General features: G+C 47.2%; 1 protein-coding gene across 10 annotated transcripts; it reads left to right on the forward strand.

Moving 5' to 3' along the window:
- Positions 1-1,067: 1,067 nt before the first annotated feature.
- Positions 1,068-58,708, forward strand: LOC149346285 (uncharacterized). 10 transcript variants are annotated; one of them, XM_089586362.1, is made up of 9 exons: positions 1,068-1,635; positions 23,546-23,882; positions 25,220-25,322; positions 25,564-25,601; positions 27,214-27,324; positions 29,383-29,424; positions 32,711-32,781; positions 34,111-34,200; positions 58,508-58,708. In XM_089586362.1, exons 4-9 carry the CDS (start codon positions 25,565-25,567, stop codon positions 58,625-58,627), a joined length of 471 nt encoding a protein of 156 aa, XP_089442488.1. In that variant the 5' UTR covers positions 1,068-1,635; positions 23,546-23,882; positions 25,220-25,322; position 25,564; the 3' UTR covers positions 58,628-58,708. The 10 variants fall into 10 exon arrangements, 9 of the variants coding, with proteins under 9 accessions (XP_089442488.1, XP_089442490.1, XP_089442486.1 ...); XR_016292370.1 differs by lacking the exons at positions 23,546-23,882; positions 25,220-25,322 and adding an exon at positions 34,500-34,728; XM_089586364.1 differs by lacking the exons at positions 23,546-23,882; positions 25,220-25,322 and adding an exon at positions 15,950-15,971.
- The last annotated feature ends 13,381 nt before the right edge of the window (positions 58,709-72,089 follow it).

Consider the following 72,089-nt stretch of genomic DNA (forward strand, 5'->3'; position numbering starts at 1 on the left):
CTCCTGTTGGAAATAAGTACGGGCTAGGCAGGCGTGGGCCGGCCTCATAAAATGGGCCCCATGTCGAAGCCTTGCATGGTAGTACGAAGAACACCGTTAAAGCACGAGCCTGAGTCCTTTCCGATGTTCGCACGACAGTCAGTCTTGTCCCCGAAAGAATAGGCGCACTTTTCAGGCGACGATCGCTGAGATGGACCCCTGGATTTGCCAGTTATAAACCCTATACTGCCTGTAAAATTGCCCTGTTTTTTTTCTCAACAAAGATGCGTACTTCGTCCACGACACGCTGCGGTGTATAGTGACACCTAAGATTCTATAATGGGCCATGTGTGAAATGGCTTGTCCGTCAATTGTGACAGGGTACCACGTCACCAACTTTCATGAAAAAGCTTGTTAACAGGACGCTTTTAGTTGGCGATAGCTCAAGTACCTGACGAAGAGAGTAGGCAGACACCATGAAGACGTAGCGCTGCAATCTCGCTTGCGCTTGGGACACGTGACACTTGATGCCCATATGCAGATGTCTGCGTGCGCGAATACCGAAACTGTGTTTAGTAGTTCTTCGAATAGGTCGATCAGTACGAGGCTAAAATGTTGGACTAAGCACTCCTCTCTGAGGGACACCACGCGTGACAAGATGATGTGTTGTGTCACCTTCATCAGTCGCCATATGCACTGCGTGGTTCCTCAGATAACTTAGAATCCATTGATGTAGGCGTCCTTCAATTCCGCCTTTCTGAAGGGCGTCTAAGATTGTACCGTGCTGCAGCAGTGAGGTCAGCCAGGGGCGGGGGTGGCATATAAGTCATATAAATTTATATGAACGTCTAAAATTTCTGGGCGCTTTGCTTGCGGTGTGCGTCCTACAGCCGCTTGATGGCGTCACTGTAGTTTTTGCCGTTGCTGCTCGAGGGTCCCTCTCTTGAGTGCACAAATCCTCCCGGTGCTGGCAAAACTGTTGATAGTAGAGAAGCCTAGGAGACCCTGCTAAGAAGCCCGGAACCTGAACCCCAGCGCACCACCATCCATCTGGCGTAAGAAGCCGCTACCAGTGAATGACTGCTGTTGTGAACGTGAATTTCTAACACCGGAACGCTCCCAGTGTTGCGCGTTCGGCCGGTGAGCTACAGAGACGCTCCCCAAGGACGGCGTCCAAGCCGGCGTCTCTCCGAGCCCGCGCGTCGTCGTCGTGGAGCGCGTTGTGCGTTCGGTCCGGACAGCTACGGGAACGCTACCCGGGTTGGCGTTCAAGCCTTGCCGGCCAATCAGCCAACAGGACGCTCCTGATTGGACGAAAAGGGGCGGGAGTCAGTGCCGACTCTATTTAAGGGCTCCCGTCTCCTGTGTCTGTGTCTTTTTCCTGTTGAGATACATCGTGCTATGTATCGTGCTTCTCGCTACTTGTAAATATGTAAATACATATACCTTTTTTTTCCACGCTGCTCCTTAACCCTCCCCGTCTCTTCATTGCTCCGGCTGGTCGGCGACAGCGGACCCGCGTCCCGACGGCAACTGAGAGCCCGCGTCTCAACAACTGGATGGCAGCGCTGGGATCGAAGTCAGCTCTTCGCATCGCCTAGCAGCGTTCGCAGTTGCAAGAGCTCCCACGGTGGTGGACCCCATGATCGCGGCTCTGTGAGTGTCCGACCTTTCTTCCCTGAGGTATTTTGCCAGGCTTTTGAATTTAGCGTCAATGCTGGCAGGCTTTCTTTGGCAATGTTGTGAGTACTGATTGTTGTACGCATTGCTAAGAAGAGATAGGGGATCGGTCGAGTGTCTGAGCGCATCATGGACCTGAAATCTTTGCAAAAGCTGGATCTAATTTTGATCAGCAAAGAATTAGGGGTTGAGCTTGGGAAGGCCATGCGGGAACCGCAAATCATAGAGGCAATAATTTCTTGCGGAGCGGACGATGAAGAGCTTATCGAGACATGGGAATTGATTAAGGAAAGGAAAGCAGCTGAGAAGGAACAGCGCGAGCTGGAACAGAAGCAACGCGATCGCGAGCTTCAGCTTCGAGAGAAGGAGCTCGAGTTAGCACGCCGACAGCTGGAAATTGATCAAAGGAAACTGGACGCGGAGTCGAAAAGAGCCGAAGCCGGCGTCGCTCAGCCACCATCCCCCAGCCCAGGAGGAAGGGAAACAATCAAAATTAAAGATTTCATGCAACCCTTCCAGCTAGGCGAGGACATTGGTATTTTTTTGGTGAACTTTGAAAGGACATGCCAAAAAAACAATCTTGGGAAAGATGGGTGGCCACAGCAACTATTGAGCCTGTTGCCGTGTAAGGTAGCGGACGCGATCGGGAGACTGAGTGCGGAAGAATCGGGGGACTATGAGACCGTGAAGGCACCTTCAACACCTTTGCAGTGGTGCGCGCAGATGCGCATTTTAGGTGTGACCTACGACTGTGCTGGAATATGGAATGGTGTGTGGTCTTCGGTCGTCGAAGACATTACAGCTCGTGTGCGAAGGGCGCAGACATTCGATTTGCCTCTGCTTGAGAGGCGCTACCTGGTTCAGTCCGTCATGCTCGGTGCCTTCTGGTACCTCTGCTACACTGTTAAACCACCCCTCCGTGTCATAAGGCGAGTGCAGACTACAGTTTTTTCGTTCTTTTGGTCAGGCGGAACCGAGCTTGTGGCCCGTGCTGTTCTTGGACAACCACGGGAGAGAGGAGGGTTTGCCTTTCCAAATTTGTCCGTCACGTCCTCGCTGTTAGCGTTGAAGAGTATTTTGCGTATCCTGCTAGGAAACGCGTCTCCGGCGCGAATCCTGGCTCGGTACTTTTTGGGCCCTTCTTTACGCTTTTTGGATCCGGCGGCCCCTGTTAATCATGGACCCCAGTCAGAGCAACCTACAGCTTTCTACGCTTCATCAGTAGCCTTTTACAGGCATGTTAGAGCAGTAGCGCCTGCTGTCAACATCGTTGCAGACCGTGTGGTGGACATTATGGGCACGCTATTGTTACCTGTTGTGCCGGCGTCTCGCCGCTCACCTATGCGCCGGGTTCAGTGGGCGCGTTTAGCGTCGACACCTCTCCCAGATCATCTACGTGACTTTGTCTGGAAACTTGGCTGGGCAGTGCTCCCTACTTGTGATCGGTTAGAACGGTGGTGTGTGTTACGCTCCAGTACCTGTCCGAATTGCCCGCTCCCGGAATCTAATCGCCACGCTACAGTCACCTGTGTTGTAGCGCGTGTATTTTGGCGCGCGGTTCATGCGGGATTTCGTGGGCAGGGCATTTCGTGCTTCGTCTCCCGCGGCCGCTTCCCCAGCGGCCGTTTTGCTCGCCTGTTAATAGTTGCAGGTCTTTTTAGTTTATGGCGCAGTCGATGCGCCGCGGTCGCTAGTGGCTTTCGACGCCGCGCTGTGTGGCCAATTCTCGGCCGTCTCCGACGGGAGCTGATCAGTTTTTTGTCCGAGGAACTCTTTTTCTTGGGTGAGGAAGAGTTTCTCCGACAGTGGTCATGCCCATTTATCTCTGTAAATAACGGTCGTATTGTCTTGGTTTTTAGGCCAAACTGGCGCTAAAGTATCCTTTTCAATGTTTCAATGTCCAGTTATTGCCTTTTCGCTCTTCTGACAATCGGTATATATGCATTCCTATTTTACATCGCCCATTCCTGTTAGTAACTTAGAAATGTTTATGGTACCTCTTTAATTGGCTCGCCTTACATGTGTCATGTGTTCTTGTAAATGTGAATGTATCTAGTAACCTTGGCATGTGTACATATGTAAATAAATTTTTTTCTAAACAAGCCTCCTAAAGAAGTACCACCTGTCTGCCGAGGCTTTTCGCCAGCGTTTCAGAAAAGCCACTAAGAGTAAAGAAGAGTCTTACCTCGAGTTTGGTTATAACTTGAAAACAAACTTAGTGGAGTGGTTAAAGAGCGCAGGCGTTCACGCGGACGCAGGGAAGATCGTGGAATGCATGTGTCTAGAGCAGTTTTATGACACAATTCCGGATCGAATGCGTTGGTGGATTCTCGACAGGGCCGAGGTAAACACTGTTGAGAAGGCTGCTGAACTCGCGGAAGAGTATGCGTCACGCCGCGTGTTGCTTGAAAGTCGTGGTACAAGCAACAGGTACAAGCAACGGTACCCCGCTAGGCATAGAGCCGACGAAACAGGCGCGAAGCCAGTTTTTAAGAATGCCGGAGCAGTAAAAGGGGACGACCGTCCAAAAGGAGAGGCGGACGCTAAAGTCCGAAGTGATAAAAGGGGGCAGCGCTCCCATCTGTGTGGCAGCGACCAGCCTAGGAACCCCGCTTGGTCAGCTGAGGACACAACCGTTGCTCAGGGAAGTAACGGCAGGGAAGGTTTAAACCCAGAAGCAGATGCTGCTTTTATAAGTGAGTCAGTTATCTCTCAGGAAGAGAGTAGTGAGCTCACAGGCCAGCGCAGTGAAGGAATCAAAGGGGAACCTTCTTCAATGCGGCTGGTGAGCAACAGTAGCCAATTATTGGAGGCGCTTTGCTGTAATCAGAGTGACTGTGAGTCACCTGAGTGCGTCGCTGAAACGCCAGGCCAGAACGCAACGTTACCCAAAGGGAGTGGTTCAGATACAGTTGCGGGCCAGGAGGTTAGTTTCATGCGGTCGGATAGCAATCCCCAGGAGAGCAGGTTGCTAGACTCAGCGGAAAGTAAAGTGCAGTCGGGACAATTTGTGGCTACGACGTGCAGTGACTTTTCGAAAGCGCGAGCCGATAGTTCAAATTCAGATGGGAAAGGCGGCTCGGCGCTGAGTCAAAAAGCAGATGTGAAGGGAGAAGGCACCACGATAAAGGGAGGTGTGCAAGAAAGAACAGCTAGGGCAGTTTCCGGAAAGCGGCTGCGCGCAAGGAGAGCGAAGCGAAGGGGTAGTCCTCAGAGAAAGTACAAAGGACGGGCCAAAAACGTCATAAGGGTGAAGGCACGTCAACAATGTAATCATGCAAGACTTTCACCACGGCACTCCAGATGCGATAGGTACCGCACGCAGGCCAAACTGACTAGACGGGTTCAAAGAAAGCGAAAGCCACCTGCCCCATTGCGGCGAAACTGCAGAAGTTTTAAGTATGAAAAGCTTTTAGCCCCCGTTGTCGGCAGTGTGGTGACGTCACGCCGAGACCGAGAGCCATCATCCGGGCACTGAAATCCAGTCATCCGGGCACTGAAATCCAGTCATCCGGGCACTGAAATCCAGTCATCCGGGCACTGAAATCCAGTCATCCGGGCACTGAAATCCAGTCATCCGGGTACTGAAATCCAGTCATCCGGGCACTGAATTCCAGTCATCCGGGCACTGAAATCCACTCATCCGGGCACTGAATTCCAGTCATCCGGGCTCTGAAACGAGAACATCCGGGCACCGTACGCGACTTAACGAGATTTAACGAGACTCTCTAAGCCCTCCTACGCGACCGGCATGCAAGCGCCGGTTGGTCTCCAAACGAGACAAAAAATGACTGCTGCCAGTGCCTTCTCAATGTTTATCAAGATATCAATGTGCTGTGGGTTTGATAATGCACGGAATTATAATTTCCGATTTCTAATAACGCGTGCAAAAAGCACATAAATGCCACGTTACACTTCGTTGTCATACGTGATCTCTTAGGGGCTTCGCGCATCGAAGCAAAGCCGCGCAGGCGCACAGGGGCCCGGGGGAGAAGCGCTGCGTTCAAAGGGCAAGGCATCGCGCCGAACGGGTGGTGGCGTTCCTCCCTTCCTTTACGGTGCGGTTCGGGTGTCCACCGAGATGGCAGAGAATTACTGCGCCATTTCCTTTCCTCAAAAAACCTTGCGGTCAAATGGCAAGGCATCGCGCTGAACGGGTGGTGGCGTTCCTCCCTTCCTGTACGGTGCGGTTCGGGTGTCCACCGAGATGACATTAGGCCCGTAAACATTTCATGCTTACTCTACTCTCGTTTACGGGAGAGGCAGAGATTTTTTGCACGAGGAGTGGAACGCGCAGTGGGCCACTAACAAGCGCGCACTGCCACCGCGTGAAAGAACGCAGCAGAACGCGCGCCTGGGAAAAAAAGGAAAGGAAGGGTGTTCAGGAATTGAGAAAGGAAGGCACCCAGGCATTTTTTTCGTATTCGATCTTTCCCCCTTCGCATTCAACTTTTAAAGTACTGCTCAGGTGTCGGAGACGCGCGGCCGAGGGCGGTACGAATCATTGTTGCGCGGCGTCTGGAGCTCGCAGGGGTCAACGCGCACTTAAGACCTTCGGTTTTTGTCGTGCACCGCCTGCTAAAGCTACTGTCGGTCTGCGACCACGCAGGGCGCGGCTGAAGAGTGTCACGCTGCTAAAAAGAAAGGGGCTGTTGTTTTGTCGCTATCAGGACAAGCATAGGTATCGCGATAGAAAGCCCCGAGCTAAGATTGCTCCATTTAGTAGACGCAAACTCAAAAGACCGGATAGGTGCGAACCTCACACCAAGCGAAAAGGAAGGGTGCGCAAGAAATTAAACACTTCTGAAAGGTGTCACTTGCCACCACGAACAAAGAAAAAGAAAGGACGGTTCTACCGGAAGCGTTACGCACGCGAAATGGAAAGTCGCGTCTGGCGCTCAAGGCGTAAGGAAAGGGACAAGATAGCAAGAGAAAGCAAATCGTTCTCGTCTGGTTCCTCCCGTAGAAAATGGAGAGACAATCGCAGGGAGACAGACATGCGTAGCTCTGAGGTAAAGCTGCTCGCCATTTGAACGTGCCCTCCACCGAAAACAAAGGATGATGTGAGAGCCTTTCTCAGTCTTGTAGGGTACTACTACCCGCAATACATCCCGCTGTACTAGGACATCGCCAGCGCTCTCACCAACGCTTTGCGCAAAACTGAACCAGAGCGCGTCGCCTGGAACTACGTGAAAGAAAAGTCCTTTCTAACTCTAAAGGAATCCCTGAGGAAGGATCCCGTGTTAAAGTCCCCGGATTATACAAAACAGTTCATAATCCAGTGTGACGCGAGCAACAGGGGAATGGGTGCTGTGCTTTGCCAGACCGATGATCAAGGGAACGAACACCCAATCCTTTATGTAAGCAGGAAGCTCACTGCCAGGGAAGAAGCATACAGAGCTTCTGAAAAGGAATGCGCGTGCCTGGTGTGGGCGATACAAAAACTTGCCTGCTACGTGTCTGGTACGAAGTTCATCGTACAAACGGACCACTGTCCTCTAACCTGGCTAGAACGCATTTCGGGCAAAAAATGGTCGCCTCCTGCGCTGCAGCCTTGCTCTGCAGCAATTCAGCTTCGAGGTTCAGTACAAAAAAGGAAAGGCAAACGCCAACGCAGATGGCTTAAGCCGATGCTTCTGAAAAGGGAAAGGAATAGAAGGGATTTGGACGGGCTGTTACTTTTTTTTTCTGTTTTGTAGTCTTATTTTTTTTCTACTAGCGTTACCTGGAAGAATCGGAGCTTTACCCAAACTCCATCATCGGGTTTCGGAACAAACTCGGGACGCAAGACGCCATGATCTTACTGAAGAACGAGATCATCGACGATACGACGGGCACCAAGGACAACAGAGCCGTACTCGGGCTGGACTTGCAGAGCGCCTTTGATAAAGTGAGGCACTCGGCTATCCTGGCCCAAGTATCCAGGCTAAACATGGGCAGGAGGACATACCAGTACATCAAAGACTTCCTGACGGAACGAACCACCGAAATCTGTGCGGGAGACCTACAGCTCGAAGAGAAGAAGCTGGGCAGCGTCGGAACTCCGCAGGGGTCAGTGATCTCCCCGCTACTCTTCAACCTCGTGATGATCGGGGTGGACACCCGGCTAGAAAGAGTAGCGGGAGTCCGGCACACCATCTACGCCGACGACGTGACGCTATGGGTACCGGGAGGAAGCGACGGACACATCGAGACAACGCTGCAAGAAGCGGTCAACGCCATCGAGGAGCAGCTGGACGGGTCTGGACTCGTTTGCTCCCCGGCCAATTCAGAACTGCTGGTGATTCCCCCGAAAGGATCGTGCAGGAAAAGAAAGAATATGGAAGTCAAGTACGAGCGTCCCAAGATCACGGTCAAGACGGCGGGAGGACAGGTAATACCGGAAGTCGAGAAGATTCGGGTACTCGGGCTGCTCGTCCAGCGAAACCGAGTCAACGGTGAAACGGTCAACAAGCTCGCGGGCAAGGCGGCTGCGGCAATGAGACTCATCAAGAGGGTGTCCAACAGAAAAGCGGGGATGAAGGAGGAGAGCCTGACTAGGCTCGTTCAATCCTTCGCAGTTAGCCACATAACGTACGTGGCCGCCTTCCACAACTGGAGGCCGAGTGAACGTAACAAGATAGACGCCACCATACGCAAGGCGTATAAGGCGGCACTCGGTCTCCTCGGGAGCACGAGCACCGAAAAATTCATGGCGCTGGGAGTCCACAACACGCTGGACGAAATAGCCGAAGCACAGAGAACGGCGCAACTCGAGCGTCTCTCCGAAACGAGAACCGGAAGACAGATACTGCGGGACCTTGGCCTCGAACCGAGGGAAGGCAAGCAGCAGAAAGACGTACCTATACCAGATAGCATCAACAGAAAGCTCAGGGTCTTCCCGATCCCGAAGAACGTGAACCCCGAGCACAACAGGGAGCGGAGGTTGGCGAGGGCCAGGGCTCTCGTGGACCTCCACGCCAGAGAAGAAGGCGCCGCCTACGTGGACGCGGCAGAGTATCAAGGGAGCACCGACGCATACGCGGCGGTGGTTGTCGGGGCATCGACGGGTGCAACGAAGACCGCGGTGAGCGTCCGGACTCGAGAAGCGCACCGGGCGGAGGAGGTGGCCATCGCCTTGGCCGTTTCCGACCCCGGATGTACTACAGTGTTGTGTGACTCTAGAACGGCAGTGAAGAACTACGCCAAGGGTAGGGTATGTAGTGAGGCCGCGCGCATACTGCGCAAGGCCGAAGACATCGGACGCAACAGTCCTGTGGTGATCAAGTGGTTTCCGGCCCACATGGGCAGTGACGTGTCGGTACGCGGAAACGTGAACCACAACGAGACGGCCAACTCGGCCGCGCGAGGACTAACCAACCGCGCGGCTGAAAGTACGGCCAACTCGGAGTCCTGGTCGCGACGCAGTGCCAAGGACAAGATGACCACCTTCAACGAAATAGTGAAATGGTACAGACTGAACAGACAGACTATGCCGCCACCTCACCCGGGGCTTACCCGGAAGGAGGCAGTGTTATATAGACAGTTACAGACGGGGTCCCTGCTCACCCCGGTGCTAGCTAAGCACGTGTGTCCGAGTGTGTACGCGAGTGACATATGCAGACTGTGCGCGAAGGAGAGAGCCACCGCGGCTCACATCCTTTGGGACTGTAGCGTAAATCCGCGCGAAGCCAGCGAGAAGACGACGATCCCGCCGCAGCTAGAGGCTGCAACGAGGAGCTGTGATCATAAGACACAACTCAAGGCCGTCCAGCAGGTCTCGGCAGCTCTCGAGAGGCAGCGACCGAGCGAAACCGAGGAGAGGGGGGCGGCACCCCCAGGAAGGGGGCGGCGGCCCTCTCGAACCCGCGGAAGTAGCGAGGGACGTAACAAGACCTCAAGGAGCACAACGCACGAGATTGACGTAGTGGCCGCGTCGCGGTAAAAGCTTGTCCTCCCTGCTTGGAGGGAGCCTAACCGACTCTGCAGGCTTTCTAAATAAAAGTTGTTCTCTCGCTCTCTCGAAGAAGTCTGTGATGCGACAGTGCACTCGCGATTGAACCTGTCGCCTGTCAGCGAAATTGTTGGTAAGATAGAAGCCTGGCAGATCCCTGGAGAGATGGAAGGGCATTTGCTGGCTGCTGTTGTGTCCGGTCCAGACCACCTCCCTTCCAGACCTGAAGAGACCGGTTGGCGAGCCGATGACGGCCGGCGGACAAAGACTAAGCCCTGACCTCGGCACTTCGAGAAGTGGCTGCGGACCTCTTCCCTTCGTGCACGATTTTCCGGGCGGGGGCGAGCTGTTGTGAACGTGAATTTCTAACACCGGAACGCTCCCAGTGTTGCGCGTTCGGCCGGTGAGCTACAGAGACGCTCCCCAAGGACGGCGTCCAAGCCGGCGTCTCTCCGAGCCCGCGCGTCGTCGTCGTGGAGCGCGTTGTGCGTTCGGTCCGGACAGCTACGGGAATGCTACCCGGGTTGGCGTTCAAGCCTTGCCGGTCAATCAGCCAACAGGACGCTCCTGATTGGACGAAAAGGGGCGGGAGTCAGTGCCGACTCTATTTAAGGGCTCCCGTCTCCTGTGTCTATGTCTTTTTCCTGTTGAGATACATCGTGCCATGTATCGTGCTTCTCGCTACTTGTAAATAAGTAAATACATATATCTTTTTTTTTCCACGCTGCTCCTTAACCCTCTCCGTCTCTTCATTGCTCCGGCTGGTCGGCGACAGCGGACCCGCGTCCCGACGGCAACTGAGAGCCCGCGTCTCAACACTGCCAGCCAGCCTCTAGCCTCGGACGCGCAGCACCCCGTCTTCCAGGTCTGCGTGCCGGGGCGTGGGAGCAACGTCTTTTCCGATATCAATAAAGATTGTTCAATCGATGAGATTGCAATCGCTGGGATTTCGTGCACTATCTGCAATTACACCTTCGAAAACAATAATCGCGCCTCCGGCTTTCCTTGTAATGAGGCCAAATAAGGCTTTCGCCTTAAAAGGGAAAGCCGTGCCGTAACGGATGGCTCCGGTATTATTCCGAGCAGCTGGTGATGCAAAAATTGCACTGGTACCGTACAAAACTCGGGGCCTTTTGCGAAGCTCTTCACTATGGCGTATATTCGTCTCTCCTTTTCAAGCTTTTCATTTTGATGCGGCTTAGATGCGCAGCGAAGGAAGGAAGGAAGGGAAAACTTTTTGTATCTAGTGCTTTTTCCTGCGGTTCTAAGGAAGGGAATCTTAAGAGACGATCACTCGTTCGTTGTTTCCCCAGGAGTCTTCTCTGTCGACGTCGTCCACCTCTAATCAATCATTAAGAAATATTTTAATGGTTTTGGAGGAAAGGAAAAAAATTCTCATATCGCCGTGGACACCCGAACACCGCCGTGAGAGTAGTGACAGGCATGGGTTAGCTTTGAAGAATGGAACGGCGTTGTAACTGACTAGTTTCACGGCGGACAGAGAATAGAAAAACTTTTATTATGTGAAAAGAGTTAGGGGCACGCCTCTGGGTCTCAGCACGACCTCACTGCACTCTTGTTTATGTTCTTATGATTCATAACACTGGCAGCCCGGCCGGTGGATGGATGGATGCAACTTTATTCGACAAGAAAAAGATCTTTCAGGGCGGTCCTTTACTTATCCAGGAGTCCACGGGCTTGAGCTTCACATAAACCCGACCCACCAGCCATTTCTGGCCGCCGGTATGAGCGGTCCGTAAAGCAGCCTCCAAGGAATCATGATTAGGATTGGAGAAGGTACTGCCTGTGGGAACGGACATTCATACTGGTGAACAGCGCAATAAAGGCGGGACAACAACAAGACAAGCGCTGACTATCAACTGGGTTTATTGAAGGACGGAAGGGTATATATACAAAAACATAACACAAAGAAGTAAGAAGATAGTGTGAAAAGGGCCGTGAAAATCAAAACTTATGTCACATGTGAAGTGATGTAAGCCAATTCCTTGTTGCTAAGTGCCACGGAAGGACTGCTGATGCATTCGACACCTTGCCTGTGGATGTGATGCGCTTCCATTATTTCGCGCGTGAGTTTATCTTTATGGCGGAACAGAACTTCGGTTTTTTTGTACTCCGGTGCGCACTTGAACTTTTTGCAGCGGAACTTTGTGCGCGGAAGCCCGCCGTCCTGTTCCGATTTCCTTTCTTGCTCCCTTTCATGATGGCATTTGCACTTTTGACAATGAGCGGCAACGTGGCTAAGAGGGTCACTTTTTCTTGTGTTTTCATGCTCCATGAGCCTTTTGTTTACGCATCTGCCGGTCTGCCCGACGTAAACAGCACCGCAAGAGAAGGGAATTTTGTACACCACGTTTTCTGCACATGGTACAGAGGGTGAAACATGGCGTACCTGGCAGCCTTCCTTCTTCTCTTCCTTAGGCTGTGCAACCTGCTTGCACATGGAGCTCAGTTTGTGTGGAGCAGAAAACACAACATCGACATCATACCTGCCGGCAACCTTCTTGAGACCGTGAGACAAGCCGTGCGTGTAAGGAACCACCGCTGGTCTTTTCACCTTCTGCCTTCATTGGGTTGGCCATTTTTTACAAATTTTATCAGCTTTTCGGAAGCCCTGGAAATTATTTCATCCGGATAACCATTTGCGCGTAATCTGCAAACCTGCATTGTGATGCTATCAGCAGTCTTCTCATGGCACGACTCTTTGATAGCGGATTTCAGGCACGATACAGCTATACCTTGTTTTATAAGTTTGGAGTGCCACGATGAAAAATTCAACAATGGTTTTTCAGACCTCGGGCAATAATACCAGCAAACATGTCCACGTTCAATAAATAAAGCCAAATCCAAAAACTGAAGCTGATTGCCGCTTGGAACCTCAGTTGTAAACTTGAGGCCGCGTCCGTATTCACTGAAGACCTTCAAGACATCAGCGAGCTTTCTTGGCAAACTGCCTTCATGAACAATAACCAGGAAGTCATCTACGTACCTAAAGATACGAGTGACCATGCCTTCTGACGCTTTGCTAATATCAGAGTCAACATTGCCAAGAAAGATATTGGCCAAGACTGGAGCAACCCTTGATCCTATGCAAACACCTGCCGCTTGCACGAATGCCTTCCATTGTCAATCAATCACAGTCGCGGACAGGTAAAACGACAGAATTTCTAAGAAGCCCTCAACAGACACTCCGCATTTGTCAATAAAGGCGCGCTCTTCATTATCCTCGCAAATGCACTTTTTCACAGCGATCATCAAATCACAATGTGGCAAGGAATAATATAGATCAACCACGTCAATACTGAACATCATGCAAGTCCCTGGATTTTTCACATTAAGATAGTCCACAAGCGCTTGAGAGTTCGGCACTAGGAATGGGTCGTGTACGCTCAGGGACGTCAGGTGTTCTTTGAGGTATCCCGACACGGCCCTCTGCCAAGTGCCGCGCTCGGAAACGATAGCGCGGAAGGGTATATTCACCTTGTGCGTTTTGGCGGTGAAAAATACATCCAGGAGCAGTCCCTTTGACTTCGTAACTGATTCAGCCAACTTCATCAAGTTGTGGCGCTGCAAAAGGTCGACGGCCTCTCTCTTTACCTTGGCTCTTTTGAATGAAACCTGCCTGAAGTTCTTGTTCAAGGCCTCGAACGTCTTCTCCTGAAAGAAACCCTCTTGAAGGGCGACAAAGCAGCCTTCCTTATCGGCCGTGACTAGTCTGAGGCCACTTTTCACCAGGAACTGCACAGTCTCCTTTGGGTTGCTTCTGTTCCTTTGCGCCTTGTCCGTTCTCGCCAGTACGTCCACACATTCTGCAATGCAGCGTTGGCGCATTTCTTCAGGAGCGCGGCGAGCAATGCCTCTCGAAAATGCCACCTTCTCAGCAGGTTTCAGGCGAGGTTCCAGGGCGAACTTGGGACCCATCCGCAGCACCGCCTTATGTCTCTCAGGAATTTCCTTGTGGCCGAGATCGATGTATCTTCCTTCATCTCTGCTGGGCTTCTTCCTTTTTGGCAGAGTCGGCCGAATAGAGTTGTGGCTACTAGAAGGTTCGAAGAACCCGCTCACAGCAAGAATGTCAGCAGGACATGATCCTTGTCTAACATGCCAGGACAGGATCCTGGCCCTGCAAACACAGACGGCGATGAGGGACACGATGATGGCCGGATTAGAGATGTTAAAATGTTAAAGAGATGTTAGGTGGTTCCTTACACGCACGGCTTGTCTCACGGTCTCGAGAAGGTTGCCGGCAGGTATGATGTCGATGTTGTGTTTTCTGCTCCCCACAAACTGAGCTCCATGTGCAAGCAGGTTGCACAGGCTAAGGAAGAGAAGAAGGAAGGCTGCCAGGTACGCCATGTTTCACCCTCTGTACCATGTGCAGAAAACGTGGTGTACAAAATTCCCTTCTCTTGCGGTGCTGTTTACGTCGGGCAGACCGGCAGATGCGTAAACAAAAGGCTCATGGAGCATGAAAACACAAGAAAAAGTGGCCCTCTTAGCCACGTTGCCGCTCATTGTCAAAAGTGCAAATGCCATCATGAAAGGGAGCAAGAAAGGAAATCGGAACAGGACGGCGGGATCCGTGCACAAAGTTCCGCTGCAAAAAGTGCAAGTGCGCACCGGAGTACAAACAAACCGAAGTTCTGTTCCGCCATAAAGATAAACTCACGCGCGAAATAATGGAAGCGCATCACATCCACAGGCAAGGTGTCGAATGCATCAGCAGTCCTTCCGTGGCACTTAGCAACAAGGAATTGGCTTACATCACTTCACATGTGACATAAGTTTTGATTTTCACGGCCCTTTTCACACTATCTTCTTACTTCTTTGTGTTATGTTTTTGTATATATACCCTTCCGTCCTTCAATAAACCCAGTTGATAGTCAGCGCTTGTCTTGTTGTTGTCCCGCCTTTATTGCGCTGTTCACCAGTATGAATGCATACCAACTCGCCCAGATCTCAGCCTTACGGAACGGACATTACCACACGCAGTAGAAAAAATTGGCAGTGGCTTAGCTCTGGTTAAGCCTGGATATACAAGCGAAAATCTGCAGTTATGCTTTGTTTGACGTCATGGCTGTCGCAATTCCCGCACAGTGCACTGGGAGCACCACCATAACGGTGTAGGCAAGCGCGTTATTAGCCCTCCTTCCGCATGCGTAGCAACTGTGGTAAACCAGATAAACACGCGGCTGCAACGAAAGGGCAAACGGTGGCAAGGAGGCGGGCGCGTAGTAGCACTGCGCTCCCGCGTTCTCGTAACGCCTTGCGAAAGAACCTTCTCCTCTTCGGACGGCGGCAGCGGCGAGGTGCAAACCGGTGGCGAGGAGGGGAAGTGGCGACAGAGCGCGCACCGCGGCGGCGCCGAGGGGTGGCTCACGCGAAGCGCGGTGTTGACGAGCCTAGTGAAGCTTTTCGCTTCAAAATGTATGTTCGGCCACGCGACCGGTGTTGCAATGAGGGGGGAAGCTGGGGTGAAACCATGAGAGACATTAAGATGAAATGAGGCTGTGTGTGTGTAATTGTAGCCATGTGGCTCAGAATAAGGCGGACAAGGTACCGTGGGGTGGTGGCGGTGTTATGCGACTGTGTTTCTAGAATTTGGTGACTTGATGATACGCAGAAAGGGCCGATGTGGCCTCTTGCGCGGGGTTGGTCGAGTGATCGTCCGGGGTACTGGAGGAGAGTTTTCGGGCCAGAGGTTTTGGTGCCAGCGTCTGGATGATGACGATGGTCTGCACACCCAGGTCCTCCGAGCGCAGCAGGGTCTCAAGTCCTCCCATGTCTTGAGGTTCCCTAGGCCCCGCGGGGGAGGGTCCACCGGGCAGAGGGAGAGGATGTGCAGGGAAGAGGCGAAGGGTTTTGTGCATAGGGCGCAAGCAGTAGTGAGGAAGGAGGGGTGATAGTGGGCTAGGGAAAGCAGTGAAGTGAGGGTATGTCTTTAGTCTGCGCCAGAATATTGAGTGTTATCTAGGGAGGGGCGGGGCGGTAATTACAGCTGGCGCGAGGCTGTGTAGGCCTGCGTCAGTTGCGGCCATCGTATCCCTGCAAACTTAACCTCATCCGCCCACCTAACTTTCTGCAGCCCCTGCCCCTGCTACGTTTGCCTTCTCTTGGGATCCACCCCGTTACCCTTAAGGACCACCGGTTATCTTGCCTTCGCATTACATGCCCTGCCTTAGCCCATTTGTTCCTCTTGATTTCGGCAAAGTTGTCATTAACCCGCGTTTGTTTCCTCACCCACTCCATCCGCTTCCGATCCCTTATCGTTACACCTATCATTTTTCATTCCATAACCCTCTGCGTTGGGCTCAACTTAAACTCATCCCTCTTTGATAGCCTCCACGCTTCTGCCTCATAGGTGAGTACCTGCAAGATACAGCTCTTGTAGACTTTTCCTTTGGGGGATATTGGGAAACTGCCGTTCATGATCTCAGATAACCTACCATATGCGCTCTATCCCATTCTTATTATTTTGGTTATTTCTTTCTCAGGATCCGCATCAGCGGTAACTACCTGCCCTAAGTAGATATATTCTCTTACTGCTTCGAGCACCTCGCTACCAATTGGGAACTGCTTTTCCCTTGCTAGACTGTTGAGCATTACTTTGGTTTTCTGCATCTGAATTTTAACTCCACGATTCTCCTCTGCCTGTCTAACTAATTGATCATGCTTTGCAGTTAATGTCTTGAGTGACTTAGCAAGGCAATGTCATCAGCGAAATGAAGATTACTTGGGTATTCTCCATTAACTTTTATCCCCAACTATTCTCATTTCAGGCCCCGCAATACCCCCTTTAAACAGGCGGTGAAAAGCATTGGCGAGATCGTGTCACCCTGCCGCACACCTTTCCTTATTGGAATTTTATTGCTGTCTGTATGGAGGACTATGGTAGCTGTGCAATCGTTATAAATGTCTTCCAATATTTTCACAAAACGCTCTTCTACACCCTGAATCCGCAGGCAGGCACCAGCTACAAGGCTTTTACAAAGGCATAAGAGCTTTCGCTTTAAAATAAGCGGCGAATGCCAGCGCAACCGGGTTGTGCTTCACCCAGTGCGGAGGAAGCGCGCTGCTGCGCAGGCGAACTCCTGAAAGTCTTGTCGAATCAAATTTATTCATTAAAAACTTTATTGAATGAGTTGAAATTCTAGGATTGTCGCGTGGTCCGCCTGTTCCGGCAGCCCATTGGCCTGCGCTGCAGCGCGAATCCTCAGATCCAGTCTTCTTTGCCGCTCGGGGTCCTCGCTGTGCAGAATGGCCTCCCACTACTCCAAATAGAGATTAGAAAGTCTCTCAATGCGCGATGTCAGTGCACATCAAAGATACCCAGGTGGTAGAAATTATTAATGAGAAAGCACTATATAGCTGAGTGCCAGGGCGATATCGGCAAAACGTGTGCAAAAATTCAAGGACGCAGTTAAGACAACTTAAGTGCGATAACACGAAAACATTTGTGCTTGCATTAAGGCATCGTCTGCTGGAACAGCGTCGAAAATTGCGAGGGGATTTTTGTGGGTGCTGCATGATCATGAATTTACGGATCGTGAATACCTTCTTCCGCGCACGAGGAAGCAGGAAATGGGCGTGGCAGAGCCCCAATGGTGAAACTAAAAATCAAATAGGCTTCATACTAAGCGCTCACCTTGGCATCGTAGAAGATGTGGAGGTCCTCGGAAAGGTCCGTTGTAGCGAACACAGAATCGTAAGGTCTCGTATTAGCTTAGATTTGAAGACGGAATGGAGGAAGCTTGTGAAGCAAAAGGCAATTAACCAGTTAGCGCTAAGAGGGAAAGTAGAGGAATTCAGGATTTCGCTGCAGAACAGATATTCCAGTTGAAGTGAGGAAGATGAGCGTAATGTTGAAGCAGTGAACTCATAGATAACGTCACAGCTATCGTTAAGGCGTGGTCCGTAGAAGTGGACGGTAAGATAGTTCGACAGGATACCGGCAAGCGATCTCGGGACACGAAAGATCTGATCATGCTAAAGCATGAGGGCGTCTAGCTCTACATACAGAATAGAACTAGCAAAGCTATCAAATTCAGTAAATAAGCACAAGGTAGGCGACATAAAGAAGTTTAATATGCAGAAAATCGAGCATGCTATAAACGACGGATGTAGTCTTAAAGCGGGGAAGGGAAATTTGGGAATATGTGAAAACGAGGTGTATGCTTTAAGAGGCAAAGCGGGCAATGTCATTAGCAATACCGATACGATAGTTTAAATTGCCGAAGAGTTCTACACAAACCTCTACAGCAACCAATGCAGTCAGAACGCTAATGAGAGAGACAATAACTCACAGCAATCAGACACCAGGCTTGTAACGAAGGAGGAAGCAAAGAAAGCCTTATGAGCAATGGAATGGGGAAAGCAGCTTGTGAGGATCAAGCAACAGCAGATTTGTTGAAGGACGGAAGAGAGATTGTGCTAGAGGAACTAGCCACCCTGTATAAGCAATGCCCTGTGACCTTGAGCGTGCGAGATGCTTGGATGAACGCTAACATTATCTTAATTCATAAGAAAGGAGATGTCAAGGACTTGAAAAATTACAGGCCGATCAGCTTACTGTCCATTGCCGACAAGGTATTTACCAGCGTAATCACTAACAGAGTCAGGACAACCACAGACTTCAATCAACCAATTGATCAGGTAGGCTTTCGTAAAATATACTCCACAATAGACCATATTCACACTATCAGTCAGGTTATAGAGAAATGCGCAGAATATAACGAGCCCCTATATATAGCCTTCATGGTTTACGAGAAAACATTCGACTCTGTAGAAACCTCAGGTGTCATGCAGGCATTGCCGAATCAAGGTGTAGAAGAGTGTTATGTGAAAATATAGGGAGATATTTATAATGATTGCACAGCTACCACAGCCCTCCATAAAATCAGCAATAAAATTCCAATAAGAAAAGGTGTCAGACAGGGAGACACGATCTCGCCAATACTATTCACCGCCTGTTTACAGGAGGCATTCCGGGGCCTGAAAAGGGGACAGTTGGGGAACATCTTAAGTGGTCTGACCATATTCAACATCTTAAAAGTAACATACCAACAACTGTAGGTGTCATCTGCCGATGTCGGGATATAATACCTGTAGCAATTAAGAAATTGATATACCGTGCATTATTTCACTCTCAAACTAACTACTGCCACAGACTGGGGGACCGCAGCCCGTACACATACTAACCACATTCTCATCTTGCAGAAAAAGGTCATCCGTGTTATTTCCTCCGCCAATTACGTGACACATACACCACCGTTATTTATCCTACGCAATATTCTACCAGTAAACAAAATGTTAGAGTACAACGTCCTGCTTCTTATGAAATCCACGACCTTCCACCATAGTAAATTCCTCCTCAAACTTGCATCCTTACGAAAAAAAAAACACCCACCCAGATATACACGTCAAAGAAACAAATCGTCGGGACCTTAGGCTCGCACAAACTATGGGAGGCAAATGATGCAATTCCTAGTTCATAACACACTTAATTCAAATGAATGGTGGTGTCGGAATGCCGACTGTAAAAGAAAAGCTTTTATGAGAAATTTTCTCAGTCTTATGGAGGATGACAGTTTTTTCTCATAACTATTGTTTGTGTACATGCTTGTACATCCTCACTGTGCCTCCTTATAAACAAAAAATTTCGCCTTCCTCTGTCTATTATCTCATTGTGAACATCTTATTTTGCACTCATGTCTATCGCTTAGGACTATTTAGTAGCGTTGTGCTCCTGATGTCTGATTATGATTTTATTTATTGTTCTTCTTGCCTTTAATATTGTCTGATGTTCAATTTGATTTAATTGTAAAAAAAAACCTTGCATGTTTCGTCTCTTTTGCGTTCGAAATTGCAGTGCTTATACAAATTAACCCTGTGCTGCATTATGTCTGAATTTTGTATGCTCCCCGCTGCCTTGTAATGGGCCTCGGGCCTAGTCAAGCTACTCGGAAGTAGGTTTTTGCCCAGGGGCCTTTTTTTCTTTCAGAGAAATAAAGAATATGTCTATGTATGCATGTAAAACAGTTAATGGAGAATACCTAAGTAATGTGACATTGCCTGGCTAAGTCACTCAGGGCAAGAACTGCAAAGCATGATCAATGAGTTAGAGAGGCAGAGCAGAAGGGGGGGTCTAAAAATTAACACGCAGAAAATCAAAGTAATGTTCAACAGTCTAGCGAGGGAACAGCAGTTCGCAATTGGTAGCGAGGTGCTGGAAGTAGTAAGAGAATATGTCTACTTAGGGCAGGTACTGACCGCAGATCCGGATCGTGAGAGAGAATTAACTAGAAGGATAAGAATGGTCTGGTTTATTAGTGTTTAATGTCCCAAAGCGACTTAGGCTATGAGGAACGCCGTAGTGAAGGGCTCCAAAAATTTCGACCACCAGCGGTTCTTTAGCGTGCACTGACTTCGCACTGTACACGGGCCTCTAGAATTTCGCCTCCACAGAAATTCAGCCGCCAACGGCCGGTATCGAACCCGCGTCTTTCGAGTCAGCAGCTGAGCGTCATAATCACTGAGCAACCGCGGTGGGGCGACAAGAATAAGGTGAAGAGCACATGGCAGGTTCTCTCAGACCATAAGTAGCAGATTATTAATATCCCTCACGAGAACAGTCTACAATAGCTGCGTCTCGCCGGTACTCAGCAATGGGGCAGAAACGAGGAGGCTAACGAAGATGGTTCTGCTTAAGTTAAGGACAACGCAATGAGCTATGGAAAGAAAAATGATAGGTCAAATGTAGAGATAGGTAACGGGTGGAGTGGGTGAGGGAACCAAATGCAGGTTAATGACATCCTAGTCGAAATCAAGAGGATGAAATGGGCTTGGGCAGGGCATATGTAATGCGAAGGCAAGATAACCACTGGTCCTTAAGGGTAACGGAGTGGATTTCAAGAGAAGGCAAGAGTAGCAGGGGGCGGCAGAAAGTTAGGTTGGCGGGTTAGATTCAGGAGATTACGGGAATACGATGGCCGTAACTGGAAAGGACAGGGTTTAAGGCAGAAAGCTGGGCTAGTTGGTGTTTGGATTGAGAGGACATAGTAGTAGCGCTGAAAAAAACAAGGGCGACAGGGTAGAGAAAGACAATACAGGCGCTAGACATCAACTGACTTTATTGTCGAGAACAACAACGAATTTATAGGCGACAATCAGGAGCATAAAAAACCAACATCTGAAAAGCATGCGTGATGGCACTTCCCGATACAAGAACCACAAATCTTTAGTGCACAGATAAACATTTGGTTTGCTCACGCAGGTTTGCCGTTCCGAGTGAATGAGAAAGGCTTCCAATAATTCCCGCTCTTTCTGATCTGCACTGACATAAATCACACGTGTCTGCTCAAGCAAAGGGGTACATTTTTTGTCATCATGTTTACAACGCTTGCAATGTGCCGCCAAGTGTCCCGGACCTAATATCGCAGCTGCCAAATTGTTATGCTCCATGAGGCGAACATTGATGCAACGGCCGGTTCGGCCGATGTAGCAGTTTACGCAAGATAGCGTCAGTTGATGTCTAAAGTCAGTTGATGTCTAGAGCCCGTGTTGTCTTTCTCTACCCTGTCGTCCCTGTTTTTTAAGCGCTACTACTATGTCCTCTCAAGTACAGGGTTAATTGGAAAGACATAGGAGAGACGTTTTCTCTGCAGTGGGCGTAGTCAAGCTGATGATGATGACTAAGTTTTCAATGCAGGATCCATCTAATGTGCGCATGTATTGCTTGGGGAGTCTACGAAAATTAGTACGCTTGGCCTTGATGTCTGCACCTCTACGAAATTCCCCAAAATTGAACACATCCGAAGTAATTTATTTATTTATTTTGCAAAATACTTCAGGCCTCCATTTGTGATCAATGCAGGCAGGGGGGGGGGAGGGGCATTAAAAATAATGTAAACAAAGAGTGACACAAGAGAATGCACTTCAATAAATTTAGTGGACAAGAAAAGTTAGTGAGTGAAGTGAGCAAAGTGAGTGTATGGGAAAACAGCCGCGGACGGCAAAATAGTGAAAAAATATGCAAGGAGTGAGAATAAAGTTTTAAATATATTGAAGTGTATATTTTGAATGATAAGTAATCGAAGAAAAGCGCTTGATTGGCATAGAATTATAAATTAATTAATTATCAGCAAATATATTGCAAAGCAACCACGGCACCAAATTCGAAAAACCAATATGGTTTCAAACAAGGCATAATCGATTAAAAGAAGTAATAATCGGAATAAATAGATCAGTCTTTAATTGAAGCTTCAGGTTATTATGCAAATTCACTAAATAAATTAATTAACAAACAAAAGAAGAAATGATAAAAAGAGGTAAAGAGAGGCGACCAGTGCCGAGAAGGCGTCAATGCTTTCGCAATCTGGCAATGCGGGTCGCCGCAGCAACCTCTAATTTTTTTCAGAGTGATTATTAACTGTCTAGCTCTTTTAAAAATTGAAAGTATTGAAAAATTGAGTGGCATGAAATTTTGAAAATTTTATGCCACTCGATGCGAACTCATGATGTCCAAACCAAGGACTGGCGGTCGCCGTTGTGAAGTGAATGCAGGTGCAGCATAGCCTCCGGGATCCGTACGGAAAACTGGATATCGACGCGCGCAGTTTACTTGCAAAATCTGCAGGTGAAAGGGACACCTCTATTTAATTTTTCGCCATACCGCCACATTTCTTTTGAAACGCTGAAGACAAAGCTACAACATATTAGCCATATTCACGGAACATTGACTTCAAGCTACAAAACACTGCCGCCGCACAAACAAAACGATCCACCCAAGCAGGAGTGTGCGTCACGTACAGTACTAAAGGTCTGCATTGTGCCTTTCTTCCTGTATAGCCGTGCAGTTGACTAACTGTAACATAAATTGCTGTTAAACGCCTTTTTTAGTGATTGTCACGTAATGCGCTGATAGAGCTGAACCCCAAACCCCCCCACCCCCGCCCTTTCATGCCTCAATGCCTGCTGGCGCTGTGTGAATTCGATTAAATAAAATAAATTAATTTTGATTAGCCGTCGTTGTAAAGTGTAGGCTATTCTACATTCCTAGACCGCACATTTGTGTGCCTCTTCAAATCGGCACTCAGGTGACTTTGCTGACTATCAGGCTAAGTATGGCCCATACCGTTGAAGCTACAGTTCGAGGCCTGTTACTGCACAGTGCACGCTTAGAAATGGTAGGAAAAAAAAAGAATCAACCAGTATAAAAGAAGAGAATAGTTATTTCCAGTTTGACGCAGTATCTTTTGGAGCAAGTCGAGATGCATTGCATCTCTAAAAATCATCGGGCTGTGTGTTAAATGAGTAGGCTTTTTTTTTTATTCGAGAAGTCTGCCATGAGTAGGCTTACTCATACAAGACTGTCACTCGCTGCTGGGGCTTCAACACAGAATTAATGGCAAGGACGGCCTCAAAAAAGCGACTACGCAGTGAGGTTATGAGGCGGTGTTTTCGCTGTCGTCTTATGATCGGTTATGATGAAGTATACAAGTGAAGTAATTGCGGTACCAAATTGCATACCGGGCCGACATAAATGATCCATTTGTTGAGAGCGACCGCAGAGCAGCGTCTGGCAGTAGCAGCGCGTTTTCGCCTGTCGCTGTCGGAGCGAGCATTTATCATCAGATCTTCCGTGCGCGCGAAGCTCTATTACATCGCTCGCGTTGCATGCCCGCCGCGCACTTGAATGCGTCGTTTGGCCACACTTTGTGGCAGTTTTTTCTGGGCAGGAAAGACGGAAACTGTCGGTAGCGCGCTCCTCCGCCTTCCCACGCGCATGGGCGGGTTTAGCCTGCCCAACCTGCGCACAATGTGCAGCGTGCTCGCTGTCGAAGGGGTCCACGACCTGGTCAACGTCACTGACTACCCAAGGTCTTCTCGCCTACCTCCTCGGGACGTCACGACGCCTCTTTTTTGGTTACCTTATAGGTGCTTCAGCCGAACAGCAGCCGGGGTTCTTCCGGTATGTCTGCCGGACGGCCGAGTCTCACCGCTACCCTGCCCGAGATGGACGTCTCTCAGACGCAGGCCTCCCGCGTTTGCGAGCTCCTTGCCATCCAGGAGGCTACACCTGAAAAGTTAGAGCGGAGCAGGCGGGTGCGGTGGCGAGACTTGGCGTCTCACGCGCTTCCACCAGACGTCCGCGACTTCGGCTGGCTGCGAGGCTGGAGGGCCTTGCCTACGGGAGTCCGCGTCGCAGCGTAGGGCATCGCACCCTCTTCGTGGTTTCCGCAGTGCGGCAAGAACGTTTGGCGACTTATGTCGCGTATGTGTTTTGTTTCTCTCAACGCCCGCACTATAGGCCGCGCGATACGCTTGTGCGGCTATTACTGTGTGTAGGCGCCATTGTTTTGTTGCGCCAGAGAGGCGCCTCTTCCTTGCAGAGCCGACCCCAGCGGGCCATGTTTCCGATGTTGCAGCAAGTGCGAGCACGCCTGTTCCAGCAGGCGTGCTTAGACAGGGTGACGCTGCCGGAAGAAGAGTTCCTGCGACGGTGGAGCATCCGCTTCATCGTCGCAAGCAGGGGCCTTGTGACGGTGCGGCTCCTGGCATATTGAGTGTCGCGCGTCAGTGTAGTGCGCGATGTTTTGTGCGCGGAATTGGGGCGCAGTCTTCCTCCCGCGTGCTTCCCCCGCGCGTATGGACTCTCTTGAACTCTTGTACTTTGGACACTTACGTTGCTTGTGATTGTATGTGTGCGCATCGGGCAACATCTGTCGCCGTAATGTGTTTTTTTCTGTTTTGTAGTGGGATCGCTGTCCCTTTTATGCTCCTCGATCCAAATAAACACATCCACTCACCGCGGTGGCTCAGTGGTTACGGCGCTCGGCTGCTGTCCCGAAAGACGCGGGTTCGATCCCGGCCACGGCGGCTGAATTCTATGGAGGCGAAATTCTACAGGCCGGTGTACTGTGCGATGTCAGTGCATGTTAAAGAACCCCAGGTGGTCGAAATTTCTGGAGCCCTTCACTACGGCGTTTCTCATAGCCTGAGTCGCTTTGGGACGTTAAACCCCAACAAACCAAACTTCTCTTCAGAGATCCACATGAATTATAAGCATACTATACCGTTAAGCTGGTAATTCGGGCACAGGTGTATGACTGTAATAGTTTTCTCCTAATTTTTTAGTCTTTTCTTTGCACTACTCATGCATTTTTTTTACTTTACTCTAATGCATCATGTCTAATTAGCGCGCTGTTTCCTGACTGCGATTTGCATTTCGAAGTTATTGAATATCTCTTTGCGTTAGTACCGTTTTCGGTGTGCTGCATTGCTTCTGAACACTCATAATTTTCTCCTCAGCTCTTTATCAACAAAACAGACAGCTGTAATTAAAATGAATTGACAGCAGTTATCTGTGAATATATAGAAGGGGCTAACTATGCGACCAAAAATAACGATGGAAAGTACAGCCCCGAACAGACGGCCTGATTCCTTTGAGCAGGAATCTGAAAAGAAAAACCAACAAAATACGGAAAGGTGTAAGTTCTCAAAAGAATTTTTATCGCTCCCGAGCACTGAACTGCTCTGGAATGTTATAATGAACCTATTGTATGATGACGGGCAAATACAAAAGAAATGACACTGTTTTGTTTCCCGCAGTCTAATCAAGCATCCAGGAATGAAACTTTCTGCTATGTTTGAGCTCCGAGACATACCTTGCGTTCCTGCGCCAGGGAACAGGGGCCTCAAAGGTTAAGCAAGGGTAAGCACAGATACATTAAGCGGTCACTGAACTGGTCATAAAGATGAACCTAATTATTTTTTGTTTGAAACACGCGGAATGCGGAAATCATGATTTAAACTCCTTTTCCTTTAAAGTGTCGCGCATAAGTGCAGCTGGTGCGAATCGCATCTTCAGGTATATAAGACTGCTGTGAGACGGGAGGTTTCACTGAACTTTTCCCGTACATTTTACCCGCTACTTCTGCGCCCTTTCCACACAGAATGGCCCTCCCAGGGACAGTGATGGCCTGCTTTCTCTGTAAGTTTCGCTGCATGTTCACTTGAAAGCATGCGGTTTAGGCATTCTTTGATTAAGAAACGTTGATGAATTCATATACTCCTCAAGTTTTGTAACTCCGTAATTGGAGTAGCTAGTTTAATTTTTAAAACATCTGCCTGATAGTCCTTTGTTTCGAGAGACAACATTTCGCTTTCCGTGAGCAGCAATTCCGACAGAGGGAATATAGTTTTTTTTTTCCATTCCCAGGTCGCTATTCAGTTTGAGGGTAAAAGTTTGCAAAATGTTCATGTAAGAGAGGCAACTGAATTAATGCTGAGTAAAACATTCCACACAGCAATGCATGTCATATATATTTGACACGGCTCAAATCTATGAAATCCAACGAACTCATTTGGTGTATGTTGCTTAGAGCGAGTTAGGATTATGCCCCAAGAGTGGGACCTAGTTGGTTTAGATCTGCATAAATACTGCGCTGCTTAGGTGTCCAATTCATAGCAAGACATGCATCTTGCAATAATTCTAAGCACACGCGTATACGGGAAATAAGCTGGGTCTTCTCGGCGTCGAGCACCATGAATTTCTTAGGAGTTTGCAACCAGCGAAGACTCCATTGTAATGTGCTGTTTTCTACTTTTTCATTGTTTCTTGGGGTGGGATTCTGTTTCCAAAATATTCATACGCGCCATTATCTTGAAATTCAAATCAATTGAAAGGAGTGTGTGATCGAGGAAAGAGAAGGACAAACGAAAGCCACGAATTATACCGCAACTTGAAATAACCAATATCCGACTGGCAGCGCTTTCAATTAGCAAGGTGAATAAAGATCAGTTATTGACGTGATGCTAACTGACGCTTGCGTTACGTGACTCCAGTTGCATGGGCTTTGCCACGAAATCCAACCCGAGTTAGCAATGTTCGCGCCAAGATGTCTTTTCTAGTCTGATAAAGACATTTTAGGTGACAAAATCCAGAATGACTTCCGGTGCCTCTGGTTCTTTTGGTCAGCGGTTCATGACAGCTCGAAAAAATCATGGGCAGCTGAAGCCCCAAAAGACCTCCCCCCCCCTCCCCCCTGGCTACGCCCCTGCCCCATAACCATCAGTTCATCACAATACCTCAACCTCCCTCCTCCATAGTGGTGGGCGTGGCTGATCTCAGCAGCTCACATCGACCATTTGATACTTGTCTGCTTGGAAGAAGAGAATACATCTACAATGTCCTCATTTGACCTTTAATATAGCCTTCACCTTTCTTTCTCCCTCTCTCCTGTGCAATATTCCATCGCGCTAACTTGGCAGTGAAGTGGGCTTCTTTCTTGAGTCCGCCTGCTGAAAGGTTGCGGGAAATTAGTGGGACTTCAGTGTCTTGTATTTATCTCTGAGGAGCCGTCGTTTCCTGGTCTCTGCAGTACATATTCGCTATTGGAAGCTTTCCTTCTATTCAGATACGTTAGAGAAGTACAAAAAAGGTGCATTGCTAGGCGTCTGTTAACTGCAAAATGGGGGTGTATGTATTTTGCCAGTAAGAGTTCACTAAGGACCGAGCTAGCCTGTCTCTTACAGGACACCATAAATTCAGAGATTTCAATGTAAGACAGGGATAGTTATATTACTTTTGTTGTATTTTATAGTGTTTGGTGCGGAAGCGACAGAGATCACAGGAGGGCGCACTCAGTGGCAAAGACTTCCCTCCCAAGAAGGTGGCATGGACTACTTTTTTAAAGGCGAGGAAGATAGTGGACGTAAGTACTCCACATGATACTATACGTACAACCAGTGGCCGCCATTGCCACTGATAAAACGATCATGGCCGCCAATTTGCTGCAAAATCACTGGCTGCCCCGAGAGGCGTCGCTTCCAGCCTGTGGGCCCTCCCTCTATTCTGAAACGGACGTCGTGCTAATAATCGCTCTTCCAAGGCATCATACACTACCACCTCCTTTTTTAAATCGGGGCATTATGTAAATAGCTATTGCTTGGAAACAAAAGCGGAATAACGAAATATACAGATCAAAGGCAAGTCAAACTGAAGCAAATTTTTTTCTCTGCTAATTTTGATAAAATCCACAGGTGTATTTAGCCCACATGAACAATGCTTGATGTATGCACTATTCGTTACCATTAGCCATCAGTGGCTTTGTTATAAAGCGTGGGTACTCAGCTCGCGAGTACAGCTTCGCTGAACACTTGTTTTATTAGAAGGGTTTCCTGAGAACCAACATTCAGTATAACTGAGGTATTTATTTTTAACCTCTTGAGTCAGAAGACGAAAAAGATTTTACCACTTTCTCCTAAGAGCTGTACTTGGAGGGGGCAACAAAAGCACACATGGGGGCCTTTTCGAGGGGTGAAAAACAGTTTTTAAAGGTTTTTAATGTGCGTAACTAGGACAGCTTGCCCATGGGACCGTTTTGGGATGTAGAGAAAACATGACCCTACGCTGATGTCTAAATATGTGACGCCAATAATGACGTAAATGAGCGCGTTATGGTAGAAGGAAACGCTACGTTTAGAGAAACGTACAATAGATTAGATAGCAAGTTACTAAATCCCTTAAAATAAGAGTATATATAACAATAGGATCGTGCAAGTCGTGACTTATCAGGAGAAACATGAAGGGTAACGAAAGGGCTTCAAATTGTTAGAGGTGAGCGAACTGGGATTGGGAAGGGAAAATGGCAGCGGTGGTTACTGGAAACGGAAAGAACGTAGAGCGGATTGCTGAAAAAAAAAATAGGTTCAGAGATACATATTTTCGCAACCAAAGAAGAGGAAATGTAGTTCGGCTTGACGGTCAATGCGGATTGGAGATAACCAAGCATCTCTTTTGTTGACATAGTGGGTCGGAAGGGAAGGGAAACGGAGGAGGTTTGGTCAGGTATGGCAACTTGCTTGAATGGCGTTGCCACCGCTAGCGCAGGACTGGGTTAATTGGAGATCAATGGAACAGGCCTTTGATTTGCCAAGGATGCAATGAATGCTACTTAGGATAATGAGCACGATCTTGGAGCATTTGTAGTTGTCTAAACACGTACGCAGGGATTCAAGCACTATGGTTTACTAAAAAACTGCAGCATCGACAATAACCCAGAACTAGCAGCAAATGAATCGATTTTAGATCATAAGAAAGTGAAAAGCATCACAGGGACGTTGACACTGCTCTGGCAATCACTCGCACTCGAGTCTTCGCGACTGGAAGGAGCTAAAACTGTAGGAAGCTGTACTGGACTGGAAAGCTTGTCGGATGCCATTTTGTCGGAGACCGAGCACAAGGCCGGAAGAAATTCTTGCACAAATTAGAAAACTATAGGTACCCGGTGAAACTGTCACCTTTGTTGATAGAACTGGCGTAAAGTTTTATCTTCTATCTATGTCTCGAATGTTGACGCATAATGTAGCCAATATCTGCTACTGTTTGAAACTTGGCACCACTTGAAAAGCCTACCAATCTTATAGAGCGCAATGGGCGCCTCTCGAACACTTTCTTTTTCTTGTTTTGCTTCTAATTATGTTTTGATTATGCTAATTTTGGTTTGTTTTATTTTTCTACCTTAAGAACGTTTCAGCTTACGGCCTCGCTCGCAAGTCTCTAGTTTTCCTAATCGCGAATATGCATTTAAGCCTTATATTTTTTCATAATAGGCTTTTATGTTTGGCGCAGAAAAAATATTTTATATCCGAAAGGTTGTTGTGCGTTGCGATTCTTACTAAATGTGGAGGATGTTTCTGACGGGACGCATACGTCTAGTTGGAGGTAAGGATGCAGACATGGAATGCTTACAATGTACGTTATTTTTCAGCACAAGAGTACTACGAACTCACCAAAGAGGCGACCACAGAGGGTAAGCTATTATATGCCTTTCTGCCTTTCTCAGTATCGCAGCATGCTTACCATACAAATAATACGAAGATTCAGCGTATTTTATTCAGGGGCGTACGAAAGGCAATGGAGCACGAATTGTCATTTTTAATTGCACCCAGAATGCCTTGAAGGAATTTTTCCTCATAATGTTTTAGGGCACTGTGGTACCACTGATAGAGTACCACACGGGCGTAATTTTTCTGTCAGTTTTGTCTAAAACAGTGCAGCTACATTCACTTAAATGAGCCAAGAGCATTCGGTACACTTCCATCTTCGCTCCTAGGTGTTTTCTAACGACCTTAAAGGGGCACCGCGAACGGTTAATTTAAAAAGCCCCCCATTACGGGAAAGAGACTTAGCATTTTAGTTTATTTTTGGTTTGCCATCACATCCTACGCCACCACAAATTGTTGTGATCTGCATGAATGAATTGCATTTGAATGTTCGTCTAAAAGGCGGGACTGCGCGGCAATCAGCTGATTTATAGGGGTTTGGAGTTGCTTAATTGTCAAAGATTTCAAACTGTTGCTGAAAAAACAAAAAGAAACTCTAAGTACGATTAAGATTAGTCCTAATACGAAATTTCAGAGCAGCTCGCCAGATGTCTGAGTGTCTGTAGGCTCACGGTTTTGCTTTGGTAAGCCGTCAATACGGCTGGCGATGATACCAGTTCGAAAGTAGTATCAGTTTATGAAGAGGATGCTGGGCGTTGCACAGCGCGCGAGAATGTGCATATTAGTCCTATACCAGTATTAGTTGAAGAAGAAGACGATGTGCAATGCACAGCGCGAGGGAGTGCCGCAGTTCAACACCAGGCGTGATTGGCTGCGGCGACATCCTGTTGCTCTCGTGCAGTGCCCAGCCAAGCTGACCTGTTCGCGGCGCCGCCGGTGCGAATCCAAGTCACAGTTGTTCATTTTGATTTATTTGTTTATGGGTTGGCTCGGTTACACCGACGGCGGTGATGCCGCTCAACATGAACGGGCGCTTCAGAGTTGCGCTCCAAAAGGGCCCTAATACTTTCAAGCACTTTTCTCATGCTATCAATGATCTTCAAAGTACTTATCAACGTCTTATCAACATTAACGTATCGAAAACAAATCTGATATGCTTCCGTAACCCTTTAAAGAAATTGACGCTTGACCGGTCTGTACTTTTACATATGCCCCGTGCTCCTGTACGCCTCTGGTTTATGCTTCCCGGGTAAAATATCGTAAAATATCTCGGTTTGCTGTTTGATAGTGACTTATCTTGGAATTCTTACGGTTTACGATTTGCACCTTCCAAAGGAATGTGATGTTTTTAGTTTTCTAAGGCTCCCAAACTTTAATCCTGTCTTATTTGAAACGGTTGTACTCAAACATTTTTGGGAAAGTGCGTATAAAGTTGAGTATGTTCCGAGTAGATCTCTCAGACTAAAAGAGAGATATAGTATTCCCCGCTGCTCCACTCGCTATGGTAAAAGAACTCGTGCATTCTATGTTCCTTCGTCACTAAATGTGTTGCCGTCAAGCGCATTTTTTGTGAGTACAAATTATAAACTAAAAAAACTATTGCGTTCATCTGTTTTCATCTGACCTTTAACTTCGTTTTTTGGTATAATTTATCGCCTGTTTTGTCTCGTCTTTCCCTTCATGGTCATATTCCTGGACTTCCATCGCCTACATTGCCTGATATACATTTGTTGTTGATGTAGTTTAGTGGATTCAGCGTCTTTTCCAGTTAACTGTGAAGTGTGATGTGTTTGAACACTTTTTTGGTGTTCCTATTTTTCTGTTGCTTTCTGCTAATCTTAGTTTGTAAATCGCCCCACGCGTCTTGCCGCTACCTGCCAGGCGCTGCCATACAAGCCCAATGAGGCTTCGGCAGGCCTGAATCTGTAAATTGTCTTTGCAGTGCAGAATAAACTGATTGATTGATTGATTGATTGAATAAGGGATTCGTAGTTCTCTGTGAGGTAATTTTTAGTTAATTCATTGAACATCACGGCGCAGTTTTCATTGTGTCGCATCAAATTAGAGCTAGTAAACATTCAAATAATAAAAGCGAAAACCCAGTTGATGATGAGACAGTTTGTAATACGGCTTATTAAGAAAGAGCGTACAGGGATTGTTTTATTTTAACAAGCAGGAAACAGTGTAGGAACTTGAACGACAGACGGGAGCTATGTCCGAATCTCTTTACCATAGTTTCGACCACAGGATTTCTCTTTGTGCGGGAAATGGAGGTGACAGAGAGTATATAGGCTCCGCAAGGTTGGCACGGGAGAGTAGAGGGGGGTGAGGACGCGGTGATATGTGTGGAGAATGGGTAGGTGGGGTGCTTAAACTTGAAAGAACTCTTACTTGGAAGGTGAAATTCTAAGCCTTCGTTGGAGATGTTTAATTCCGTGCGTTTAATGTTTCAAAGTTGTAGGAAACGGATAGATCTGTAGTTCCTGAATGGAGGAGTATTAAAGGATAACTGCAGAATCTTTAGTTCATAAGAGTTGTAACTAGGCTGGCTAGAAGTTCAGACAATCTAATGAACCGGTGATAACACGGCGATTTAAGCTCACTTACCGCCTCCATATCCCCAGTCGCAGCCTCCCCAGTCGTATTAGAGATGTTTTGAGTCTATGTGAGCAGTTTTACTACCCTTCCCAGTTTTACACCACATCTCACCGTTGCTGTGGTCGTTCTCCACCTGACATAAGGGCCTATATAATCGTGTCAAAGATGAACGCAGTGGCTCGGACCAGAAGTTTCCTGGTCAAAACCTAGGTTAGTGGTCTGTAGCTTCACTCGTTTTTATCCTTCAAGTTCATGCACTCAAGATTTCCGTCTTTCCCGCTGCTATTTCAGCTAAAGAGAAGGTACCTTAGACACCTTTAGAGAACGTGCTGTGGCAGGTTTGATAAGTAGTGCGGTATAAACAGTGATTTTTCTAGCATTTTAGTATGCAGCTTGCAAGAACGTTCAGATTACTTCCTTTTTGCATTGACGTCTAATGGCATTATTGTCCTGCACCGCTTTGTTCACACTGCTTCGAGAACTGAGCGTCTGCCAGATCTGGAACGTTGCAGCTCATACTGAGCGCGATATCACATGGGGCATCTTGGTTGAAACTGCAGGTGGTGTGGATCCAGCCTTGGCGAAGAAAATTTCCAGATTGTGTTCAGTCGGCACGGCGAATGCTTTTGATATTCAGTGCAAAAAGTAATTGCTGCCCCGTATAGGATTTGACGAATGTCGGAGCTATACGTGATTTTATTTCTTCTGTCCTAGCGATTTTTGTTTACCTTCCAGAACCCGATTTGCGATGCCATGAGAGGCTCTTTGCGAGAAGGAACAAACAGGTACGATATGTTTCTCTTTTTTAGTACACCTTTCAGCCCTGACGGACTTTTTAGATCCGGGAGGGACTCTCCACAGCCGGCGTTTCAGGATGCATTCCGTTCACATGAGTGGCATCTGTAAGAACGAATGAGAGACCAGTTTTTATATATTTCTTAGCTGCAATACCTGTATTCATGAACGCATAGTTGCCTTCCTTGCATCCACCTGGTCATGTACAATAACACCACGGAGGGATATGCTCACACTGCTATGTATTTATGTTAGCGAAGGAGACTACCGGATAAAACCAATTTATTCAGTGTCTCTTTCGTGGTGTAAGTAAACGCTAAAAAAAACTTTCCAGTGCCTGTTCGGATTATTTGGCATTTAAAACAGCTGGTAAATGCATCGTCGACACTAACAAGGGCAGGCATGATTATTTTCTTAGGAGGCAAGAATAAATAGGCGTGCATTATGACGTATCAAAAACCTTCCCGAAGGTTCCCTCCACCCTCCAAAAAAAAAAGAAAAATTTTTATTACGTATGTCAATTCTTCACAGCAACGGCATCATGGAGTTATGTTTTCGTTTGGGACTGTGCGCAGTGAATGTATTCATGGCAGAAAAGTTCAGCGCCGTACCAGACCATCCTTCTTGTTTGTTTAGCTATCGTTTCATCAATGTACCGCTGAATATTTTATGGCCATAAGGCAGATTAGAAGTTTTGTCGCGGGATTACATGTTTAGTAGACGTTTATAAATGGAACATCTGTCAAGCATGGTTCTTGTGATAACTTTGAAGTGTTTAAATCGTGTTAGGCATCAGTCATACTTTAAGTTTAGTCAATGTTTAGTGCAATCACTAAGGTCATATTGTTGCGCAGGCCAATAAACTAAATAAGATGAATTTAAAATGACCGCCACAGCTAAATGAAGATGGTAGCTCTGTGCTTTCGCGTGGCATGAAAAGTTAGCTCAATTATTGTTCCCTTTCTAAGCTAGATGTTCATCAAATTTATCAGTGTACAGAAGGTATTAAGTAGCGTAGGGCAAATAAACTTTGAGCGTCTGTAATTATACCACAGAAAAATGATTTTCCGTGCTGCATGTAGTTTCTTTTCGTTTACTAAAGTGCGCCCCGCGGAATTGTCACCACTGAGAACTTTAAAATACTTGAGATGCTGGGTCACCAAGCGCAGGCATATTGCTTCGGCACCAAGTGGGCCGACTGCCTTGCACATGCTTGAAATTCATTTTCCACCAAGCAATCTTTCTCGACAAATTGATGTTGCGCTCTAGTAATATTTGATCTTCCAGCAATATCTGATTTGATATTCTTGCCTTTTTAGGAGAAACTACCAGTTAATTGTTTGTATAATTGTGAGTATTCCAGTGGCAGGATGGTGCAGAAGAAGTACAGTGACAAAGCGAAATGCATTGTGAGTACGGACGGCTAAGTTTTTTCTTTTCCCGCGAGGGATTGATATTCTCTGCTGAGAGGAATTTTGCTAACAAGCTTATAGTTCACGCATCACATAATGCAAAAGTGATAACACGAATGAAACACACAATGCTGCCACTGTCGAAAGGGCATTACGTTTCCTCTTTGCAGCAAAGAAGTTGACTAGGCCGAGATAAATTCCATGAATTCAAAGGAATATTTTCGATGTTCAAGTGAGACGTGGCGAGTAAATTACTATATACCACACTAATTGCATTCTCAGTTACATTTCCGCAGCCGAAGGCGAGGCCAAGTGAGAGCCAACGCTGAAACGCAATGAAACAGAACGGAATGAAGCTCATATACGGCGTGGAGAAGCTGGACAGATTCTAAGACATTTTTGTTTGCCCAAGCCAAAGTTGTCCTTGATGATTTGTGCGACTGTTCGGGCAGCAGCCGTAACAAGAATGGACACATTCACCTGGGTGAAGCAGCAGCCGTAACAAAAATGGACAAACTCTCCCGGGTGAGCCAGAAAGAAGTGATTAACCTAAACAAAAAAACGTCGTCAAAAAGATTACTACACACGGCAATCGGAAATTGCAGTGCAGCTAAAGTGTCTGAGCTGCAATATTTGCAATTTGGTTTGTAGAGGAGTGGTTCACAGCATTCACTTTTGTAGTGCGTGTGTCAGGTGGTATGTTTGGTGGAGCAGACATTGCGTTACGAAAAGCCTTGAAACGAAAAAAAGAGAGCAGTACCCTACACACTGCGCATTGCAGCTAACTACTGGTGGTGCTGTGATGTGGTTTTGGAAGCACCAGATTTTCGGCCTGGATAAAGCAAATGCTGAAACGCAATATTAATTAAGCGTTCCAAAAGTCTTTAGTGTTGCGAAACAAACAAGTTTCACAGAGCTTCTTCGCTAGAAAAAGTAGAGATATTTGTGCGAAAAACAGAGGTGGGCGTTTGGAAACCGTGTATTCATCTTCAATTTTGCATTTACTTCCCATAGCATAATGCAGAGAGCCCAGGATTTGCTTAATCTTGGGAATACCCATGGTCTAACAAACCTGATCACTCGTTAATTTGCATGTTCTGGTACATGCCTAAACCACCGAAGAAATACTTCGAGAGAATTGCGTTAATAGTGCGTCCAGGCTCGGGCGTTCGGCGTCAAGACCTGTGACTATACCTCATCTCCAGAACCCCCCCCTCCCCCCCCCCCCCCCAAAAAAAAGAAAGAAAGAAAGTGACGGGCGATTTCGCGTATTTAGTCCAAATGTGAATTAAGTGCACACGCACTTTGGTTTCCATTCCATTTCGGTTAGAGGCTCGGCTTTCAAAAGAAGAGGCAGCCCTCAGAGATCGGCAAAGTCAGACCTGAGCTCCGCCGTAAAGTGTGAGGCGATGTAGTTGATTGGTTCATGTCCGTATATATGGAATTTGTAATTCTCTAATTAATATTCGTATACTACGGGGCGCTCTCATAGCGTTGTGGCGAAATGATACAGCGGTTACGCGATGCGCCACTGCCCTGCGAGACAGGTGCTGCCATCGGTGGGGCTTGTCAGACCTGGGTTGCTCTGCCCGAGCAACCTCTCGCGATCAGTCACTCATCGAACCGCAACCTGCCGCAGGAGGCAGTATATGCGTGTATGTCTATTATACATATTGTCGCGGAACCAAGGCAGGAGACACCGTTCGCCAGCAGTGCTAACCGAATCAGTCCTCAGGGCGCGTGAGCCAACTCTCACCTCTTTTTCTTCTGATGCCACCAGGGGCCACCTGGTGGCATTACTCCCCCTCCCGGAAAAAAAAAAGAAAGGGAATACGGAAAACCACTACGACGCCTCGAGCTAACTGAAAGAAGTAGGGGAACAACAATCGAAGGGGCAAAATGACAGGGGGAAAACGGGCCTGTGCGAAAAAAACAAAAACCGAAACAACTGTGGAAGCGCTGTCAGTGAGTGAAAAAGGGCTTCATACGCAGTACGTGCACTACTTCTGGCTGGGGTCGACGGCGCGCACTGTGCACAGAACCGTCGGGCAGAACTTCATAAGTCACATCTGTTATGCGACGCAACACTCTGTATGGGCCGAAGTAGCGGCATAGGAGTTTTTCCGACATGCCGGGGCGACGGACAGGGGTCCACACCCACACTTGGTCGTCCCGTTGGTACTCGACGTGGCGGTGTCGCTGGTTGTAGCGGCGTGCATCTGAGCCCTGTTGCCTCCTGATGTGCATGCGGGCGAGTTGGCGGGCTTCCTCCGCGTTTTGGAGAAATTCTTCGGCGTGTGGCGTGAGCGCCCGGTCGTCAGTAGTGCATGGAAACATGGCATCCAACATGGTGTGCACATCGCGCCCATAAACAAGGCGAAATGGCGTAAAGTGAGTGGTTTCTTGTACTGCCGTATTGTATGCGAAAGTCACGTATGGAAGGATCTCGTCCCAAGTCTTATGCTGGACGTCTACGTACATAGCGAGCATGTCTGCTATAGTTTTGCTGAGTCTCTCGGTGAGCTCATTGGACTGCGGGTGGTAGGCAGTAGTTTTGCGATGGCTGGTATGGCTCAACTTGAATACCTCATGCATGAGCTGCGCTGTGAAAGCCGTTCCCCGATCGGTAATTACGCTGGACGGGGCGCCGTGTCGCAGAACAATGCGATGCATGAAGAACTGCGCAATTTCAGACGATGTGCCACGCGGCACCACTTTGGTTCCGGCATAGCGTGTCAGGTAGTCTGTTGCGACAATTATCCACTTATTGCCGGCCAACGATAGGGGGAATGGGCCGAGAAGATCCATGCCGACTTGGTCAAAGGGCGTACGAGGAGGTGCAACTGGTTGGAGTAAACCCGCGGGCTTGAGGGGAGGCGACTTGCGGCGCTGGCACTGACGGCAACCTCGGACGCAGCGGCGGATGGTGGCAGCAAGTTTAGGCCAATAATAGGCCTTGCGTACTCGAGCGAGAGTGCGTGTAAACCCCAAGTGACCAGAGGTGGGCTCGTCGTGAGAGGCAAAAAGGATGTCGGCACGGAGGTCTGCTGGCACGACGAGGAGATAGGCGCGGTCGCCGTGGCTCGAGTTTTTCTTGAACAGTATGCCATTGCGCATGCAAAAAGAGGAGAGGTTCCGGGAAAACTCCCGGGGTATGGTAGCAGTGCGGCCCTCCAAATGGTCAATGACGGGTCGTAAGGTGATGTCATCTCGCTGCCTGGCCATTACGTCGGAATCGCTGACCACTCCAAGGAAACGACTGTCGTCCTCTATGCTGTCATCAGCTAGGTCGACTGGTGCGCGGGAGAGCGCGTCGGCATCTTCGTGCTTGCGTCCAGATTTATAGGCTATGGTGTAGTCAAATTCCTGGAGGCGGAGGCTCCACTGTGCTAAGCGGCCCGATGGGTCCCGTAGATTGGCTAGCCAGCGCAAGGAATGGTGGTCTGTGACGACTTTGAAATGGCGGCCGTAGAGGTAGGGTCGAAACCTCATCGTGGCCCACACAACCGCGAGGCACTCCTCCGAGGTAGAGTAGTTAATTTCGGCGCGAGACAAAACGCGACTCGCATATGCAATCACGCGTTCCACGCCATCTTGGTGCTGGACTAAGACAGCCCCCAGGCCGATGTTGCTGGTGTCCGTGTGGATCTCGGTGACAGCCTCCTCATCAAAGTGAGCAAGAAAAGGGCTGCTGTGCAGGCGTCGGCGCAGCTCTATGAAAGCCTCCTGTTGTTCGGTAGTCCACACGAACGGGGTATCGTCCCGCGTCAAACGGGTCAGGGGTTCGGCAAGTTGGGAGAAGGCGGCGATAAAGCGACGGTAGTAGGCGCACAGACCAAGGAAGCGTTTCAGCGCTTTCTTCGTGGTAGGAACCGGAAATTCGGCCACGGCGGCAGTTTTGTCGGGATCAGGTTGGACACCGGCGGCGCTCACAACGTGGCCTAGAAACTTCAGTTGTTCGTAGCCGAAGTGGCATTTTTCGGGCTTGAGCGTGAAATTGGCCGACCGAAGGGCATCTAATACAGTCCGCAAGCGTTTAAGATGTTCGTCAAAGGTTTCGGAGAATACGACCACGTCATCCAGGTAAACCAAACAAGTTTGCCATTTGAGACCAGCGAGAACTGTGTCCATCATTCTCTGAAACGTTTCCGCCGCTGAACAGAGGCCGAAGGGCAGCACCTTGAATTCGTATAGACCGTCGGGAGTAATGAAAGCTGTTTTTTCCCGGTCCCGGTCCCAGCTACCAGGAATGTGTATACACACATTCCTGGTAGCTGCAGGGCACCAGGTGTGAGGTAGCAGCTAGGGCTTGCACAGCAGGTATGACCAGCTGAGCTGGGCCTGACGGAATGCCAGGAGAACATTCAGGTGTTGAGACCGGGTGCGGCACCGGCGGAGCCGCACCCACCGCCGGAATCATACCACGATGTTGCAGTGCAGGCTATTTGAACACAAATGTTCAAGACCGATCAGAAAACATCCACAAAGATTATCAGAGACGAGCGGGCACAGCCCGACAGCTCCCTGACTTCTTCGTCTTTTCTGTATCGTCAAATTCGTCTACTATCATCTACATGGACACCACTGCGAAGTCCGGAGAAGGTTCTGAGAAATTTTTTCATGTCCCTTCAAAGCGTCGTCGCAGCTCAAAGCGGTCACTTTTGAGTGTAGACACTCCGAATGTAACTCAAACGCGTAGGCACAACCTTACAGTTGTCATCAAGCCAGTGGATTCTGGACACCGCATTACCCGCTTTAATCCAGCGACATTGAGACAAGCATTTGAATCTGTGGCTCCAGACAGTGTTCTTCAAGTTCGTCCCAACGAGCGTTTAAATTTTCTGGCAGTTGACATCCGTACAGCGCACGCTACAGAACGCCTTCTGCAAATAACAAGCATAGCTGGAGTTGCCGTTCAAGCCTATGAGCCCCGTCCCAGCAACTACGGTGTTGGTGTCATCAAGGGTGTCCCCCTGGATAATCCTCAATCAGAGATTTACTCTGCACTGCTACAGAGAGCTCCAATCAAATCTGTCCGCCGGCTTGGCATTTCAGAAAACATCCGGATTGTATTTGCGACAGAATCTGCGCCGCAATACGTCATTCTCGGCTATACAAGATACAGTGTGTACGAGTACATTCAAAACCCGCGCTAATGCACCATATGTCAGTGCTTCGGCCATGTGGCTAGCGCTTGTCGACTTGTCTTGCGCTGCTCCCGTTGTGGTGGGAGCCATGGCCGAAATCAATGTGCAAGTGATGACCCCCTTTGCCCAAAGTGCGGGAAGCAGCATGAAGCGACGTTTATTCATTGCACTGCCTATCAAAAGGAGATCATCTACAAATACAAGAACTCCAATAATACAGATTATAAGACAGCAAAATCTGCTTTAATTGAGCAAAATAAAATTCGGGGAAGTCGCAGCAGAAAAAAATCATCGCCGGGGAAGAAAGCTGCTCAACAATCGGATAAAGATAAAGCGCGTCACTTGCGCATTGAGGACGTAGTTGAGTTCCCTCCTCTTCCAGAGCGCCAAAACGTTGAGCCACCTCCGATAGCGAGTACAAGTCTGAATACTCCACGGCAGCCGCAGTATGCAGCCTGGAACCACTCGCGCGAAGGATCTATTCGCCAAAACTCCGACGGTACCAGTTCCCTACTGTGCTCGCTTGTTGAGGCCATCCGCGCTTTTCTTACACCACTCTCCTCGCCGGTGGCACAGGCCATCCTTACAATCCTTGACTTCATCTCACCTCTACTTGCACAATGGCAGTAGCAGTCAATAGACCAGCTACTCTCCCTAGCGTGAAAAGCATCCGTAACACGGCCACTATCTTTCAATGGAATGCCTGATGCCTTCGTCCACGATTGTCTGATTTCCGACAGTTTGTCTCAAAACACCGTTTCCCGATTGTTGCCATTGCAGAATCTCGTCTGCGTACTACCATTCGTCTTTGAGGCTATACCGTTCAGAACTCGATGACCGGCACTGACATCAGCAGAGTTGTTTTAGCTGCTCGAAAAGACGTCACCTCCATCCCACATCCGATACCTGCCGACTCACGGAATGAATATGTTGCAGCCACCGTCAAGATCATGAATATGTCATTCACAGTGATCGTTGGTTACATACCCCCGCGTGTCACATTTGACGTTGACCGCCTTCAGGATATAGTACGCAGTACTCCTGCACCACACATCATAACGGGCGACTTCAATGCACACCATCCGGCTTGGGGAGGCACCAGATCAACAGCCAGAGGACAACAGTTATTTGATTTTGCACAGTGCGACAATTTAACTTTCCTCAACAACAGCCTGGCAACGTTTTATCAAGGTGCAAGGTCCAGTGCCCTTGACATTTCTATGATTTCTGCGCATCTGTCGTCTTCAGCAACTTGGAATGTAGACATAGAAACTCATGGCAGCGATCATCTACCTACGCACATTAAGGTTGGTGGTGCTCTTTTAAGTTCCGAGTGGCGTAAGGCACGCTACACGAATTGGGATGTTTTCTCTGACACAGTAGAGAAATTGGAGCTCTCCCACCTTGATTATGAAAACTTTATTGATGCTGTAGCACGTGCTAAAACGACCAGCACTAAAGTTATAACCTTACCAATAGTGTACTCAAGTATAGATGCTGAATATGAGCGACTTCGAGCAATTCGCTGCAGAGCAGAGAGACGAGCACGCAGGACCAATAACAGAGAAGACATCAGCGTTGCTAGGCGCGCACAGAAACACGTTCAGCGCCATTTGGACAAACTCGCAAGACGGGAATGGCGATCTTTCTGCGCAAAGCTTGATCCCACAAAGCCTCTTTCGAAGATTTGGAGCATTGTGCGCAGCCTCAGCAGTCAGCCGGCGCCATTAAATCCTTTTGAGTGCGTAGCTCTGAATGCGAATATTTCTCGTCTCGACGCAGCGGAGGCTTTCTGTTCTAAGATAATTGCTCGTTCATCAGCCGTATCGGTGCCACTATCTCCCCAAAGCTTTATCTCTTCACCTAACACCGCCCTCCTTGTCCTTGACGAACCGTTCACTATGGATGAACTTCATGCGGCTCTGGCAACTACCAATAAAATATCCTGCCCTGGACCAGATGGCATAAGCTACACTACCCTCTCTCACCTGACAACTAGCGCCAAGGTTCAACTCCTCGCAGTTTATAACACCTCCTGGGAGTTCGGCCGCCTTGAAACGTGTTGCAAGCGTGCGCGTGTCATACCCGTCCTCAAGCCTGGAAAACCATCAACTGACATAAACGCCTATCGTCCTATAGCCCTTCTAAGTTGCGTCGGGAAGTTGATGGAGAAAATGGTTCACTCCCGTTTAACCTGGGACCTGACGAACAGGGGAATTTATCCTCCGACCATGTCTGGTTTTCGAAAAGGACGCAGCAGCATTGACAATGTTATTGCCCTTGCCAATTGTTTCAAACGCAGCAAAGCAGTGCGGTCTACGACCATTGCAGTGTTTCTTGACGTGAAGGGAGCATTTGACAATGTCTCACATGAGGCAATTCACTCAGCTTTACAATCAATTGGCATTACCGGACGAATGTATAACTGGCTGCGTGACTATCTTCACGACAGATCAATTTTTATGTCAACAAGTGAAGGTGCCACAGCTCCGCATCAAATATCTCGCGGAGTACCTCAGGGGGGTATAATAAGTCCCACCCTTTTCAATCTCTCACTTGTTGGCTTCGAAAAATGCTTGCCACCGACAGTTGAAATCTCCCTTTATGCAGATGACATCTGTATATGGTGTTCCGGACGCAATAGGCGCATTGTGCATGCCCGTATACAGAGGGCAATAGGCTGCATTGAATCATTCTTAAGCAAGCGCGGTCTCGCCATGTCATCCGATAAAAGCTCAGCAATTGCATTTTCAAGGCGTGATCTTTCGCGCTACGTGCTGAAAGTTGCTGGTACTCCAATACCGTACGTCACAACCCATACATTTCTGGGGGTAACGTTTGGCAGGTCACTGTCATGGTCCCCACATGTGCAACAGATGAAAGTCAAGCTCTGCTCTTACGCCTCTATTTTTCGTATGCTCTCCACCAGCAGAAGAGGCTGTTCTACACCATCATTACTTCGACTGTATGGAGCGCTCTGTGAAGGCCTTCTGCGCTACAGTCTTCCAGCTCTGGAGGGTATCTCGCAAACTAATATTAAAATCCTTGAAGCCATGCAAGCTAAAGCCTTGCGAATCTGTCTCGGCCTTCCCAAAACACCTCCACAATGGGTACTCTAGCTGAGAGCAGACGTCTATCAGCATCAGTGCTCTTAACCCAGGAACTCCTTCGTGCCCAGGTGCGGTTTGTGGCTCGTGTACCAAACCACCCCACTCGCTGAGTACTGCATGGAGGAAATTTCTAATATTCTCGCATCACAGTACCAGCGTCCTGTCACAACCTCCACCACACCTTGGAGGTATGCAGCATGGCAAATTAAGATGACAATCCCTGGCATTAAAATAAAAACAAACACCCCCAATCCTGCACTTAAATACTTTGCGTTTGAGCACATTCATAGTTGCTACAATGCGTACCGTCACATCTACACTGATGGCTCTGTCACGTCTTCTTCATCTGCGATTGGCGTCTGGATTCCGTCAACATGCACCACAATTTCAGCGATACTCAGTCACCGCACCTCGACTACTGCTACCGAACTGGCTGCTCTGCGTGTTGCATTTACTTACATCCTACAACAACCGCCAACAGCGTGGGTTATCTTCAGTGACTCTCGCGCTGCACTTCAGGCGATAAATTCACCAGGAAGCTTTCAAGAGCAGATCGTCGATGACTTGAATAGGTCTGTGAGTTACGTCACCGTGTTGTGCTTCAGTGGTTACCCGCTCACTGTGGCCTCGCAGGCAGTGATCGTGCTGACAGTGCAGAAAGATCGGCGCATGGCGACACCTTGTTTCTACCGATACCCTTTTCTCGTAGTGACGGCGCGAGACTTCTCGCTACTAAAGCCTGGCAGACGCAACGCTCTTTGTAGTGTGATCCGCGGCGTCAATACAGACCCCTCTTTCGCATCGACCCCGTTTGTGAATTCCGCATGCCCTGGAATTTAAATAGACGTGACTGTAATTGCCTGCATCGAATTCGTCTGGACGTTGCCTTTACTAAATTCTATCTTTATAAAATTGGTGTATCAAGTAGCCCTCTGTGCCCGACATGTGGTGTGCGCGAAGATATTCAACACTTGATCTGCCACTGCCAAATCTTTAATACCTATCGCAAGGCACTATTAGGTGCTTTAGGACTTCGTCAGGATGACCCCGTGCACCTGGAGCATGTCCTTGGACCCTGGACTGATGCGACTTCGGCTGAGCGAGGGACAAAAGCTTTCTTAGTTTTTCTAAGGTACACGGGTTTAGTGGACATACTTTGATAGTCATATAAGGGACACGGTTTTAGTGGACATACTTTGATAATTATTGTGTGTATGAGAGTGCGTGAGTGTTGAGTATGTTTGATGTCACTCTTTTTTTTTCTTTTTTTTTCTCTATTTCTCTCTCTCTTTCACCCTCTTCTTTCATCCTCATCTGGAGTAGCATCCCAGGCCTATAACCAGGCAGACCTCTCCATTATCCATTAAAGTCTCTCTCCTCCTCTCCTCCACATTCCTGGTAGGTTGCCCACAACCCCGTGGGCACGTGGTTAGCCTGCCAGAAAGCAGGCTTCAGACGTCGGGTTTTTGCTGTAATGCGGCTAGTAGTGGTGCTTCACTAAAAAAACATAGAGGAGGCACTTAAGTTGCGCTTAAGCGTTGGATGTGATAGTGTAATGAGCCGACGCGGTGTCTCAGGGGTTATAGCGCTTGGCTGCTGACCCGAAAAACACGTGTTCGATTCCGGCCGCGGCGGTCCCATTTCGATCGATGCGAAATTCTAGAGGCCTGTGTACTGTGGGATATCAGTGCACGTTAAAGGACCCCAGATGGTTGAAATTTGCGGAGCCCTTCACTACGGTGTTCCTGTTAGCCTAAGTCGCTTTGGGAGGTAAAACGCGAACAATAAAAAACCTAAAACAAGTGATAGCTTATGGGTTAATTCCATGCGTGCAGAATGCGATTCTCTACTTTACATTAATAGGTCCTAGGAGCCCTCATACCCCTCCTGGCGCAGTGGTGCAGCGGTTAATAAGCGATGCGCCACTGCCCTGCGATGGCAGGTGCGCCTAGCGGTGAGCCTTGTGCGACCAGGTTTGCTCTTCCCGAGCAACCAGTGATTAATTGCCCCCTGACATCGTGGGCAGGTTGCTCACTATCCGGTGAACAGGTTGTGATGCCATCGCAAAATCACGTAACCTTGGCAGCCCACGTGCCTCCTAGGTTGCCCTCCGGGGACCACCTGACAGAGCCGTGCTGGAGATATTTTGCTCACAACGCTAACGCCGCATCTTCTCCCTAAAGCCCGCCATACATGCGACGTTTCTCCCGACGAAGTTCTTGCTGCCGGAAACGTCGTGGCGGCGAGACGCCCGGTCGGAGATACGTGAAGCGAATAAGCGGCGGCGCGCCTCCGCGCATAGTTCGGCGCGAAATCAAATGTCATCAGCAAGTGGCAAATACCACTGAGCGAGCAGCTCTTTGAGAGCAGCGACTCGTCTGTTATAATCACGAAATTGTTCATTTCGGCAAGCAAGCGTGCACAGACATATATTAGGGTTTGCGTGCTCGAATGCATTGCCGTCGCGTTCCTTTCGATGCCCGCTCAGCCGCGGATACCACCGCCTGCGGTTTTCTTCGGCACTTTCGTTTAAGGAATGAAACACAGGCATTTCGATCCAATATTCAGTCGTGTTCTCTTAAAAAAGCGACGTTGCATGCTCGATGAAGAGTTTATTTTCCTGATAATAACATTTTCGTGCCAAAGTCCACGCGTAGCTCGTCCGCCATGGCGGCAATGTTGGCGGCGGCGGGCAGCAGCGGCCAAAACGGAACAGGGGGCTTTCTGCGCCGCTAACGGCTGGCTTCAGCCACTGCTTCCGGTCTTACCGGACGCTGCGCGTCAATTAATAAAAAAAAATGTTTTTGGAGCGCAGCTGTGAAGCGCCTGGATAGATGGAAAAAACATTATTGTTGATAAATTTATAGTGTTCATGACCCTTGCGGGTCACTGGGCGCCGTGGTCGATCCTTGGTCCAGGATGCCGCACTTGACTGCTGCCATCGTGGCTCGGCGTACGAGAAATCGTTGCGCTTCCTCGTCCTCGCTGGCCAGCAAGTGCTCCCACTGCATCACACTCGGGTTGTCTATTCAACGCTCTAAGTCTGCCTTGGGGCAAGTGACATGTTCTAGTGTAGGTTTACCCTGACACCATGGGCATTCGTCTGCATATTGTGTAGGGAAAATCTTGTGTAATTTGTGCAGGTGCGGGTAGCTACCGGTTTGCAGTCTGCGCCTGTTCTTGCGTTCCACGTCATAGACGGCGTCCGCGCAGTCGTCGGCGCTGTCGGAGTCAGCGGTTGCATAAGCAGCAGAGAAAAATGCCACCTGGAAGGTGGTTTTCACCTGACAGGGGGCAGCTAGTAGCAGAGCAAAACGCCGGCTGGCCCGGCAAAATCGAAGGAATGAACCGCATCTGGCTGCCATGGGAAGATTCCGGAGGGTGGCGGCAGCGTAATACCCCACTGTCCAGCGGTCTGGCAGGTGGCTTGTGAAAAGCGGCCCTTAAAGTTAGCCTTACCGACTATTGTATTCGACCGTAAATTCTTTCTGAGGATTTTTCATGGGGCAGAAAGCGGAAAAAAATGTCAAAATTTATAAGCTTGTCTTCACCTCGTAGTATCTCCTCAGTGTGAACTCTGACTTGGTTTTGTTTCCTTAGGGCGCTGGTGTGGCGGTCATTAAACACGCCACGGCAAAGATTGGAAAAAAGATTAGATCCATGACCCTAGCGGCCATCGACCGGTTTGGGCCTCTTGTGGCATGCTGCTTAGATAGGGCGCTTCCGTCAAGGTGTTCTTTCATACAGTCGGCATGCCACAACAGCGGAGAGCTAATCAATAAAATACTGCCACAAGCCGGACTTCGGGCTAGGCTTACGTATTAAGCTGGTAGGTCAAAACAGAAATATACAGTATATGGAAACACCATTTGAACATGATATTGATGGCACGTCGCTCGCTTGCCACGAAGTACGTTATACTCCAGCCCAGCAGCACGCACACGATAATAACTCGCAGGGAAATGTCGGCAGTTCGAAACTGATCATATCAAACAACACAGCAGGATTACAGCAGAGCGCCAAGATCTGTGTGCGTGGACTAAAACCGCGGTGTCAGAAAAGGTGCGTAAGCAAGTAATTCCTCACTGAGCAGGGAGGAATATTTTCAGTAAGACTAATGCAATACTTCGCGTGAATCCTTATAGATGAGAAACACCGTTATATCTTCTTGAAGAGGCTTTGCATGGACATTTTTTTTTGTTTGCGGCGAAAATATATGCCAAAAATTGCTTCTGTCTTTAAAATTAATGTGACTGGCTGGACTGTGCGTTGCGGCTTGTTTCCAAAATTTCGTATTTGAGCGCAAAAAACTACAAGAAAAAAACAGAGCGTTTTTTTCCCAGCTTCAAAAGTTTGTGAACATTTTATATCTCTACGCCCATGAAACCGCACAGTTGGCACGCAAAATCGTTAAGAAGAAAACTATATTGGTAGCTCGCGACAATGTAGAAGGCCCAAGTAGTACCAGAGTAAGGCGATGCTTCAGACAAGGATGTCCGTTATCACTCGTAGTTTTCAAATGCCATTAAGGAGTATTAAACAAAAACCTGAAGCGAAGAGACGAGGATTTATTATCTCATGTCGACGATTACTTCCACTTCAGACACTTCGCCTAGATGGGGCTGTTGCATGCCAACAACATTGTTTGGGTGATCAACTATGAGACCCAGGTTTTGCAAGGAGAGCGTGCTGCTGTTTAGGATTGAAATTCTAGAAAAAACTGTGGTGCTATGGATTCAAAGAATCTGTCGAAAACGAATGCGCTCTATAATATAGAGAGAGGGTGCGGTAGATGGTCCTTGGCGATCACAAAATGAACAAGGGAGGGGAAAACCTCAGGTTGCTAGAGCCAACGTTTCGACAAGGGGACTTGTCTTCGTCTGGGCAAAGCGTTCATCATCGGCAGGGATTATATAGGGCCTTCGCTCCGAGGAGGAAGGCCCCGGGGGTGGGGAAGGAAAGTGGTGTGGGAGGGGATGCGTGTCAGGAAGGGGAGGGAGGTGAATCATCATTCGCTAGGCTGCAATAGTGGAACAACCTATATCCGGGGGGTGTGCAATGAACAAAAGGCTTTGAAGGGTATTCGTATCTAGCGGAAATTTATCTCTAATTTGTTTATGCTGTTGTTTATGGTGCAGCTTGCGTTCCTTTCTGGCTACAAAATCTGCTAGTGCCTGGCTTTCGCCCGAATTTAGTTCTATCTTACTAAGTTGATCATCGAGGGAATTTAACTGCTCTTGACAATGTTCTTTTAAAAGAGCTATGAATGAAAGGGATGCGTCATTTGAAACCTTTTCCCATCGAGCGAGGAGTTCAGGCCTGAGTGCACCGAGGGAGCACCTAACATTAACTCGAAGTCCTTTGGGTATTGTCCTGCGCTGCGAGTAGGATTTGTAAGTGTGTAGGTGGAATCGGTAGTTAGTTTGTTTAGTGGCTAGTTTTCTGGCGACCAGGATAATTCGTCTTTTGGGTTCGGGGTGATTGGTGCTGCCAGATGTGAGTCATCTGCGCTTGTGCCGAGTGGACCTCTTGACGGGTGTTGTGTGTTTAGGGGACTTCTGCTTGGGGGTGGTATCGGTGTCGAGGTCCGCGTCGGTGACATTCTGGGTGCTAGTGTGCGTCACTAATCGCTTAGGTGTCTGTGTGAAGTGGTCGCTTTGTTGTTTAGTGGCTGCTTTCGGTGTGATTCCTACGTGCTGTTCCGCTGGTGTGGGATCCACGGTTACCGTCTGTGTGCCAGCGTCGCGAGTCTCTGGAGTGAACTGTGTGGAGGTGTCCTGGGTCCTAGCGGGGGCAGGCTGTGTTCGTTCAGGGGTGTTGTCGCTTTTGTGGGTGGTCTGTTGTTGAGTGTTGGCCAGAGTGGGAGAGGGAGCATGAGTGGGCTGTAGCGTCCGCCTAAATGTGTTTTTCAGCCGGTACTTTATGTTGTCTGCCATTACTTGGACGCCAAAAAAATTAGGGTGAAGTCCATCTCTGGCCAGGAGTGCCTCGGGGTCATGATGGATCTGAGCGTGGTGGATGATTTCAACGTCTTTTTGGTAATGTTCCATGTCCAGCAAAAAATTGTTGAGCTTAAACGAGTCCTGGGCGTGAGCTGCGAGTTGGCGGAATTGTGGCATGTGTCTGTGGTGCAAGTTGACTACCCTAGGAAGCACGGTTGTCAAGTGCAGTTTCGTGTTTGGTCTGTTGGCATGGACCTCGTGTACCAGTGTATTCATGGCCTCAATGGTCTGTTCCGCACTGCTGTGTTTCAGGTCATTAGTCCCGCAGTGAATGACGAAGTGCGTGATGTTCTGTGGTGCAGCGGCTATCAGTTTCCTTATGTCATTGGTTTTGGCGCCGCTCTGAAACCTAATGTATGGTGCATGTTCTCCGGGAGGAAAGTGATTGTGGATGTGCTTGTATTGACTATCACCTATCAACGCTACATGTGCCAATGAAAGAAGGGGGAGAGGCTTACCTTGTTCCGTCATCTTCCGTTGACTGAAGTCCATGGTAGAGAGAGGGTGCGGTAGATGGTCCTTGGCGATCACAAAATGAACAAGGGAGGGGAAAACCTCAGGTTGCTAGAGCCAACGTTTCGACAAGGGGACTTGTCTTCGTCTGGGCAAAGCGTTCATCATCGGCAGGGATTATATAGGGCCTTCGCTCCGAGGAGGAAGGCCCTGGGGGTGGGGAAGGAAAGTGGTGTGGGAGGGGATGCGTGTCAGGAAGGGGAGGGAGGTGAATCATCATTCGCTAGGCTGCAATAGTGGAGAGTTCTGCAAATTGATTCTGAACAAACTGGCAAACTTACTATCAAGAGAACTAATCACGCAGTCCGATTACCACTTCTTAAATCCGCTAAACAAACAGGCAGGACGCTTTTACCTACTTCCCAAAATCCATAAGGTTTCCGCAGAAGACTTGTTTACCGCAGATATCCCCGGCAGACCTATCGTTTCAAACAATAACACGCCCACAGAGAACTTATCAATTTTCCTGAACAACTATCTTGCAGATATTCCCACCCACCTCCCTTCCTTTGTCGAGGATACACCGCACTTCCTCCGCATAATAGAGTCTCTGAATGACGCTTCCATTATCCCAGCAGATAGCATACTTGTCACACTTGACGTCGCCGCTTTGTACACAAATATTCCCATTAATGAAGGTATCGACGCACTCTTAAAAATTCTAACTCAAAGTCCTCACCCGCACGAAACTGAAGTGTACCTCACGCTACTTGAATTGGTACTAACACTCAACTACTTTGAATTCAATTCTTCTTACTACCTTCAAGTATTTGGAACAAGCATGGGCACTCCCTTCGCACCCACCTACGCGAACATTTTTATGGGGCTACTAGAATCTAAACTTCTAAATTCATTTCTAAAAAAACCACTCATATACCTGCGGTACATAGACGATATTTTCATGATATGGGAGCATGGGGCTGAGACCCTGAAGGCATTCGTCACACATTTCAATTCATTCCACTCCAGCATTAAATTCACCTTGAACTCCTCGAAAACGCAAGTCAATTTCCTTGACACCACTGTCCATTTAGAAAATAGCAAGCTCAAAACCACACTTTACAGGAAGCCTACTGACCGACAACAATACTTAGATTTCACTAGCCATCATCCAAGACACTGCAAACAAGGTATATTCGTAGGACAGGCAACGAGACTAAGAAGAATATGTAGCGACGACGATGACTACCTGAAACACCTCCACTCGCTAAAAAACACACTAATCACCAGAAACCATCCACAGACAACCCTTAATAATGCGTTCCAACGAGCAACCACTTTGAAACGAGATGTAGCTCTTAAAAAACGAACAAAAGCTAACAGTCAACGACCTCCTGCACTTATAACGAAATACTCAAACGCGCTTCCAAACATAAACAATATCCTGCGGAAATACCACCCCATTTTAACTGGTAACGACCGTCTCAAGAAAATATTTCCCGACGCACCAAGGGTAACATACAGACGCAACACAAACCTGAAGGACATCCTGGTGCATGCTAGGCTCGGTAAGAAACCACCACCGACAGTAACTTCATGCTCTCGACCCAGATGCAAGACATGCAAACATTTACAAAGGGACACTACGGTTAAAAGTACGGCAAGCGATTTCAGTTTCGATATAAAGACCAGTTTTGACTGCACATCGTCCAATATTATCTACATGCTCCAGTGCTCCTACTGACAGAAACAATATATCGGAGAAACCGGACAAACAATGAGTGCCAGATTAAACGGGCACCGGGCTGACACAACACGGAATGAACAGAAGGCAGTGTCGACCCATTTTAATCAACGCCATCACAAATTCGACGAACTCAAATTGTTCATTCTTCAGTCAGGCTTCCTTAACTTAACTTAACTTAACATTAACTTCCTTCACTTACTTCAATATCACCAGCTCACCCAAATTGTTCACGAACCCACTCGCGGTAAGCATATCCTGGACCTCATCTTAACAACCCATCCTGAGCTCTCAGAGATCCACGTCTTGGAAGAATTAAGTGACCACAAAGTTGTGCACTGTTCCCTTTCTCTTCCACGGAGCGACAAAACAAAAATGAAGAAGCTTATCTACAATTACGCACGCGCGGACGTTGAAAAAATGAACCTGTTGCTGGAAACTTTCACAAATAGTTTTCAGGCCAATTTTCATAATCGCACGGTCAGTGAAAATTGGAAGTTGTTTCGTGCCAAGCTAAAAGAAGTTGAAGATTCCTGCGTGCCAAAACGAATGATAAGCACACGTACTAACGATCCTTGGTATACCACAGATGTCAACAGGGCACTAAATAGGAAGAAAAGAGCATTTAGGAAAGCCGTTCGAACAAAGGGAACTACAGACTGGGAAAACTACAAAAGCATTTCTAAAATAGCTGAAAAACAAATTTCGGAAGCCAAAAACAAATATTTTAATTTTACACTTCCTAGTTTGATAACAACAGACCCTAGGAAATTTTGGAACACTGTTAATCCTAAAAGCGCTAGTACGGTTCCTGTTCTTTTGGGTGTAGACGGCAGCACTCTACCTATAGAACAATGTGCAGAACAATTTAACAACCACTTCTCACAAGTTTTTACAGATGAATTGCCCATTTGCAATCCACTGCAGCTTCCTGAGGCCAATATCCAGATTCCTTTTTCACCCATTCACATATCTGCGCTTGGCGTGGCTCGTGCAATTGACCGCCTACCCCCACCACACTAGCCCAGGACCCGATGGTATCAACGCGAAGCTGTTAAAAATAACCTGCCAGCACACAGCTTTCCTGCTATCACTCATTTTCCAACAGTCACTCGATACAACATGTGTGCCAGAAGATTGGAGGTCCGCTTATGTAATCCCGGTATTTAAATCTGGAGACAGATCCGTTCCTAATAATTACAGGCCAATTTCATTAACCTCGATATGTTGCAAGGTATTCGAACACATAATATACACAAATATTATGACTCATCTTAACCAGAACAACTTTCTTCACAACAACCAGCATGGCTTCCGCAAACATTTATCGTGCCAGACACAGTTATTTGAGCTAACAACGGACCTTCATCAAGCAATCGATTCTTCCCTATACATTGACTCCATCTTTATTGATTTCTCTAAAGCCTTCGATCGCGTGCCTCATAACCGTCTGATGATAAAAATACGCAACTTGCAGCCGGATCAACATACTACGCAGTGGATTAACGCATTTCTAACAAACCGCTTTCAGTCAGTTAAATTAGGGAGCTTCTTATCAAGACGTACAGGTGTTGCTTCAGGAGTACCTCAGGGTTCGGTGCTGGGTCCACTGCTTTTCTTAATATATATTAAAGACATCGCGTCGAATATAACATCAACAATACGATTATTTGCAGATGACTGTGTAATTTACCGAGTAATATCTAGCCCTCGCGACATCGTTGCTCTCCAGACTGATCTTGATGAGCTAACTAATTGGTGCGGCAGGTGGCAAATGGTAATTAACGCCGATAAAACTAAACACCTCAAGTTTACTTCCGTTGCCAACATGAGCCCTAATGCCTACTCAGTTAATAATACTACCATTGAAACTGCAGCGTCGGTAAAATACCTCGGAGTAAATTTTAACTCTAATTTATCCTGGAGCACTCATATTGAACAAATCACTAACAAAGCCTTAAAAAAACTTGGTCTTCTTAAACGCCGACTGCACCAAGCCAACCAGGACACAAAACTACACGCATTCAACATGCTGATCAGGCCTGCGATAGAATACGCGTCGGTGATCTGGAACCCTCATCACGTCTATCTCATCAACATGTTGGAATCTATTCAAAACAAAGCTGCTCGTTTCATCCTTTCCCGTTACTCTCGGTATCAAAGTGTAACAGCACTGAAACTATCCCTCCATCTCTCGCCTCTGGTCATGCGCAGAAAATTCAGCCGTTTATCCTTTTTCCATACTATCTACCACAGCAACACACCATTTTCAAGCTCTCATCTTCTCCCGGCACCGCACACATCGGCTCGTGTAGATCACATGCAGAAGATTAAACCTATTTTCGCTCGGACAGAACGATACAAATACTCACCATTGGTCTTGTCTATCGAAGAGTGGAATTCGCTTCCTTCTAGCATTGCGACTATCGCTGAAACATCCTCATTTCAAACAGCTCTTTGGTCCTATTTAGAAAATTCTAACATATGTTGATGTGCGTTCTTTTTTTTGTTTTTTTGTTTTGTTTTTTTCTTGGTTGCTCTAGTGTGTGTGTGTGCTGGCCGTAACGTTCCGCAAAATGTTAGATGCTGTGTTTTAGCAACTTTCGAAGCCGGGATTTTTCTTGTTTCTTTTTTTGTTTTTTTTTGCGCGGTTTGCTACATGTGAATTTTTTTCAAATACCTCATTTTTTGTTCCTCTTATTAACTTGTACCTGCCTTCTTAACTTGTTTACTTCTGTTTTCAGCCGTTTGTATTCTGTGTTTTATATCTGTTGTTTTCTTTCATGAATCCCCCCCTATGTAATGCCCGCATTGGGCCTTTAGGGTATTGAAATAAATAAATAAATAAAATAAATAAATAAATAAATCGACTAGGGACAGAAAATACAGAGAAGCATTCCTAATCCACAAATTTAAAACACTGTAACCAACAGGGATCAACATGTCCAGAGGAAACCTGGAATCTCTCAGGTACATTCCAGGGTCAGCATAATTTTAAATTAACAAATGTCTTGCACGTGGTCAGACTATTTCCTAGAACCTCACATAAGTATATTGTCGCTCCTTGCGCCCTTCCCACGTCATATCTTCCACCCCATTTCCGGCCTTGTCACCCTCTCCCTTTGTTCACCTTTTTTTTTTCTCCTAATCCCCTGCTACCAGTTCTCGGAAACCATGACACTCCTGTTACCCTCTCCGCCCCCACTTTTTGGCTTTCTCTGAACACGAGCCATTTCCCCCCCCCCCTGCCTTGCCCTTCCTTGGAAATGCCCCCCTTCCTTTCTCCTTCCAGTGCCCGCCCCCCTTTTTTTTCCCCCTTGTTCTCATTTCCCTGTACCGCGCTGACTAATCCTTTTATCTGAGTTTTGCAGGTTCACCCAGCGCCTCCCCCCCCCCCCCCCCCGTCGCAGCCCCTTCAAAGCTTTTTGTTTATTATTTATTTATTCAAAATACCCCCAAAGGCCCTCATTTGAGGGTATTACATGGGGGGGGGGAGTAAGTACAAATCATTGTAATAAGGTTAAAAATATTGCACTAAAATAAAATAGAAATCACAAAATATTAATCATAAATAGGCATTCACAGAAAGGGTCGTAACAATGCACATAAAAGCAAAATTTGAGCATAAATAACAGCACCGCTAGAAAAAGAAAAAGGCGACACTGGAAAAGGTGCACTGAAGTACAAAACAAAAATTATAAAAAAAAGAAGACAAGGCAGAAGAAAAGAACGCTCAAAAAATACCTTTTTAGTTGTTGAAACATGAGTGCATAAGATGTTGGAATTTATTTAGATCAGATTCTGTGGCAATTTCTGATGGCAAAGCGTTCCATTCGGTTATTGTGCGTGGTAAAAAAGAATAGGCATAATGGAATGACTGGCAGTTAATGCGTTTAACTTTGTAAGGATGATCGCGACGTGGAAAGATCACTGGCGGTGGCTGAAAGAATTCATCATGAAGGGAAGGATGGTGATAAAGCTTGTGGAAGAATGATAGACGGGAAATTTTTCGGCGCAGTGCTAAGTTATCTAACTCGGCTTTAGTCTTCAATGAGGTGACGCTGGTGTAACATGAATAATCAGAAAAGATGAATCGCGCAGCACGGTTTTGCAGGGCTTCGATGTTACTGATGATATAATTCTGATGAGGATCCCAAATGGCAGACGCGTATTCGAGTTTCGGACGGATTAATGTGGTGTACGCTAGTTTTTTTACATGTGTCGCGGCCTCTTTTAAATTATGTTTGAGAAGTCCGAAAGTACGGTTAGCGGAGGCAAGAGTGAGATTAATATGATGATTCCATGATAAGTCGGATTGAAGGTTAATGCCAAGATACTTGTAGCTTGTGGTGAATTCTACACTATTGTTATCAAGAAAGTAGGCGGTAGGAATACGTGGCTTGTTGGTGAAAGACATGAGCTTAGTTTTGGAAAGATTTAAAGGCATTAACCAATTAGAACACCATGTGCTTATCGCTTCAAGATCAGACTGCAGTGGCTGGCTGTCAGTGTTACAGGTTATACGTCGATAAAGCACACAATCGTCAGCAAATAGTCTGATTCTGGACGTCACGCAATTGGGTAAGTCATTAATATAGATGAGGAAAAGTAAAGGTCCCAGTACACTGCCTTGTGGAACTCCAGACGTAACATTAGCGTAACATGAGTTAGAGTTGTTAACTGATGTGAACTGAATTCTAGATGAGAGAAAATCTGCTATCCATGCAATAATATTAGGGTGAATGTTCAGTTGGGAAAGTTTAAGCAACAACCTTTGGTGTGGAACGCGATCAAATGCTTTAGAAAAATCTAAAAATATTGCGTCAACTTGAAAACCAGCGTCAATCAGTGCATGAATATCGTTAATAAAACCGGCAAGTTGGGTGTCGCATGAGTAGCCCTTGCGAAAACCGTGCTGATGATCGAAGATAATGTTATTATCTTCAAGGTAGTTGATGACCTGAGTATGTATAATATGCTCGAGTAATTTACAAACTGTACTTGTTAAGGAGATGGGACGATAGTTAAGCGGAGAAGCACGATCACCTGATTTGAAAATTGGTATTATCTTAGCTATGCGCCAGTCGTTAGGAATGGTGCCAGTTGATAGCGACTGGGAAAATAATGCGGTTAACATGGAACAAATGCTATGTGATGTATTCCTTAAAATTTTATTATTGAAGCCCATATGATCAGCGCTAGAAGATGTTTTGAGATTGTTTAGTAGAGATAAAACACCAGGCTCACTGATGACTATCTCGTCCATAGTTAGTTCCACTAGTGCGCTTAATGTAGGCAAGGAAGTAATGTCTTCATCTGTGAACACAGTTACAAACGCATCGTTAAGAAGTTGAGCGCACTCTGAATCAGGGATGGGAACACCAACAGAATCTGTAAGAGTGATGTCAGGTCGAATTGCTGGGTTTACCACACGCCAAAAACGGCGAATATTATTTTTCAGCATGGACGACAAGTCATGAGAAAAAAAGTTGCGCCGAGTAGATTTTAATAGTGCCTTATAATCCTTTTCACATGCTCTGTATTTGTCATGTGAACTCACAAGACCATTCAGTTTTGCCTGTCTGTATAGCTTTTTCTTTTTGTTGTTCAGCCGCCGAAGACGGTTGGTAAACCAAGGAGAACTGCTATCACAGGTAATTGTTAACATGGGAATGAACTGGTCGATGAGATCATTGAGGGCAGTTTTAAAAAGGATCCAGTTCTGCTCTATAGAGCGAGAGCAGAAATCATGCAAATATTTATCAGAAAACATTAATAATTCTGCATTAATTGCATCAAAATTTGCTTTGCCGTAACATCTTATTTTCTTTTTAGTAGTTATCTTTTTACTAGCGCTAAATTTAATGTACCCAGTGATAACATCGTGGTCAGAGATGCGTTCCTCATGAGTTATGCCTGAAAATATATCAGGTTTGTTTGTGAGAACTAAGTCAAGTACATTGGAAGACGCTTTAGTTGATCGTGTTGGTTGGTTAATGAGTTGTGTTAATGAAAAATCAAGGCAAGTGCTGAGAAAAGAATGTGCTTCTGCATCTGTGTCCACTACGGAAAGTGTTGACCAATTAATTCTTGGAAAATTAAAATCTCCAAATATAATAACAGCGGAATTAGGAAAACGCGCATACATTTCACTGAGCACCCGATGATATTCATCTGAAAACGCACCAGACATGTCGGGAGGACGGTAGAAAACGCCGATGATGACACGAAATGCACCATCATTCAAAGAAACCCAAACACATTCAAGGAAAGAATCGATAACGATAGGTGTGGCAATGAAATCTTCCTTTATCGCGATGAGAACACCGCCCCCCCTTCGCAATTGTCTATCGCAGCGAAAAAATTTGAAATTGCATGCACTGCTAAAGATGTTGACATCATGAATAGTGTCGTTCAGCCACGTCTCAGTTAGTAGCACTAAAGAAGCTTGACATGAATCGATGAAAGATGATAGTGCAATACCGTTAGCTACAACACTTCTAATGTTGGTGTACAAAAACAGCCATTCGTTATCATTACCACAATGTAATTTGGCAGGTGAGGTGGTCGATGAACTCAGGTTAACGGAAACGGAGGGAGGACGTCATTCGCCATCCTCGCGCCCTGATACAAGAATGGCTCGACTTTCGTTGGTGTTCCACATGTAAAGATCATCGTTAACGAAGAGCTTGTTGAAAACGAGTCGCACTTTATCCCCATCTTTCTTAATAGATTTTGAAAACTGGAGAAGCTTCCGTCGCTTTTCGCGAACGGCTTCGGAGTAATCGCGCGAGATGCTTAAATTAGTGTTTTTTAACTTATAGCCGCGGCTCATGACAGTGTCAACTTCCCTTTCATTAAAAAATTTGGCTATGATAGGCCGCTTTTTCTCGGAAGAAAAGCGGCCCACGCGATGTGCTCTAGAAACAGATTCAACAGTAAGCCCAAGTTTTTCTTTACAAAAGTCATTTACGAGACGTTCAGACTCCTCCCAAGTTTCCGACTTCTCTGGATCATCTATACCGTAAAATAGAACATTGGATCGCCTAGAGCGATTTTCAAGGTCGTCAATTTTTTCCTGTACAATTGCGAGACCCTTGTCACTGTTCACCACGAGCTCAGCAGATGGTGCGGTTGCAAATTTCTGCTCTAGATCGTGAACTCGCTTTGTTAGTTTTTCTAAGTCAATTTTTAAGTCTGCGTGAATCTGAAGCACTTTGTTGACAGAGTCTTGAGTTCATTGCACACCCCCCGGATATAGGTTGTTCCACTATTGCAGCCTAGCGAATGATGATTCACCTCCCTCCCCTTCCTGACACGCATCCCCTCCCACACCACTTTCCTTCCCCACCCCCGGGGCCTTCCTCCTCGGAGCGAAGGCCCTATATAATCCCTGCCGATGATGAACGCTTTGCCCAGACGAAGACAAGTCCCCTTGTCGAAACGTTGGCTCTAGCAACCTGAGGTTTTCCCCTCCCTTGTTCATTTTGTGATCTATAATATAGAGGTAGTTATATGTAAGGCACGGTACTACAAAATTTGCGGCTTTTGGCGTCCTCACACGGCACATAACGGTCACATCAGGTTACGTGTGTTTGAGGTCATGCCCAAGAGATGCCACCGCTGATAGTTATTGAAGCCGGAAATTGGTAAGGAGGGCAAGTAAATGTAAATATTATTCAAAAGTGTTAATGTGAATGATCGGATCGGACGAGAACCGGCGTATTCAGCATGGCATGAAGTTTCGCCTTCACCTCGTAGCTCATCAAATGTAAAAGATTGTATGTGTTTCTGTTAAAGAGGTATTCTTCACCACTGTTATCTTTTTGTTATGTTTGCTTTTTTCAGAAAATGACGACCGAAGACGTGATACGCTACCAGAGTCATGTGCCATGTTCAGTCGGAGTGTGTGAGAACGGCTACTGCAGAAATGCAACAACACAGGCATACTGCAATCCGACAATATAAAGCAAGTGGGGGAACAAGGGAGACAGCGGTCTCACCTGTAACAAATAAAATAGAGAACTTTACATGGCGACATGCATTACATATATTCGCTGTTCTCTCTGCACCGAGATGCAATGGTTGCATGTCAGCCGTTCGCTTCAAAATGCTTTAACGGTGTGCCTTTAGGCTTTTTCCTCTATTCTGCAACGCGCTCTGAATCAGTAGAAATAACAACAGATACTGATCTTGAGTGGTGACCTTGTTTGCATTGAAGGGCCGTGGTTACCAATATAATAGCGATAACCGAAGAAAGTTCAGCTGTAGAGCAGTGACAGCGCTTTGAAGAAGAATGAGAAAGGTTGCACAAACCGATGAATGCCCAGCATTTTATTTGTGTATATATGCCCGCTCTTCGTCCGGGCCATGCAGCGTCTCCGATGCACAATCTTTACCATGGCGATATATGCCAGGAACGACAGAAGACACTTCTCTGGCTAGAGTGATTGTCTAAAGGCGAAAAAATCTACGTAAGTAAAATCTTAGTAAAAAAATCTAGTGTAAGTATCACCAGTCATGCAGGCATTGCTGAATCAGGGTGTAGAAGAGTCTTATGTGAAAATACTGGAAGGTATCTACAACGACTGCACAGCTACCATTGTCGTTCATAAATCCAGCAATAAAATTCCATTAATTAAGGGTGTCAGGCAGGGAGACACGCTCTCGCCAATGGTATCCACTGCCTGTTTAGAGGAGGTGTTCCGAGGTTTGGATTGGAAACAGTTGGAGATAAGAGTTAATGGAGAATACGTAAGCACTTCGCGATTCGCCGATGGCCTTGACTAGCTAACTCGCTCAGGAGATTAGGTGCAAAGCTGATCAGTTAGTTAGACAGAGCAGAACGGTAGGCACTAAAATTAGCATGCAGGAAACCAAAGTAATGTTGAAAAGTCTCGCAAGGGAACAGGAGCTCACAACTGGTAGCGAGGTGCCGGAAGTTGTAAGAGAATACGTCTACTTAGGGCAGGTAGTGACCCCTGATCGAGATCATGAGAGGGAAATAATTAGGAGAATAAGAGTACGGTGGAGCGCATATGACAGGTTCTCTTGGATCATAAATGGCAGTTTACCAAGAAAAGTATACAACAGCTGTATCTTACCGGTACTCACCTAAGCACACGTATAAGATTTTGAAGCAAACATGCTAGCCAAACAGCTGTTTTGCTATTTCAAGGTGCGAGGATCTTCGGAGGCCTTGTTTAGGCCAGAACTCTTGCGACCATTTTGGTAGCCATTGAATTGAAAGGAACCAGTGCATGTTGTTCACGCTTGCGGAAAGCTTTCTTTGCATTTTCTTTTTGTTTGATTATCGCCGCTTGAATACGCTCTCATCAGTCCGCATGCTAAGGGAGACTTGCGTGGAGTTGTCTGGAGCTGTCCAGACCACGCCCAGCATTTGGTGGGAAGTTCGAAATTGTTGTCGGTGTCTTAAATACCTTATCTCCAAATTTGGCTACGGCCTCTCAACAGGTGGCATGTGCAGTTCAATGTCACAACGCTGCACAGGTGCCGTGAGAGAAGTAGTAGTAGTAAGGCCCAAGTTAATTTACTTTTTCAGGGGTTTGTCCACTTGCGCTGACAATGAATACACAACAGGCGCCATTTCGATTTCGTATTCATTCAAATGAGGGCGCCATGGCCGAGATTCGACCAGCGTCTTTGGGCTTAGCACAGCTGTAGTTTTCAAGGCTCCGCGGCTTGAAGCCGTCTTAAAAATGGCTGGCGTCAAAACCTATGGCCATTTTGATATTTCGTGATGGCCGAGCGTTTTTGCTGCTATTGCCGCCGCCGAGAAGCTGCATTGTTTGCCGCTGCAAATTCGCCCAAATGAACTTTTCCTTTAGTAAGTGCTCTGCTTTTTTGTTACCGGCCCAGCTGCCTTATCTAAAACGTCGCATATTGTAAAGCATTGCCTCAAAAATTCCCGTCATATTTTCAACGTGTTGAAAGCACAGGTGCAAGGACTTCTATGTGTTGCTTTAAGCAATAATTAGCACAGAAACAAGGTTATTGCGTTCTTTCTAAAATGATCCTTAGCGCTGGTATGTAAACCGGAATACTCGGTCTTCAATAAAGTACAAAGATGCTAGCAAAAGGCGAAAGTGCACCGAAAAGTAAATGTGGTTACTATATGCATTACGAGCTTTCCATAGCCGTGAAAATGTATCCTCTGGAAATTTTCTCGCCAAGAGCATGTTTACTTCGGATGGTGCATGGCGAGTATTCCAGGGCTGCTATTTCTTCCTGTCAGAATTTTGATCTTCGAACTGCGAGGGGCGACTTTCGTAACCTTTCCCGAGAACGCGGAATTCGGGTCACAAAATGTCATGCTCGCGTTTTCCCTGACACCTGCGGGTTGTCTGGAAGTTGCCGCGTCGCTTTTTTTTTTTTCCGATTAGCGGGTGGAGGCATTTTTCTTGCCTGTGTCATGTATCTCCAACAGCTGGGTTAAACACACAAAGAAAGGAGACCAATGAATTTTCTCGTAAAGGCATTTTGACGTTGTTTACTACATGTGTTGATAACACTATAAAACGTTGTATGAGATGCCCTTTTGATTCACACCGCTAACAACGGTTTCAGTGGCTACAAGGTGCAAGAAGAGGTAAGAATGCTTCGCTGGGCGCCCTAACGTGCACATTACAATGTTCGTGAGTGAGCTGAAACCTAAAAACAATTCTTCGAGAAAGAACTGGAATAAAATTGCACCTCCAATACTATCAAAAGCCCGCTGCTTGCTTTGACCGGATTCTTATGGTTGATAAAAGTAACACTTAACTTCGTGTTACGGGACAAGAAGCTCTGTTTTAAGTAAAAGTAACACCTAACTTCGTGTTACGTGACAAGAAGCTCTGTTTTAATCGGTTGTCTTTTGGATTAAGAAAGTAAACGTAACAATCGTTGTATCTTTTTCTATAAGCCTAAATATGTTGTTTCGTTTTACCGACTGAAGAATTGAATTACATTGCTGAAAGTATACACCTCCCAAGAGCGTAATTGAGCACGCCGCATTGGAGAAACACAGTAGCATTTAAAATCTCTAGTGGTATATGGGAGAAGACTGCACCGGACGTGGCAGCGTGGTGAAGCAAGTCGCACATTGTGAAAGAAGAACCTTATCGAGAAAGCACTTACTGCAAGTCGCACATTGTGACTAAAATGAGAAAGTTCATAATCCGCCTAGGGACAGAGCTATAGACTCCTGAAATACAAACAGTTGTTTTCCGAGACGAAATCCCTAAATGGAGCAAAAGGATGAAGGGACGTTATAAAAAACGACTGCAATACCACAGAAAAATAACGAAAACTTGAGGTCATTAGGATAGCATGCGGTATTGAAGCAGGTAAACACTAGCACTTCTTCACATAGGAGGTTCAATTGTTTTATAAAACCTAAGGAACCACAGTTATTCTGTTTATTGCTAACACGTACGAATTGTTGTACATGATTAGCAAGCTGATTACTTAAAATGTTGGTGCCATAGCTTGGCGTAGGTGGTCGTGGAGCGAAGAAAACGGCATGCAAGCTTAGTTTCGAACAATGTGTGCAATGAAAAAGGAGTTGAAACTTTATCCGCGGTTGTATGAAATAGAAAATCCTAAAATTGCGGTTGTAGCTTTAAAAAATGTGTGCACATGCAAATTCTCAAAGAGCATTTTTCTGCACTTGATTCGTACTTAGTCTACGCAGAATACATTCTAATAGATTGCATTACACATGACTAACTTCTTGCAGGTACAGTATGGTGTAATGTGCTGTATGTAAGCTGAAGGCACCAAAAAGGAAATTACAATTTCTTCTTCTACTCCGTACGAATGGAAATGATTAAAGCCGCAAAATTTGGCCGTAGATCTGGCCATTTTTATTTTCGATTTGTTCCCGCGATCACAGAACCAAAGACCAGAAGCAAAGGACACGCTTTAAACTGACAACACAGCATAGGCTCCCTTTTATGGCGTTAAATTTTAGTTTTAAATGATCACCCACTGTTTGTTTGTTACATTCAAACGCCAAGACGACATGTTAACACAGCCCAGAACGACACCGATCCAAAAGGCTGCACTAAACGAGTGTTTATGCAATGTAACAATATTCCGGGACATGGCTATTGTTGAAAATTGCCTCCTGATGGAGGCAAATGAATCCTATTTGTAAATGATACGGCTGAAGAGGTCGTGAGGACTGTTTGGTTATTCTGCTCTCAGAGACACACCATGCATTGTAGACAGTGTTCATTACTGCACTCGAACTGACGAAGATCCTTTGATTCCGAAGTCACATTTTTACCCGTTTTGTGCCTAAATAATGTGCTTACTCCTAAATTACCCAGTAAAATGACTTTAAAAGGAAAAAGACCTGTTAAAGTCAAAGACCAAAAAGCTTGGATTTCCGAAACATTTCTTTCGGATCTCCGTTTAGGAGGTTACAAGGAATGAAAAGGCCTGAATCGCAAAAAGCTCGAGAGAACAATTTATGCCCTCACTATGCGAACACGTGCGTTTGTGAACAACTATTATTTTCCATGCAAGCTTACAAGGAAGAAAAATCGCGCTTATCAACGTACTTTGCATTTTTCTAGCCATCATCGGTAAGCATCACCTGTTAAAAATCACAGCGTAAGCCCCGCAAAATATCAATGTGTAACTTTCCAGAATTGGTGCTACGTTTACTGACGTGTGCCAAGACCCGCGAAGAAATAATTACTAAAGATAGTGCAATTAAAAACGAGGCTAAAAAAAAAACCTCCTTCGCAGCGCACATTACACAGATAGTTGGGTTTATCAACGACGTGCGTTAGTTGTTTGCCACAACACTTCTTACGTGACTGCTCACCCTTTACAGTGGCGCTTCTTGTGGCCGTGCCAGAGGTGATGGCCGCAGATCTGCTCAATACCGTAATCAGCCTTGCATCCATTCTTGTTCGCAACAATGAACCTGGGCCTAATCCACAGGAATGAGTCTTACTCCGATTTCCCCTGCGTATCGGCGAATGGACGGGTGTAGACGCACATAGGTGAGGCTGCACCACGATGTAATCAAAGCATTATCAATCCATTCCATGAAAACTTAGGAACATTTTAGCAGAATTAAAATAAAGCTTGTAGATATGGCAAAAACTTTGGGCCTTATTAACGACATTCTTAAAAAAATGCGCTAGCATTTCGAAGTTGGCCACACGAAAATATTTATAAGGATCCGCCAAATTGTGGCAGCAGAATCACCCCAAAAAATGAATTAAGGTGGGTAAGGGGCGAATAGTGGGCGGGTTCGTATAATCCCATATGAAAAGGCACTAGAAAGTAGTGGAACATTCCAATCCTTAGTTTTTCAAATTTGGTGCTGCTGATGACGCTGCGACCATCTAGATCAATCAGAGATTTGCGTGAGGGAGAAATCGGGTAGGTTTTCTCGGAACAACAATCTCGGAACAACAACAACGCCGTCGCATTGAAATTAAGACCGTCTCCACACATTTATCTACTTGGATCCTGCCTGTTTCAAAGCTGGAGTTCTTTCGCGCTTGGAAACGTCTCCATGCAAGAAGTTTCCAGCCTTCAGGCGGGAAGTAGAGAGCGAGCCTCTTGCGAAGACTTGTAGAGCTATTGGAAACAACAACACGAGAAAATAGGTAGAGACAGTTGAGACTGCCTACGCGTGGGAGTGCGAGACAATTATGTGCCTGGGTGCATTGTTTAGGCGCAATGTTTGTACACGCTTTTAAGCTGTGTTCTGCGAGTTTGTGTGTTTGCGTATTGGTTGCGCATCAGAACGCAAATGTTGGGACCCTCTCGCTACGCGGTGACACACACGCGCGCCTATGACGCCACCCGAGATGCTGTTCGACGAATGGTTGCCTCACAATTTGGAAACAGACGTCTGAGAGGGCATACATTTGAAGGCGCATATCTCGTCGGTTAGAATCCCTTTTGCAAGCTGGACTTGAACTTGACTAAGTATATGCAATGAGAAATCGTATGACGTCACCAGCAACGCCATGCGACAAACGGTTGCGTCACACTTATCGTACGAATGTCGGAAAAACGAGCACTACATGGAGGTCTGCCGGTGGTGGCGAATTATAGGGTAGTCTGGAGTGGCGGTGCGCTCGCCTTACTCTGCGGGCCATACCTCTCGATGACGCCCCCTGTATTTCTCCGTCGCTGGAACACACGCGCACGCGCGCGCGCGCACACGCGCACGCACGCGCACACGCGCACACGCACACGCATACGCACACGCACACACACGCACGCACGCACGCACGCACGCACGCACGCACACCAAGTTGTCAGCCTGAAGAGGGAGAAGATGCTCCTATAGTGCAGCCTGGGCGCAAAATGAAACGCAGCTGACTTTTGGAAATAAAGACACTGACGGCGAGCTCAGCGTGGCAGCGCAGAAGGTGAAAATGAATCATCTAAAGCGACAAGCGACAGTTGCAGCGTTATTGCCTTGTCTGCCAGGAACGCTGCGTAATCCCTATGAAACATGCGTTTCCGTTACTATGCCATGTGAAGTGCCCGAACGGGGAACACCTAATGAACGCTACGAGTCAGGAGCACATCTTTTGTCATTTAGAATGTTGACGCTGTTTTTTCAAGACCGAAAGGCGTCCTCTGCTTGAAAGGGGGGGGGGGGGGGGGGGTGTACTCCTTACGGCTCATGTTGCGCGTCTGTTTTGGTATCGGGTAGAATTGCGGACATAATACCATGTCTCATAGCCCGAACATAAGTGATTTTTAGCGCAACGGGGACAACACAAGAAAGACGACGACACGGGCGCTTTGTTGTGTGGTGTCCCCGTTGCGCTAAAAATTATTTATTATGTCTGAAAACCAACTAGCTCAGCAGTTAACCCTCTTAAAACATAACCCGAACCACCAGGCCGATTTATAAATTTTAGAAAGTTCTTGTACGATACCTAGGGACCCTCAATTCCGAAATCTAATATTGTGCACTAAAAAGAAAAAAATAATATTAAACAAGATTAATAATGGCAGTTAATTGTTTTCCGGCTACCTACTACCATCATAACCCGTCCCGTACCATTCGCATGCAAAGACCACATTGTGTGACGATGGCGATGGTAATGAATTTTTTTTAAACAAGGGTACGGTGGACAAAAAGTGGTATGACAAGTGTTTTAATGTTAGATTATTATATGACTCGCTGGCAAGGAAACCACGCGACGTTGACCATCAGCAATGGTGCGAAAACCTCCAGTAACATAACCATCGTCTCGCATGACGTCAGCAGTAGACCATTACATCCATCACATAATTTTGGGAGTGCTCACAATCCCTAGAGGCGGTTCAAAATGTAGTAAGTAGAGAAGCCTGGGAGACCATGCTCAAAAGCGCGGACCTCATCATCCAGCGACGCACCATCCATCTGGCGGAAGAGGCCGCAACAAGCCAAGGGCTGCCTGCCAGCCCCTAATCCGCTGGCGCATGACTCCCCGTCTTCCCAGCCCTCCGTGCCTGGGGCGGGGAAGGAGGCGCCCTTTTTCTGATGAAAACAAAAGCTGTTTCAATCAATCATTAGATTATACACCAAAGAAAATAAAATGTTTTCCTAAGGTGTAGGGAACTGAACCAACGACCTTCAGATTGCGAGGCGAGCACTCAACCATTAGGCCGTACTTTTTTTTTTGTTTATTACGATAGGCCGCTCAAGCGCCTTGCTTCTAGCGAATAAAGTTGAATCTAGTGCATGCGCTGGCTTACGACTGTGTGGTAATCAGTGGGTGCTTCATTAGAAAGGAAGGGGTCTTTAATGGACATCGCAAAAGAAGTCACGATGTGACATTGGTTTCGCATTCAAAGCATGTAGTTAGTCTTAAGCGCTCTCCGCATTTGCTTTGTTCTCGCAAGGCAGGGTCAAAGACCCATTGCATTTCATCCTGAAGAAGCCGGCCATCAACCAGGCCCGTGCCGATCTTGTGCCCATTGTACCACCGGTGCGTAGACGGCGGCAATGTTGATCGACTACCCCGCCTTCCGCATGCGAGCCGGTTGTTCAGACCACTAGGCCACCGCTGCGGGGCCATTTTCTTGTATCTTGAACAGCTTCTTCGGAAAGATCTGTAGAGATAAAAAAATATGGTTGATTTGTCGGCTTCTGACCTGAATGAGGCGGCCCGCGTTTCGATGGAGGTGAAATGCTAGGCCTGTGTACTGTGAGATGTCAGTGCACTTTGAAGAACACCAGGTGACCCAAATTTTGGGAGTCCTTCCGTGCGGTGTCCCTCATGGCCCGAGTCACTTTGGGACGTTAAATCCCCATTTACCGATTCCAACCTAACTTGTTTTATATACTCACATGTCACAATAACGTTTTAACCATGTTGTGACCTTGTAATCACGGTAAATGCAATATATTAATCAATTTCCAATACCAACGCACCACGTGTGACGCCAAAAATTTTGACCAATCAGGAGTTTCGCGACACAGCAAAGCCCGACGCCGCCCAAGGTACGCTGAATTTTCCGCTGAAAAAGAGGAGTCTTCAAGCTATCACTTTAAAACAGCGGGCGAGTATTTTGCCCATTCAAGTAGGGAAAAAAGACAGGGCTCTGCCGAGGACGAAAAAAAAGGGGGGGGGGGGGATTCGGCTGAACACGGTGGCCCGTAAATCACCAAAAGCGGCGGGGGACGCCGAACACAGTGTACAGCTCGAAAAGAAGGGGGTTAGCGATGTACGACCGACTTGCCTAACAACACGCACTCTTGAATAACGTTTATCTACCGCCGCGGTGTCTCAGTGGTTACGGCGCTCGGCTGCTGACCCGACGGACGCGGATTCGATCCCGGTCGCGGCGGCTGAATTTCTATAAAGGCGAATCTCTAGAGGCCTGTGTACCGTGCGATGTCAGTGCATGTTAAAAAACCCCAGGTGGTCGATATTTCCGGACTCCTTCAATACGGCGTCCCTCATAGCCTCAGTCGCATTGGGACGTTAAATCCCCATAAACCAATAAACCCATTCTACAGCGGACCCTTTCTTCTGCGTTTCTGCGAAAAACTGTCATGCTTCCATTGTAATGAGCGCCATTATCTGTGCGACTTGCCATGCAAGATATTTTTAGCTTCTGCGTGAAGAGTAATCTAGCGCCCTCAGAATTAATTACTCTTTTTGATTTGGTTTATGGTTTATGAAGGTCTAACGTCCCAAAGCAACTAAGGCTATGAGGGACGCCGTGAAGGGCTCCGAATATTTCGAACAAATGGAGTTGTTTAAAGAGGCTGAGACACCAAATTTTTAGGCTCTAAAAAGCCTGCTATAGGCTTTTGCTGTCGACAAAGGCACTCAAACTCGGTGTTGGATAGAACAAATGCTTAAATATATTTTAATTCTGTGCAAAAGAGTGCCTAAGTGCCTGTTCTCGCGATCAAGACCCATAGCTAGCGCGACTGTTACTTACGCCACTTTAATGGAAGAGTAATCGAAGTCCTAGTGACGTCATACCATATTAAATTGACGTACGATGAGTGGGCACAGCCTTGGCACAGCCGTACAGCCCTGAACTCACACTCGATGGCCTCGTCGGAGTTGGATTCGTCGAAATCGGAGCTGCTGGAACTAGCCATGCCGTTTTTTGTTTGCGTGCGCTGGCACAGCTCGTGTGTGTGACGCCATATAATACACGTGCGTCACAGCTTCGTGGGACCACGTGACCAGGCATAATTGCCGAGCTTCCTAGACAGTGACGTCGTTATCCAACTCGGCGCGCAGAAACCGAATATCGTACGCATATAAATGTGGTACTACATTATTCACTGTGAATATATGAATCTTCGAGCCTGTATCATACTTCCTGGAGCAATGAGAAAAGGTGAAAAAAAAGAGCGCTCATACCACGCACTTGGTGTCTCCCCACTTTACCATGCACTCACATCGCACAGTACACGGGCCTCTTGCATTTCGCCTCCGTGGAAACGCGACCACCGCGACTAGGATCGAACCCGCGTCTTTCGAATCAGCAGTCGAGTGCCACAACTACTGAGCCACTGCGGTGGCTATCACTATTTTTTGTCACGTTATGCCCATTTATGGCCATGTGAAGTGCGTCTGCAAAATCTTGAGACTCTAACTATGGCGCCCAAAGAAGTTTCCGAACGTCTGGCTGCGTGTGCATGCCTACCGTCCGGACCCCGAGTGGACTGGCCAGGTGGTGGAGTTTTGGTTTAAGTACCTATTGCGTCTTTCGAAAGATAAGCCTGGAGAAAAAGAATATGCCGGCGCCGTTTTTTTATTCCAGTAAGACATGACATCGGGTTAGTCGGTTCATAGTGATTGAAAAGAAAAACTGCGCGAGGAGGACGGGACAAGAAGGCGAGGCATGAAGACGCACAAAGAAAGCGCTTTGTGTGCGCGACTTTGTGCCTCATCTTCGTGTACCGTCATCTTAGCACATTTTTTTTTCAAGTTAGCATAGAATATAATACAGTGCCCGAGCTGGTCTTTGAATAGCCAAGTGGTGGCCAAAGCAAATAACGAAGACCGTGAAAGGTGTCTACTTGATGGTGTTGACTGCATACTGTGCAGTGCTATTTATCCTCCGGTTTGTGTGGACAGAGGATCATGAAGCTTGAAAAAGAACGGGGAATAAGTTATCTCCTTTTTTCGGGAAAACGAGTTGATGCTTTTGTAAGCGGACAAGGAGGGATGATTCGTCGTACTACCTTGGAAGATTTAGAACGGCGAAGCCGCTGAGCCGCCACTCACACACACACAAAAAAAACTTGCTGAAGACTGCGAAAACTGTCAAGGTGAAAGCTCGAGCGATAGAACTGTGCAAGGAGCTATCTTTAGATAGACTGTTGAGAGCGGTTAGTAACTGCTAGCGCAGTAGCCTAGATCTGTTTTTTTTTTTACAGGGAAAACCCAGAAAAAATTACAGCCCATTTAGCTAAACTGGCCAAATGCCAGGTATGTGCGCTAGCATGTCGGGGCCTCCATAGAAACCGAGTCTCCATTGAATCGGGGCCGCCGCATTCCCAGTTTCAGTGGAGGCCCGGTTTCTATGGAGGCGAAACGCTTGGCACCGGTGTACTGTGGGATGTCAGCGCACGTTAAAAACCCCATGTAGTCGACAATAATCTGGGGTCCTCGACTGTAACGTCTCGTGTAGTCTGCCGCTTTGGGACGTTAAACCCCATAACCAAATCAATCCAAACCTGAGGTGAGAAGTTTGCAGCAATACTTGCATTTCACAGAGGTCACGGCATTGAGACGATGGGTCGCTGAGTTCTCGTGCGCGCAACCAGCGACAACGGGCTGTTAGTGTGCTTCCCCGCAGTGCTCTCTCGGTGGGCACGAGCGCAGAAATCATGCAGAAACTTAGGTGTGCTTCACCTTTCATGCTTGCAACAGTGTCTTTTTTCTCGTTTACAGCGGACTAGCTGATTACCGGCAGCATTTGGCAGTAGGGGTCGCTTCCTCTATTTGCTACGTCAGGCGCGCAGTTGGGCGGGGGCACGCCGAGGGTGAAGCGTGCGCTGCTGGCTTTGGCCTGGTTGGACAGATAACGCACAGTTGCAAGATTTCTGTTTTATCCAACGAGCTATCACTCATCGCTGCTGGCACGGGTAATTCTCACTTCCTGTAACCACGGTGAACGCGTTGCGATTTCTACGCTCGCTAGAAGTGAGCAGAATGCTCTGACAGAGCGTGATTACACGTGATAGTTCAGAAAACTTTTTGCCGTGTTTGTATTATTACAGCTTCTATAGTCGTTCACTGCGACCGTGTGAAACAGTTTGTGTTTAAAGACCGCTCAGTGCCGCGGCAAGTATTGACGCTGAGGAGTTTTATATTTGTCGGCACATGAGCATGTTCTTCACTAAAGACTGAATAACAAGCCGCTCTACCCGACAGTTCTAAAGGCTGAAGCATTTGCTTGCCATTATAGCAGTAGTACAAAATTGGTTGTAGAATAACATGCCGCTCTGCCCGACAGTTCTAAGGGCTGAAGCATTTACTTGCCATTATAGCAGTAGTATAAAATTGGTTGTAGACATGGCTTCCGAGCAAGGGCGGGGTTGGTCGGGTCCTCAGTCCGGGACTCGTTGACTCAAGCCGCTGCCCGAGCTCTCACAACCAAGGCCCTTTGTGCCTCGAGGTTGAAGCTGGACGGTTTGCTTGCCATGTGCTCGTGTCTGTACTACGGTACTACGTTCCTGCCACAAAGACACACCCTTAGAGTCATTCTTTTTCCTTCGGTTTTCTTCTGCTGGAAACAGCCAGCACAAAAAGACTAAGTAGGAAATAAATTGTAGGAAATAAAAGGCTCCAAATCAGTTTGTTGCGTTGGACATCGTGGAAGTTGTGGTGTGCCATACAGCCTAATGAAAAAGAATTTGCAGATACATGACTAAACTACTGTGTTGTACTGATCATAACCACTCATCCTGTTTCATTAATATAACACATAACATTTCACTGGCAAAACTAGTGCTGCAAACACGCATGGTATTTTAGTCATGTGCGCGCCGTATGGACACCGCTACACGGAAATGCAATGTATTGTATGGAGTTGTAAGCAAGTGGGTTGGCTTGAGCTAGACAGTTTTAAAAACTTAATAGAAACATCATGAAGTAAACTCAAAAAAACATTTATTAATGAAAAAATGCATTCGCCGATGCGTCTTAGAAAAGGAATCTTATGCTCCTCTGGATAGATGTGAAGCACTTTCGGCTGTGTTATCAGGACTGTCTTCTTTGGGACGAAAAAGTAGGTGTCCATTAAACAGCTGAAGAACAACAAGAAAACCTGAAAAAGCTAATGGGAGGGGCACCGCGCTAGCATGAACATTTATCTACATGGTGAAAGAGTTGAATTTCAGTGGTTCAACTAGAATGCGGCTGTCGCGACAATCCTTTATCTTTACCCGCTCGTCATGTGTTCGCGCTTGTTATTGGCCGGCGATACTTTTTAAAGGTATAAAAGTCTGCAGAGCCTAACAAAGGTGCGTCGTCGACTGAAATGGCACCACGCTTTCCGACTGAAGATCGAAGACTCATCGCCAGACTTTTCGTGGAAGGTGTACCGCAGAGAGAGATATTCCGAAGAACTGACAGGTCGGAGACATCGGTGGGCAGAATTATCCGTGCCTTCCAAGATCAAGGAACACTTGCGGATGCGAAGCGGTCCGGCAGACCAAGAGTTACGAAGCACGAGTTCGACATACTGATTGTTGCCGCAGTTGTCGTGGACCTTTTCTTGAACGCTAAAGAGATGCGCGATGAGTTGTCACTCGAGGTCTCTACATCGACAATACGTCGCCCTTTGAAAGCAGCTGGAATTTCGGACTGTGCCGCAGCGCAAAAGCCTTTCATCACCGAGCGACAGCCCTAACAGCGCTTGGACTGCGAGCAGCACCATCAACACTGGAACACAGAATAATGGCATAATGTAATTT

The sequence above is a fragment of the Amblyomma mixtum genome, chromosome 4, assembly GCF_055824585.1.
Source record: "Amblyomma mixtum isolate Tamu chromosome 4, ASM5582458v1, whole genome shotgun sequence".
NCBI classification, from domain to species: Eukaryota; Metazoa; Arthropoda; class Arachnida; order Ixodida; family Ixodidae; genus Amblyomma; species Amblyomma mixtum.

What these genes read in the sequence shown, in the direction of transcription:
- LOC149346285 (XM_089586359.1), top strand. An exon ending in AGTGATGGCCTGCTTTCTCT is followed by an intron (nt 25,602 to 27,213) that starts GTAAGTTTCGCT and finishes TGTATTTTATAG; the next exon opens with TGTTTGGTGCGGAAGCGACA. An exon ending in GTGACAAAGCGAAATGCATT is followed by an intron (nt 34,201 to 58,507) that starts GTGAGTACGGAC and finishes TGCTTTTTTCAG; the next exon opens with AAAATGACGACCGAAGACGT.